A 72,089-nucleotide genomic window follows, 5' to 3' on the forward strand; every position below is an offset into this window, starting at 1 on the left:
ATTTGCAATGATCTTTATAAGTAATAGCTTACTGACTGTACTTTACATGTTGAGTTCAAATAAATAAAGCTTGTCCCTTCAGAAAAGAGCGATTTGAATGGCAAAGTCAACGAAGAAAGTGTAATGAATCTTTTATCACCCGAGATTCACACAGGTTAACCGCTGTTTGCAGGCAAGAGTCTTCCTGGCAGATTTAAGGAAGATAACTACCATAAGGAAGTTCCTTTTGAGGGTTCAGATGGCGAGAAGCAGCTTATTTTTTTTTTGTATATCTTGCAGATGTGTTGATCTAGCCAGTTTTTCCTCGATTCTAGTCATAAAATGGGTTGTTATTCGTGGAGTGAATGTTACGAATCTAGACTTTGTTTCTTTTGTTCTCTAGCTACTTATCTTCGGATATTAGGTGGATTGATAACTACGATATTGTAGAGCTTATGTATGGATGAGAGTCTTAATATCCGCTTAATTTGGCTGACTAATTTATAGCTAAATCTACGTGTCAAGTATGTATTGATGTCAGCCATACAAGCTAGGTATATTTGGCAGCAGAAGCATAGAGTTTAAGCGTCTACGTTTTAAGAGTGAAAGGATGTGCTTCCCGTTTTTAGCTGACAAGTTCGCGGAGAATACTATTTTTCTGGTTCTAGTTTGCCATTTAGTTTTAAACAAAGTTCTGTAAATTACAAAGTGTGTTTAATGATTTCATGACACTATTGGTTCAGGTATATGTTCAAATTTGTGAAAGCGTCTCTGTTAGGGACATTGAAGGAGCACACCTGACTTTTTCCAGGGTTTGGCTTAAAATTAATTTATAATCTATTTTTATTGTGTTTAAGATATTATTTAGATTTTTCTCCACTTCAGTAACAAAAGTTTGTGGTTCTGCAACAATAGATGTATCGTCTACATAATAAAAGTCCTAGTATTTACTGGAATGGGTTGTGTAAATGTTATACAGTGTAGGTGCCATTACGGTACCCCAAAGGAGACCGTTCTTCTACGTTCTCAATCTTCATCTTTTCTTACCATTGAGTGATACGGAAAATCTTCTGTTGTTCTATTACCTAAGGGGATATCACATAGATTTTGGAGAAATGTCCTTTAATTTAAGGTGTCGTAAGCAGAATTTAGATTGACAAATACCACTCCTCATGTCTGATATTTTTTATATCCGTCTTCGTTGTGTTGGGCAAGATTTAGTATGTGTGACGAACATGATCTACCCTGTCATATATAGCCACTTTTATCTTTAAATTTAAGTTTTCCTTCTATTATCGGTTTATATTAAGGATCATATGCAGAAGAATTGTGTATAGCTGAAAAAATAAATAGATATATTGGCCGATAGCTTTTGTGGTCGTTGGGGTTTTTGTCAGGTTTAAGCAAGGCAACAACTTTGTCTTTACTTTGCTTGTCTACAGACTTTGGATATTAGCCACTGTTGTATTTTTTTGTCCAAATTTTATAATTAGTTTTGTGTTTAGATCCTCAGTCAGGAGCCGTAATATTGTTCATAATATACGTGGATAGTGGATCCAAACTCAACATCGTTAAAAGGTTTCCTCAGCTGACTGGTTTTGTCCTCTCTTATTTTAAGTTTTTCTTTGCTTCTTTGCCAACATTTATTATGTTTATTTCGTAATTTTCAACGATTAGCTTAATACCAAATACCCTAGGTTTGGCCCTCTATTTCTACTGCTTCCTGCAGTAGAAATACGTCACATTTGTGTTAAGCGTATATGTCTGATAAGCTTAAGTAAAGTAGAGTGTGTGTATCTGTAGATATGTCCTTACTATTTATAGACATAAGTAGAATAGTTGGTCCTAAAAAGGACCGATTTGACAAACATCATATTGAACGGGTGATTAAAGAATTAACCGATTAAATAATTATTCATTATCCAGAGTAAGAGTACGCTCGATTGCGGTGGTCTTATTGTAACTTCAAATTTCGTGAAGGCTTTTACTTTGAACTCCATAAAAATTTAAATTTTGCATACTGTTACTTATAGACGATATTTCGAGTCAGATTTGTTTAGTAATAACTGTACTTATATAGTATCTTTGTGAAAAGTAAATGAGCTTGTAATATCGGTTTACAACTCATATATGGATAATAAGGAAATAAACAGGTTAAAATGTGACAACAAATTGCTATATAAGAGTACGAGACAATCTTCATATGCTGTGGCAAAATCATCATATTTGGGTTTCATATTTCAATTATCATATTTACATTGATATTTATGTGGCAATCAGCTATAAAAGTCATTGCCTTTTTTTCTGTCATATCATATTTTAGCATATCATATTTTGAGTGAAATTGATCCTAAATTCGTCTAATAATATTAAGTTTTTAAAACAGCTGTGTTTTTATGCTCATTCGGTTACCTTTTGTAAACCAGTCTGTGTAAATATAAGGGATTTATATAATCTTTTCATTTCGTAATCTTGTCGTTTCATAATTATAGTTCTCTTGCTTTTATTTTCTATATTTTCTATATAAAGATCATCGTCATCGTATAGTCAGAACGCAACAAGATTCTATTGCCTTTTTGAAAATACAGCCACGTAAATGGCGTTTTTAAAATTTATGTCAATATTTCTGAAGTGCCTTTTCTAGGATAATTTTTTAAAGCCTAGTTCGTTTGATTATATGTAATTGATTTGATAGTCCACAACAGATAAGTATTGATTGTAGGTAGGATAGCAGGTGTTGATAAATATGATGGGTCGGTAGATAGTCTCATTATTCCTAAATCTGACCATATGTTACCTCCCTCTTCATTTGTGGAAGTCCTAAGGACATTTTTTCTCTTGGGGCATCCTCCCAATTTAACTTGGAAATGCAGTTATTATAGTCTTTGGATAAAGCCAGCGCAACTTTAGCATTGAGATTTAGTTTCTTGTACGACGTTGCTATCTTTATATATGTGTTTGATCTTGGAATTAGTTCTGTTCGGTATTGGTTAGTACTCGGACCTCTGTAAGTCGGAAAATACCTCTGATGGCTTTTCTAGCAATCCTGGTCTAATTAATACGTTCTCGTCACGTCTTCACATATTAGCACTGGTTTGCTCACTATTTTATATACCCTAATTTTATGGATTCGAATTAGACTTCTGGATTTAAAAGAGGGTTATATATACATATACATCAGTTAGCTACCTGAATATTTTCTTTTATTTCTTATGTAACAACGTTACCTACGATATCTAAGACGCTGCAATCTTTCAAAATTATATGGCTTTATTGTTCCGTTATGCCCTAATGTAGATCCTCTCTTTTGTATGTTAAAGAACATTTATTTGATTTTCTCATTAGTGACTATTAGACCGCTTTTTTTGCTGCTACTAGCATTATTTTATAGCATTTTATTATTTAATTTATAGATTAAATCCGGATAGCAAATAGATATTCTTTACTTTCTCAGATATTCTAACATACAAAATCCTATTAAATTGTTCAAACCTTCCTTGCATATTCTATTCACTTATGAGGAGCAGCAGCAATATCAGTACCATAATAATGCGTATAGTTCTGGACTGGCTAATTGTTGGATAATGAGAAGCATGAGTGTAGCAGTTTTAATGTTTTCGGGACTGCTACCTGGTATCGGGGAGCAGAATTATCATTACCGAGTTATATACCGAGAATATAGGAATTATTGCCTGAACTTTATTATTATTGAACAACAATATATTCCCTAGTAAAATAATCATGAATTTACAGTAAGAAAAATTTTTGAACGTTGGTTATGAAAACATCATGTACATACCACCGGGTTCACTATGTCGATATCCAGCAAAATCCCTGTAATAATGATACGGGAAACCAAAGATGAAAATATGCTCCAAGAAACTCTGTGTTATAAAACAGTCGAATAAAATACAGATTCTCAATTCAAATAGTCAAAAAATTAATAAACAGCTTACTAAAATAGAAATAACGCCTATTTAAGAAGTACTCCATACTCCATTAACGGCCCAAGGGACAAAGCACTCCTAGCATATGCTAATGATATATATCTCATAACTCTAATAAGAAACTCTCCCGTCCAAAAACTTCAATAAAGTGAAGACAGCACGAAAAATGTTTCACTTAAAATCAACGAAATGAAAACCAAATACAAGCGAATCAACAAAAGAGACCAATTCAATAAATCTCGATAAAATATTAAAGTTATTAACTACAATTTTGAAAATATAGAACACTTTAAATATCTTAGATAAATAATCGTGGTTAATAAAAAAAACGGGTGTGGCAGTCCAGTGGGACTGCCGGTAGAAGTTATACTTCTATACACGCGTTCGCCGTTACAAATTTATATGGGAGTCAATCTGCACAATCATTACATATTTAATGCTATAGGTAAGAGAGAGCAGAAAGAGAAAAATAATTAGGTATATAGGTATATGGTGCATCGTTTGCTGTATATAAACATTTGACCTGTAATAGGAGTATAGTAAATGAAGGATTGTATCAATATTTTAATGAAAATATATATTTTTATTTTCATATATGTATAAAAGGAGTTGAATGCAAAAAAAATTTTTTACGCATACTCTGCAGTAAAATGCATTGTTTATTTTGTTATTAATATAAAAATTACAATACAATACACTGCAACATAATTCAATATAATAATACAATACAAATTAAAATGCAATATTCATAAGTATTTAAAACTGCCAATATACATAACTTACTTTACGAAGATAAAAATAAAAAACCAACAACTCGGATTATGTTGTAAATTTTCATTTAATTTTAAAATTTAGCATTTTTGCGTATATTACATGTATTTAATAACATTAACGTGAGGTTTTTAAATATTTCAAAAATAAAAAAGGAAATTCATATTGGGATTCGAACTCACGTACACCAGCGTATGAACCAAACACGTAAAAGATTTGCCAATTAGACATGATACTAACGGATTTCAAAATTGACAGTTGTCTGTCATACAGTGATTATTTTGAAATGCAAAAGCCTAAAATAATTATGAACATTTAATAAATAATACAAAACATATCACATAAATAATAATATTAATATATATTATATTATATAAGTATATAACATTATATAATATAATATATTTATAATATTAAATATAAATACAAAAGGAACATTTTTATTCCCGAGGTAGGAAGAGAGAGAAAATATATCTTATGTCTCTCTCTTACTCATTATCTTACATATGTAATGGTTTCACAGATTCACTCCCGTGCAAATTTCCAACGCCGACCGTGCGTATAGAAGTATAACTTCAATAATGTCACTAAAGAATCACAGAGCATAATTCAAACTTTAGACCTATTTTAATACATGGATGCGAATCATGGACAAAATAGGAAAGAACTACGAATATATGAAAGAAAAATAATAAAAAAAAATGTTTTAACCTCATTATCATATCGCCTACCAATCCGTATAGAATAAGAACATATACTGAATAAAGAAAGCTCTTATACCGATATTGTTCAGGAAAATAAATCGCTTAAGGTAGATCGGACACATGCATAGACGTCAAGATGTCAAACTTGTAAAACTGGTATGGAAGAAAGTTAGCACAGAAGAATGCCACTTGGGCGTCTCAGTATGCAATGGAGAGAAAACTTCCAATCATATCTCAAAAAATTAACATTTCGTTTGATTACAGATTCGTGGAAAATCGACCAACTTGGAGAAAAGTTAGCGAAGACTCAATGTTATAGCGCTACGTAACGATGATGATAAAGAGAAAGGAGAAACAGTGACAAAAAGCAACAAAAATGGACTAATGGAGCAAAGCTGCTTCAAAATCTTGATTGGAAGGGATTGAAATGAAAGTATAAGAAATACAATGGATGAGGGGAATTCACTTATAAGGGGCAGAAGCAATATCAGTACTATAATAAGGCGTATAGTCCTGGACTGGCTAATCGTTGGATAATAGGAAACATGAGTGTAGCAGTTTTAATGTTTTCTTGACTGCTACCTGGGATCGGGGAGCAGAGATATCAGTACCAAGTTAAGGCATATAGGAATTGTTGCTTGAACTTTAATATTATTAAATAGCACTATATTTCCTAGTAAAATCGTCATGACTTTACAGTAAGACAAATATTCGAACGTTGGTTATGGAAACGTTAAGGACATACCATCGATTTCCCTATGTCGATATCCCGAAAAATCTTTGTAATAATGATAACCGAACCAAAAAAACAGAGATTAAAATAGGCGCCAAGAAACTGTGTTATAAAACAGTCGAATAAATACAGATTCTCGATTTAAATATTCAAAAAATTTATGAACAGCTTACTAAAATAGAAATAACGCATATTTAAGATGCAATCCATTAATGGACCAAGGTACAAAGCACTCCTAGCATATGCTAATGATATTGATTTCATAAGAAACTCTCTCCCGTCCGCAAACGACATTAACAAAGTGAAGAGAGTACGAAAAATGTTTCACTTAAAATCAACAAAATGAAAACCAAATACAAGCGAATCAAAAGAAGAGAGCAATTCAATACATCTAGATAAAATAATAAAGTCAACAACTTCAATTTCGAAAGTATGGAATACTTTAAATATCTTAGATCAATAATCACGGTTAATAATAATGTCACTAAAGAAATACAGAGCATAATTCTTCTAAAATTTTTTAACCTCATTATTATATCACTACAAATCCGTATAGAATACGAACATATACTGAATAAAGAAAGCTCTTATAACGATATTGTTCAGGAAAATAAATCGCTTAAGGTAGATCGGACACATGCATAGACGCCAAGATGTCAAACTTGTAAAACTGGTATGGAAGAAACTTAGCACAGAAGAATGCCACTTGGGTGTCTCAGTATACAATGGAGAGAAAACATCCAATCATATCTTAGAAAATTAACATTTCATTGAAGATTCGTGGAAAATCGATCAACTTGGAAAAAAGTTGTAGTTAGCGAAGACCCACTCAGTGTTGTAGCGCTACGTAATGATGACAATAAAAAAAAAAGAAACAGTGACAAAAAGCAACAAAAATGGACTAATGGAGTACAGCTGCTTCAAAATCTTGATAAGAAATATAATAGATGATTGATGGATTCGAGAAACTTGAGACTTGAGAAAGGCACTCTGCCGAAACAGCTGTAGTGATAAGATACAATTAATTTGGTGAAAGTTTAGAAAACAAAGTTTTTAGTATTTTGTTGTTAAATAAAATGGAATTAACATACGACATTATATACGCTATAATAACTAGACAACTTGTATGATACGGACATATAAGGAGAAAGTTTCATGAAACAATAAACTACCCAATATTCGTTATGAGTGAAATCGATATGAATAAAGAAAATGAGGAAAACTATGGCAAAAAGGTAAAAAAAAGTAGTAATTAAAAAATGAGAGAGGTACCTTGTGGACAACATGTGCTTAATTAGGAACGAATTGAGATAAATAATCAAGACGACAAAGAACATTTTAAATTGATAAATCTACACGATTTTTAACAATGCATATTTATAGGTCATTTTTAGAGCCAACGTGCTAATTGTATGTAAAATGAAACTTTTTAAGATTTTTAATGTTTGTATGAAAGATAAAACCGTATGAAACATGACCGTGAAATTTATATACCAATCTATAAATCTCTTTTAAAAGAATACTGACACCTATACATTATCACAATACTACATATCATAATACTAAGAAGTCTGTTATTTTAATCTAAGAATAGGCTTTATAATTTACGAGAGATTTAATTTAATGTATTTAAAATTTTCCAGGATCCGGTATTGTAATAAGAAACAAAATTTCACTACAAGGCTTGAAATCGTGTTAAATTTGACTTTAGATATTCTTTTTGAGATTTAAAGATTTTGTCTTTCTTCCCAAGACTTTTCTTCCCTCTACTCTTCCTTGCATGATGACGCGTAGAAGAGAGTATTTATCGTTTGGAACTATGTAGCCCAGATACGATGTCCAGATAGACAATTCGTTTGAGACTTTTACAGTCCAAGGAATTTTAAGAATACGCCTATATAGCCAGATTTCGAATGCCTTTAATTTGTTTACAGATTTGGCTTTCAGGGTCCAAGCTTCTACCCCATAGAGCAGTTGCAACCATACATAACATTCGACGATTTCAATCTAATAACCATACTCAATTTCTTATTTGTAAACATTGACTTTTATCTGTTTAGTTTAGTCCTATCTTTTTGCTTTATCTGTTAATGATTTATATAAGAATTTGTAAATCATCTATATTTTCTGTCATAATTGGGGTTTAGTATGCAAATTTTTTGTTATTAATGATGCTCACTCCATTCCTTACTTCTTTCCCATAGTGTCTCCTAAAATAGTAGTTGGGAGTACACATTAAATAATTGTGGTGACATTTCACATCACAACAAACATCTCTGGCTGACTCCTCTTTGAATTTCTGCTTGATTTGTCTCATCTTTCACCTGCATGACCGCTGTTTGATTTTAGTAGATTTTTTATTAAATTAATATCTTGGTATCTAGGTTTATGTGTTTTAATGCATGTATGGGCTTACCAGGTTGAACTGTGTCAAATACTTTTGAAAATCTATATTACATAAGAATACGCTTTCATTATAATCTCTTCATGTTTGTAATAGTACCACCATTGCGCACAATTCCTCTTTTGTTCCCAATCCACCTCTAAATCCAAACTATGTCTTGTCCCATTGTTCTTCACATTTTTTATTGACAGACGATTTAATGTTGTTATTAACCGGATGGCATTTATGACTTTTATTAAATTTTGATAATCGTTACAAATCAAGTCTTTTAGTGACATATTATTCTTTTAATTTTTACTTCTCATTTAATGTCTATATTTTGTTAGTTATTTTTAGAGTAAATATATGATGACTAAAAACGAATTGATCAAGAGTAGTGAATCGATGCCAAGAGCCGCTATTCTATGAAGCTACCCTTCACGACGCCATCTTGTGGCGCTAGTTCCGTGACGCTCACCTCAGCATTTTACTGTAGAGAGAAAAAGTAATACAATGCCAGTATAGAAGCTTTGTTCTAAAAATATGCCATAAGGAAAGATATAAAAGTATTCTTGTCATTATATTATATTGCATACTGTATTATTAACAAAATTTTTCATAATACATTCTGATATACGCTTTCTCTTGCCGCTAACGAACAGAAGTTTTTATTAACTTTACGGTAATATAATTATGTAGGTATTTATATTTTTAACTTCTTACCATAATGCTAGAGTACAAAAGTAGTTATACTCTACTGTATTTTTTTCGTGGGGGTTCTATTTTTTAACTGTGTGATGAATTCTTGTATTTCAGTTTGTACGATTTGCGTTAATTAATTTAATGATATTTCTGGAGTTACAAGTGTATACTCAGTTTCTGTTGTTCCGTTTATTTATCTGAGATATGTTATTCATTCTTCTCTAGGGATGTACTTAATCTCAATCAATTCTTTGATTTGGTTTTTGCCCTCTTTCACATCTGTTTCAAACCCTCCGGCCTACTTTTAGGTCTTCATTTTATATAAGCGTTTTTTTTCTTAGCATTTTACTTTTACCTCTTTTAATAAAGTGTGTCTATTTTTCTTTCTCAAAGAGCCTCTTTTATTTTTGTTTTTATGTTGGTATTATAATTTTTCAAATTAATTCGACATTATTTCCACATTATTAAGGTAAATAATTGTACACTAATATTTCATTATCGTAAACTATGATTGATTGATTAATTGTTAGATTGACACAAAAGTTGAGAAACTGAGTTTATAGGTTATGTCATACTATTGACAAATGTTGATAGTGTTAAGTAAATTATTATTATATATTATATATTATATATTTAACAAAATATATTTCTATAGTTAAAATTTGTGCAATTCTTATTTTCATTCAATTCCTTGTTCCTATTGTGCAATTTAATAATATTCATATCAATAAATATTCTACCGAGAAAAAGACGTTGTCACGTAAAATCTTCGCCCATAAAACCGACTTTACAGGCAACCGATTTTTTTCCTTCAAATCATCAAATTTTCATAAATTGTTTATATTTCGTTGTAGTAAAATTCATATTTTCCGATAAGCCTAACATATGCAGCAGCGGTGTCATGAAACCGAAATAATCCAGTTCTGCATAACGTTTTTGCTAATCGATTTACAAATAAATTTTCAAACACATCAAATTGATCATCCTTTTTACTTTCGTATACGCTCATACTTATCCAAATTAAATTTTCAATTTCCAAAAACTTATGATACCTCCTCAATCCGCAACCCTGCGCCACGGACAATATCTATTCCGGCTATCGACATCAGTCTAACAAACCTATCTCAGTTAGTTTCAAATTGTCGTCAATTACAACCATCTTTTCGGCTGAATTATTCGCAATTCTAAAAAGACAACCCCCTTCTACTTCTTATTAAAAAAGAACTTAAAAACATTTCAAATAAGAACATCCAAGTTCATTTTTTATGGGTGCCTTCTCATGTCAGAATTGAAGGTAACGAAGTTGTAGATAAACTAGCTAAAAACGCACCAACTAACCTGATGTCCGAAGAAAGTAACATAATGGTACAAAACGATTTAAAACCATACTTAAAAACAAAAAATAATTCAAAAATGGCAACAAACTTGGAACAACACTCCATTAAGGCTATACGAAGTTAACAAACATCCATATCTTTGGAAACCAAAAGTAAAAGACAGAAGAGAGCATGTGATGCTTACCCGTGTCGTCTCCGGTGTAATTAATAAACGTATGAAAAGTCGATAGCATCTTGGTGCAAGTTTCCATGTTTATTAATGTCTCAAACTATTGCGCAATATGTTGCAATATTGCGTAGTTAGCCGGTACGCCCTTATTGTGGCATTGTCTTGAAAAAGACAATGCCTTTATGGTTTATTTACTTTTGTAGAAATAAAACACAGGTTTTCTAAGAAGAAAAAAACTCAGCTTCAGAGTCTTAGAAAATTCGCAGAGCCCTTCGAGCAAAGTGCTCTAGGGAGCTACCCTAGACGGGTAAAACCATACTGACTTGAGATCCGAAAATGTCCCATATTTAAAGATAAATTAACTTTTATATGAAACTTTTTCATTTCTCAACCAATTAAATTTAATTATAAGTTCCAGAAGGAAGGGCGATGCACATCGAGGTGCGTGATTGGTGGCACCTGATGACACCCGTCTCCGTATCGGCCAGACACGACTTACTCATGGCTATTTACTACAGCGCAAAAATAAACCAGTTTGTAAAGTGTGCAACCATGTTCTAACGGTAAAACATTTTTTAATACAGTGTCCTAAATATAACAGTGAACGACTCAAACATAGCATACCCAACTGCCCTAGAAGAAAATACAGATACCCAAAGAATAATTTCTTATCTTAAAGACTGTCAACTTCTTCATAAGATTTAAAACATACATTGTAATACACATACATATTATTATTATTAATTGTAAACTAATATATATACACTATTTGTATCAAGTGTAACATTAATCTAAATACGCTAATGCCTCTGCGTGGTAGATGCGTTTAAAAAAAAGGTATTTTTATTTGATTATAGATTATATTAGATTTATATTAGATTAGATATTCAGTTTTGTGAAAGCGCCTGTCTTAGACAAATTAAAGGAGCGCTCCTAAGATTTTTCGGGGTTTGGCTTAAAATTAATTCGTAGTTTATTTTTATTATATTTAAGGCATCATTTAGATTTTTTTTCACTTCAGCAACAAAAGTTTTGGTTGTGCAATGTATCGTCTACATGAAAGTCCTAGTATCTACTGGTATCGGTTAATCATTTGTGTAAATGTAATACAGTGTAGGTGCCATTACGCTACCCCAAGAGAGACCATTCATCTGCGTTCTTCATCTTACCATTGAATGATACGAAAAATTTTCTGTTCTGTAGATATACGCGGATAAAACACGTGATGTTTTTATCTAAGGCGATGTCATACAGTTTTGGAGAAATGTCCTCTAATTTAATATGTCGTAAGTGGCATTTAGATTGACAAATACCACCCCTGATACCCGATATCTTTTGTATCCGTTGTTGCTTTTTGCAAAAACGGGTACGTTATTAAGTACGTTAATAAGTATTACGAATAAAAATAAATAAGCAAGAAGAATATAAGTGATCTATATTTAAACCAAATGACAAAAAAAAGAATATTATATATACATTTACTTCTAAATTAAATATTAAATTTTGATATGCCTGACAGTGAAAGATACAAAAACACAATTATTTAAAGTTGAAATAATGATAGCTTGTACAATCACAAAGCATTTAAAACAATAAGACCGAACATATTATATGTAATTGTAATAGATATGTTGCCGAGAATCAAGTTACACTAAGGTACCGAAATATTTCTTCTTTTAGTATCTGCCATAAGTGTATCTATGTGTTTATGTGTATCTAAAATATAGTATATAGGATATTGAATTCCCTACATTTAAAAATCGAAATAATGAAATTAGACAGTAAAAAATTGGAATTTTAAGAATGATTTATAAATTGTTATAATTCAAATTTTACTACTTCATGAAACAAATATTTTATTCGTCATAAACTGTCGCAATCAAAACATCGGAACGTACATTTATAATATAATAAATGTTTCAGTGCCAATGCATTAAAAAACATACTAGTACATAAAAATGGACCCTTTTCAAAGTTTATAATAGACACTAATTTAAGTTTATCTATAATTAAAGCAAGTAATATAAATAACCACCATAAAATATTTAACTACAATAACCAAGTACGTATTTGTGAAATTTCTCGATGACTAAATTAATTGATATTTAAATAAATTTGAAGATCCAAAACGTACCTGCTGTAAAATTTAAAAATCTACGACTAATCAAATTATTGGCAACATCGGAGGAGTTTAGTTGTGTACGCAAAGAAATGTACACGGATCCTAAAAGTGTTTTAACCTATTACGGAGTCCACTTAATCCGACGTGTTGGTCGGAGTCCACATAAAGCGCTACCCAGATAATAATATACACGGTGTATATTCGCCTGGAGTTAGTATAATACCGTTTTAGAACAGAGCTTACATTAACCGCTAGATGTATATATATATATATATATATATATATATATATATATATATATATATATATATATATGCTTTCATTCGGATTTTGCACAATACCAATTTATGATCGCTTGCTATTTCTGCTGATGTTAGTGCTCTTACATCTAAGATTTGAGAGGGGTATAACTCTCTATTCGACAGAATATAGTCTATCATAGATCTTTGTCCTTTACTGTTTTCAAAAGTAAAAGTGTACTTGTATTGTTCTTTGTAAGGGGAAAATGTATTTTTAATATGTATTTCGTTTATGCTGCAGAGGTCCGTTATTATTATCGCTGTTTTATTCCTGGAACTATATTATTGCCTTTGGATTATAAACAATATAATGGAAAAAAGAAGCCATACGATTTTCTACAGCTGCGATCCTAAAGATCACGTCTTGGGCACAGGATTCATAGTAAACAAGAGAGTAAAGCATACTATAAGAGATTTCAGAGCCATTAGTCCAAGACTGTGCATTTTAAGAGTTAAAGGTCGTTTCTTTAACTACAGTCTAATTAATGCGCATGCCCCGACAGAAGAAAAAGAAGAGGAAATTAAAGAAGAATTTTATGACGAATTAGAGTCCGCATATCAGTTATGCCCAAAAAATAATCTATGGAGACCTAAACGCCAAAGTTGGAAAAGAACAGCAATTCCAACCCACAATAGGTAGGCACAGTCTCCATGAGCAATCAAATGACAATGGCAATAGGTTAATAAACCTAGCAAGATCACTTAACATGGTGATTGCCAGCACATACTTCGCTCGCAAAGATATACACAAAGGTACCTGGAAATCCCCGGATGGACTTACAGTAAATATGATAGATCATGTTATTGTAGACTCGAGACACCAATCAAATATAATAAACGTCCGCACTAGAAGAGGGGCAAATGCGGATTCTGATCACTACCTGGTCGAAAGTAGGGTAAGGGCTAGAATTTCAAACATCAAAAAGGAAAGAGGCTCTAAACATGAACGATACAAGGTAGAAAGACTCAAAGAAACAAACAAAAATAAAGAGTATAAAGAAAAGATAAACAACAAACTAGAAAACAGAATAACACATGAAAACCTAAATAAAGAGTGGGAAGAATGCAGAGACATCATAAAAGAGACAGCTAAAGAAGTACTAGGCATAAAAGGTAGAGAAAGAAAAACAAGAACGAATGACTGGTTTGACGAAGAATGTCAGATCATCACAGACAAAAAAACAGAGCATATTTACTGATGCAACAGGGGCACAGAACCCGACAAGCAGAGGAAGAATATAAACGACTACGCAAAGAAGAAAAGAAAACTCACCGAAGAAAAAAGAGAGAATATATGAACAAAGAACTTCAAGAACTACAAGAACTAAGTAAATCAACAGAGACAAGAAAATTTTATCAGAGACTAAACAAAAGCAGAAAAGACTTCAAACCGAGAACAACGATGTGTAGAGATAAGGAAGGTAATATATTGACAGAACAGCAAGAGATACTAAGTAGATGGACAGAACATTTTACGGAAAAGTTTGAAGGAGAACGGAGAGAGACGACCCCTGACATACCATTAGACCAAGCAGACAACAGAGAAAAGACTCCACCAACAATAGCCGAGATTAGAGCAGCAGTAGAAAAATTAAAGAACAATAAAGCACCGGGATCGGATCAAATAGCATCGGAGTTACTAAAGGAAGGAGGAGACGCACTACAAAAAACAATACATGAATTGATAACAAAGATATGGTCGAATAAACAGCTACCAACGGAGTGGAATAGCTGTATTATTGTACCACTACATAAAAAAGGAAATCAGTTAGAATGTGGAAACTACCGTGGAATCACGCTGCTGAATGCAGCATACAAAATAATGTCCAATGCCATTTATGAAAGACTTAGACCACACGCTGAAAAAATAGTTGGCAAATACCAAAGTGGCTTCTGTAGACAGAAGTCAACAATAGACCAGATATTTGTTCTGCGACAGATCCTCGAAAAAACAAGTGAATATAACATCGACACCCATCATCTCTTCATAGACTTTGAAAGCGCATATGACAATATAAACCGAGAATTCTTAATAAAAGCAATGAAAGAATTTAATATACCAACACAACTAATAGAACTGATAAAAGAATCTCTAAAAGTAGAAAGTAGAATCCGGATACAAAATGAATTAACGGAAACAATAGATGTGAAAAAGGGACTACGCCAGGGAGACGCTCTATCATGCATCTTGTTCAACATCGTGCTCGAGAAAATACGGAGGGACACAACAGTCAATACACGAGGAACAATCATTAATAAAAGCGTGCAAATACTAGCATTTGCAGATGATGTTGACATAATCGCAAGATCAAGAAGAGAAATGATAGATGCATACAACCAAATAGAACGAGCTGCACAAAATAGTGGTCTTAAAATCAATCAGACCAAAACAAAATATATGCAGGTAAGAAAAAACGCAGAAATAAGGCAGCCACAAAATATAACAATAGGAGAATACAACATAGAGGAAGTAAAACACTTTATATACTTGGGATCCCTAGTCACGTCTGATAATAACGTTACGGAGGAAGTGAAGAGGCGAATATTTATTGCAAATAAATGTTACCATGGCTTAATTAGACACCTAAGATCAGATAACGTCGCAAGAAAGACAAAATGCCAAATATATAAAACCCTAATAAGACCGGTACTCACATATGGCTCAGAAACCTGGACACTTACTAAAAGAGAGGAAACGTTGTTAGCCACCTTCGAAAGAAAAATCTTGCGACACATATATAAGGGCACAAAAGAAAACGGAATATGGCGAAGACGATACAACTCTGAACTATACAAAATATACCAGGATCCGGATATTATAACATTCATCAAAATAGGACGGCTGCGTTGGATAGGACATGTAGAAAGAATGGAAGAAGGCGAAATACCAAACAAAATATTCAAACAGATGCCAGTAGGAAAAAGAACAAGAGGAAGACCGAAACTGAGACTCTTAGAACAAATAGAAAATGATATAACAACCTTAAAAATAAAAAACTGGAGAAAAAAAGCACGAAACAGATTGGAATGGAGAAGAATCCTAGAACAGGCCAAGACCCAAAAAGGGTTGTCGAGCCAGTGATGATGATGATGATGATATTATTGCCTAGAGCTATATCATTATTGAAGTTGGCAGCTGAAATTACCAATGGCCTGCTATATAGCATTCATGGTTTCTCTATATCAATTTTTGATCGTCTGCCTGCAATAAAATAATAACTTAAGTAAACGGTAAGGATTTTTTTATCATTCATAAAGTGACTGCATTAAATGAGAATAGAACTTTTATTTTAAGGTTGTCTATGCTCATAAATGGTGAGATACTTTAGCCAATTGCAGTAAATTACTGACACCTAACTTTTCTCTTTGGCTACACAAATTCTATATTGTTGAACTTTCTAAATAAAAATCAAAACTAACATAAGATGTAAGTTTAATAGATATTGAACATAAACGTAAATATTTAACTACTTACTCTTTTTAAATTCAAATGGGTTGGGCAAAATAAACTCATCTGCTGTATCGGAATATAAATATTTGATTTTGATTAAGTTTTGTCCTTTTTGTGAAACTGTAATTCTAAGTCGATTTATTTGAAACTTATATCCATCAGTGGTTTTCTGTACTTAAAATCTTAAAGTGTATCTTAAAAATAAAGTGTTTGCAAAAATTTTCCAAGATTTAAAATTAGAATACTTCATAGTTCGAATTTCGAAAGCTTTAGGATTAAACTATAGCATTTCGTAATATTGTAGGCCATTCAGAAGATGCCCAAATAGTGCAATTACGAACAAACCTTTTGATTGTAGCGTGGACTCCATCTACTGGCATGCATGTGTGTATTTAAGAAACGTGTAAAGAATTTCAAGCATAGACCTGTTCGGCATAACTATCACAGAAAAGAGGTACAGTTTTTGTATTGTCTCTGTCATCTACTTCTTCTAAGTAGTTATAAATTATAGTGGATATCTCATTGGTACCACGGTTACCGTCTACTTCACCCCATAGATAGCAGAATGCATTTCTGGTTCCGCTTTTATAAATAGCTTCGTTGAAAAATGATTATTTAATACTTTCTGCAGGTCGAAACTGGAACAAACAAAACTGTCATCTTCCTTGGCAAGTTTCTATTCTGCAATGAATGGCATTTTGGACTCTTCTTTGTCTTGTAGATGATTTTGGTAGGGTAGTTCTTCGTTCTCAGTAAATTTAACATTTTTTTCTGTTCTATACTCACAAAGTACACATTTTTTTTTGAAAGGTGAACACCGATATTGAAGTTTTTCTTAAAAACAGTTCTGATGATGTTCTCAAGAACCTATCTGTTAAAATAGCTTTAAAAAACACCAGAATCTTAGGAAAGTTATTTTCGATGACAAAAACTCCATTGGCCCCTCTAGAACAAACTAATGTCGTCTATCATATACCCTGTGCAAACTGCAACTCTTGCTACATTGGCCAGATCATCTGCTCTTTTCAAGGTCGACTAACGTCCAACAAAAGCGACATTAGGATATTTAAACCATCTTGTGCACAACATTCCATTTCAACTAAACAGTATCGATTTCACAAATACCAAAATACTGTGCAAACAACAAAATTATCATAAGCGATCCATCCTTGAAATGTTCAAAATTCTAAAACATCCAACGTCCCTAAATAAAAGAACCGATATTGATAACATGAGCCAGATATATCACTCCTTCAACATACAGAACAAATAAAAAACCCCATGCAAGACAAATAAGAACTTAATATCCCTATTCTTCTTCCCCTTTTTTTTTACTAATATTCTAAATTGGTCCATTTTCCATTGAAAGCAATATATAAATAAAAAAAGGAAAAAAAATTATTTTAAAAAAATGGTCGGTCACTTCTCTTTACCAATTCCCTCTATAATCGCACCTCACAGCATTCCAAATAAACACATGTACAAAAGCAAGCCACATGTGAAATTATGACACTCTACAATGGATAGAAAACAACCGAAAATATACTAGTGTGGTTTGACCCTTGAAAAAGTTTTAACAAACATCCAAATGAAGCCATCGGTTAAAATAAAAAAATCACCAAAGATTCAATAAACGGACAATAGTGCTCTCTTACAGTTTTTCGTGTTTTTTGTTGTTTTTTCTCATTTAGTTAGTTAAGTTTTAATGTTATCTTAGAGTTTTCATAACATCATAAAAACCTACAAATTTGTTTTTGTAAGTATGAACCCTGTTCGTTTTTTACTTCTATTCTAAGATCATTTTTATTTGTAGAGAATTTATGTATACTTATATATATATATTTATATATATATATATATATATATATATATATATATATATATATATATATATATATATATATATAATATATATATATATATATATATATATATATATATATATATATATATATATATATATATATAAATATATATATATATATATATATATATATATATATATATATTTTACAAAACTATTTAACGCGGAGTCAAACCGGAGTCAAACTCGGAGGTTTAGATCTTCTTAGTAACTTTTTTTTTATTTTATTTTTTTTTATTTTGTTCTCCATTTTTTTTTATTATTTATTATTTTTTTATTGTTTTTTTTTGTCAGAGCTTTAATTTTAAGCAATTAATATGACCATATAAAATTTTATTTACATCTGGATTCTTTGACTCTAAAAGAGGTGTTAGATTAGAAGGTAATTGAACATTAACTTGAACTAGCTTGGTAAAAAAATTTGATATTTCAATAAAATGTAAAGGATTCTTGGGTTGGACTCTTTTATAAAATTTGCCTTTGTCTAAATTGTTGTAGTGTCCCTGCCATTTTGTGCGTTTAAGAGATCTGATTACAGATATTAAATCACCCAGAGGAAGTTGATAGGTTTGCAGAGTGGATTCTTTCATTGTTGCTTTTTTAGCCAGATCATCTACCATTTCGTTGTTTTTTATACCAATATGTGCTTTTATCCAGCACAATATGATATTTTTGCCCGATTTCAAAGCTTCACTATTCAGTGCTATGATGTCACTGATGATATAATTTTCTTCAAAATTATGTAAATTATATTTCAGTTTATGTACAATGCTTTGGCAGTCTGTAAATATAACATAGTTTAGTTCTTTTTGATTCATACATATTTTGTAGGCTTCTTTGACTGCTACGAGTTCAGCTGTGAAAGTTGTCATTTTGTCAGGTAATCTGTTGTTTATCTTTATACTTTTTTGGGGGTAGAATATAGCATATCCAACTCTGCCGTCCATTTTTGAACCATCTGTATATAGATTTTGATAACTCCCCCAATGATGTTGTACATACTGAAGGTGATCTATTCTAGTAAGAAAATATGTGGCAAGAATATTACTTAAATGGCAGTTAAATGGAGATAAATAATCTTCATAGTTTAATTTTCGAGATGAGGCTTGTTCCATTTGGTGTATGTCGTCAATGTAACTAGAAACGTTGAGAAAACTTTCCACAACTAAAAGCTGCTTCTTTTTTTCCCAGTAATGATGAGTTAGGTATATAGTGGTTAGTTGTACAATTTTACTCAACAACAGTTTATTGTTAACTGCCACTTTAACTATAAATTTCTCACTTAAGAATTCTCTGCGTAATGAAAGTGGATTAAGCTCACATTCCATGACCAATGTGGGAGTACTACGAAGATAACCAGTGCTTAACCTAAGTGCTTTATTTTTTATACTTTCGATTTTTTGGAGTACAGCGTTTGATGCTGAGCCATAAAATATAGATCCGTAATCTAGGATCGATCTCATTAAATTTCTGTACAGTAATATTGAGATGTTTGGGTCAGCTCCCCAGTTACTGACACTTACAGTCTTGATGATATTCATTGCGTTTTCCGTTCTTCGCAATATATAATTTGTGAGTTCTTTTCAATTTAATTTTGAGTCTAAGAATACGCAAAAAAATTTTATTGAAGTTTTATAATGAATTTTATAATTATCAAATTGTAGGTGGTTTGGAGGAGAATATCGTTTTCTGGTAAAAGTAACAATGGTTGATTTACTCTCCGAGATTGTTAAATTCTTATCCGTCGCCCATTTTTCTATAATATTCAATCCTGATTTAAGGTGCTCATTACATTTATCTATTGACTTATTTTCTACATAAATTGCAACATCATCAGCATACTGTAAGATTTTTATATGCCGAGGAAGTTTATTTTCTAAATCAGCAGTATACAGAATATATAATAGAGGACTCAAGATGCTACCTTGTGGTAGTCCCAAAGATGTGTACCGTGTGTTAGACTTATCTCCATTTAATCTAACGTGTACTGATCGATTAACATACAAATTAATGATATTCCATGTTACAGTTTCAGGTATTCCTATTTCCAACATTTTCGCATATAGAATGTGGAGATTAACATTGTCATAAGCCCCTTTTATATCTAAAAACAAAGCACTAACTGCTTTCTTATAAGTAAAAGCACCATAAATGTCTATCAATAAGTGACTCAGGCTTTCTTGTGTGGATTTACCTTTTCTAAAACCAAACTGAGTTTTTGGTAATAGGTCGTTCTTTTCTAACCAAAATTCCAAACGGTTTTTAAAATCAGTCTCTTATATGTTTTAAGTATACATGAAGCCAGTCCTATTGGACGGTAAGAATCACAATTATTTAACGATTTTCCGGGTTTTAAGATCGGGAGAATAGTATAAACGCGCCAATCGTCAGGAATCTTTATGCGGCGTGACCAAATTTCATTGTATATATTCAGAAGCACAGTCTTACCAATTTTTGAAAGATTTGATAGCATCGAGTAATGGATTTCATCAGTACCTGGTGCTGAATTTGAATTTTTTTTTAACGAAAAGTAAAGTTCAGTGCCAGAAAATGGTTTGATTAAAAAGCGGATTTGTTCTGGCTAGTCGTATTGCGCATTCACTTGTAGGTCAGGAATCATTAATTCTGCAGACAGTGGAGTAATATTTTTAAGAAACTCTTCTATCCATGAAGCTTCCGATAGTATTATAGGGACTTTGTTCTTAGTTTTTCTATTTTTTAGTCTATTAACTTTTGACCATATATCTTTAATAGGGACCGACCTATTTAAGGACCTGACATAATCTCTCCAGCTATTTCTTTTAGCTTGTTTAGTGATCTTCTTCACGTGGGCATCATCTTTTTTATACTTAAGTAAGTTTTCTTGGTTTGGATGATCTTTGAATATACAAAAACTTTCCCGTCTTCTTCTGACTGCTTCCTCACATTCTAAATTCCACCAGTATTTTCCTCTGGAAGTTGGTTTTTTTATTTTAAATTTGGGAATGCAGTAGGATGCAGTTGTATTTATATTGTGCAAAAATTTTTCATATGAATTTATATCTTCAGATTTAGAGAAGATATCTTCCGAAAATTGTTCATATAATTTCCAGTCGGCTTTCTTTAAATTTCACTTTTGTGAATACGGGTTATATATATATGAGTTGGTTGATCCTCTAATTCGACCCTTATAGGTGCATGGTCTAAACCAAATAGGTCTTGAAGTGTTTTCCAAGTGATCAGATGACTTAAGTCAGGAGTACAAATGGTCAGATCTATTGCCGATTTCGAAAAGTTCCTAAAGAAAGTAGGAGAGCCATCATTTTTGTATATCAAATTATTATCATCTATACAGTCCATTAAGATTTTGCCTTTTATATATGTATGATTGTCCAAGCCCCAGGCAATGTGATGAGCATTGAAGTCGCCTCCTATTATGAACGGTCTTTCTATAGATGTTATAAAATTGTTGCACTGTTGTAACGATATCTTTTCTCCTGGGGGAACATACATCGATATAAATGTGACAGTGAATGATTTAAACTTAATTTTAATGGCTACTTTATTGATGTTTAATAATTCGACGTTCATGGTGACTTCCTCATAATACAGATTTGAGTTTATTAAAATTGCCGAGCCACCACCGACAGTTGCTGAAAAGCGGTCATCTCTGACAATATTATATCCGTGAAAGTTAATATACTTTTCTGGTTTTAATCTAGTTTCTGATAATAATGCGATATCAACTTTCTGGTCTTCTAGTAGGTGGAGAAGATTTTCTCTATTAGAGTTAGCCGATCTACAATTCCATTGACAAATTACCAAACTATTCATTATTATATGAGAGAAAACTTAAAACTGTTTGAATTAAATTAATTAAAACTGATTTTTCTGGGATTTCAAAATTTTTGTGATTCATATTAGAAATAATACTTATAACTATATTTGATATTAGTTCTGTTAATTCTTTAGGAGATTCATGTATTTTGGATCCTTGTTCTGCATTAAATGTAGATTGATAAGAAGATGAATTAAAAATGCCGCCAGGTCTGGTGGACATGGGGTTTAACTTTATTATTTTTTTATGTTCTATTGCTATTGGGTCTTGCGAGGAAGGGAGGGGTCGTTTGGATTTTGGAGGTTTTATTATTGTATATCTATTTGAAACTGTAGGTGGGGCGAGCTGATTGGGAGGTGAGGAGGATGTGGACAATTGAGTAAAGGAATATGAAAAAGATGAAGCGTTCATACTTGGAATTTGATGTGAATTTATTGAGGAATTATTAGCTGTTATCGATGCATAGATTACTTTAGGAAATAATTTAAGCGTTTCTTTTGAAGACAAGCCTGTTTTCAGACATGTAATGTTTTATTTTTTTTGACGGTCGAATTCTGGACATATCTCCTATTCATTAGTGAAGTGTTCACCTCACAAGAGAGATATTTTTATTAAAGGATGATAAAGAACAAGAATCGGAAGGATGAGACTCATGACATTTAAGACATCTAGGGTTACTTTTACATTGCTTACTCATGTGTCCATACTTATAACAGTTGTAACAAATAATTACTTTTTGTTGGTATTTTTCTACATTATGTAAAACATGGTTAATTACAATATATTTTGGTATACTTTGACATTTGAATGATACAATTACCGATTTTGTAGGTTAAAAACTACTTTATCATCTGTTACTATTTTTCTCTTTATTCTTTTCATATAATCCACCGAGAATTTACAATGGTGATCAAATTCTTTTATTTTATCTTTAAGATATTCTTCCGATATATCTGATTCTATATCCCTAACTACACCTAATTTAAATAATTGAAATTTCGGAATATATGCAATTAGATTTTTTTGAATAAGCAATTTAGAAGTAATTAAGGTATTTGCCACTAGTATAGTTTTTAAATGTTATCCTAATCCGGTTGCGTCCAATTGAATCAATTTTTTTAATATAATTATCAATTTCTGTGTGTACGGTAAATAATATTTCACCTATTTTAACTGCATTTAATTTGCCTGTAAAATTTTTATCATTGTTTTCAATAAAAATGTGAAATGGCCCATATCATATAAATACACAGGTCTGGTTTTTTCTGGCTGAATTAGAAGTTAATGAGTTAATTTGTTTATCGGTTTTTAAATGTGTATTATTAAGACTACTTATCGAGTTTTCTAGCTGATGGGATGAAAATCCATGGGGAACCATAACTGCAATCATCCATCGCATCCTGATCCCTTGGTATTTTATCGGGGGGCTCGCCCTCATTAGAAGACTCCATAAATGGAGCCTTCGACGATCGCTTTGACGACTAAACTAGTACTAACGTATATGTATTAAACTATAGAAATAGAATGTAACTGTGTTTAGGACTTTCTAAATCGCAGAGAACTTTAAAATGTGTAATTTAACTTGAGTTTATATGTAAAACTATCTGAAATTAAACTTTAAAATGCAGAGAACTTTTAAGTTCTTATTTACACTTTGACGTTTATTTGACAGATAAAAGGTTAGGTTAAAACGACATAAATAATACACAGGAATTTCTAAGTTGACATAACAAAATTCGTTTATTTTATCAATTTGTATCAAATGTTCAATCATATAAGTTTTATCAGTGACTCCTTTATCTTTTATTGTATGTAACCAATATTAAAACTATGAATCTTGTTTTCTTTTGTGACCCAAATTAGTTTGATATGAAATATTTTGATTTATCAATATTACGGATACAAGAAATTATAATGATGTCTAAATTATAACTTTTTCTTGAAATAAAAAAAAATTTATAATATTGAAATGTTTATGTAAATATGCACTGTGGTATTTAATACGCAAAAATCATTCATTTCTGTCATAACAAATTAAGACTGACCTTTTCACTGTAGCTTCAAAAATGTCCTCAAACCAAAAACAATTCTCCGTAGTTGCTGCTGTGGCAATCCAAGGAAATTTGTTCACGTTTTCCAAATATGTCCCTGCTTGCTGTCACCTCGTTTTCCTTTCCCTACTATGCCTCGTACCGGCATAGCAGGAAAACAAACTTTGAACAAACAAAATCGGCAATTTCCTTTTTTAGTACACTAACCACCAAACAGGACCATCCCTTTCAATCGAACAAAACAGACTGCCTTTTCTTCTCATTCATTCTCACACCTTTTCCAGTCCTTCCCTTTCCTCTTTACCAATTTTAGTCAATCAAACAACTTTCAGTCATGACGTATTTTTCTACGAAACTATTTTCCATTTTTCTACCAAACTATTTTCTCTTTTCAAAAATGCCATTAGGAATTTCAAAAGAAAACAAAATTTCCAACTATCTTAATCCTAATCTAAACATCAAACGTATTTTTTCTATCTTTACAAATAATAATATTTAGGTATAATTTAACGATAATGTCTACTAACTGTATTTCTTGAAAACTCAATAATCGATTCCTTTGTTATATAGATTTACCCTCGACCTCGGCTTTGGGTACTTAGTTCAAACAAAAACTTTCTTATCTAAATTACCTATTCTCTAATGTTGACTTTACTGTTTCTGGGGCTAATACACAATTCCCGAATAAACTTTCTTAAAACTAAATATAATCATTTGTACACAATTTTGTCTTATACAGGGTGTTCCAAAAACTTATATGCACGTGGTTGAGAAATATAAAAGTTATTATTTAAAAAATATTAATATAGGCTTTTAACTTCTCATGTCAATTTTAAAACTACAGCAAATTCCCGCCTTTGTAATCGATAAAAATTATCCGCATCTGTAACTAATTTTTCTCGAGGCAAACCAATCTTATTTTAAATTTTACATAGCTTAACAACTTTCCAGGATATCTTGAAAATTTAATGAAATAGTCTATTTAGTAATTTTGAATTTTATCTTTGGCTGATAAAATGAATCATAAATATATATATATATATATATATATATATATATATATATATATATATATATATATATATATATATATATATATATATATATCTAAATTGAAATGATATTGAACATGGGAGAAGTAAAAATAGTGTTTAAATGTAAAAGGGAGAAAAAATAATTTATAAGTTATATAGTAGATAATATTGGATATAGGGGGTGTTTGGTTGTTTTAATAAGTTATATACTAGAGAATTTTATAAAAATTATTTATATGAGGGCATTCTTAAAAAATTAGCATATAATAAGTGTAAAAAGTTTTATTTTAATAATTATAATATTGTAAATATATTTAAGTGAGCCATGTGCATAGGCAACCAACTATACATTTAAGTGACAGACAGAAAAATAATAATTGAGAATGTGAAATAGGGTTATATGTTAGTTTAAAATGTTTAGTTTACATATAGTTACTGATTTAAGTTTATATTCTGATCTGAAAAGCCTAAATGTCGATAAAATTCTCGATAGAAAAGTAAAGAATTCTCTAGATCACAGAATATGGCCTGTTTGCGAAATAGACTATTCCAGAAGATTCAGATATGTAGGAAATGGAACAAATCGAATAAGATTTCTTGTCAGATGGTTCTGGAACATTGAAAAGGGTATAAATACTCGGTGACACAGAAGCCATGTCAACGATCAGTATGAACATTCTTCTTCTTCTTTTCCGTACAGTGCCTAAGAGAACGTCACATCCGACGTAGAACGTGACATTCGATGCAGAACGTGAAATGTCGCGTGAAATGACGTGACATTCGACGCAGAACGTGACATTCGCCGCAGGACGTGAAATGTCACGTGACATCCGACGTAGAACGTGGCATTCGAAGCAAGACGTCGCTTGACATACATAAAGTAATGAGATTTATTAAAAGAACTACCAATAAAAAGGAACACATTAACCTTTATTCGTTACAATTTTGTTTAACAAAGTTTTTAATTGTTTTAATAGGCCGCCTTCAGAGCAGGGTATTCCAAGTGAAATGTCACGTGACATTCGACGCAGGACGTGACATTCGACGTAGAACGTGAAATGACGTGACATTCGATGCAAGATTCGACAATTAATGCTAATAATAAATGATAGGGTGTCAAAGAGATCTTATACATAGAATTTTATTAAATCAGACATCACGATGTAATTCATCATTCAAAATCCTTTAATTTGATGGGGCATACGTCGATTTCCGCTTATCCGTTCAAAAGATATATGGTAAGGTGTCATAACGGCCGTTGTGATAACTTGGTCGAACTTTAAATGCTTATTTATTGTTATTAACATTAAAACAAAACCATTGGCATAGAAAAATCTCTTATCGCAGTTTGATCTCTAGCAAACCCTAACTAGCTCAATTTTGCACCAAGTGCTCCGTGCAGTATACCATTGGAAAGGTCTTTGCATGTATATTACGAAAATTACCGACCAAAAGCGATACAATCATTATTTATGGCTAAAAACATCATAAAACGAACCAACGTCAAATTCCCAATTCTCTTGTACTAATACAAATTATATCTTTATAAAATTTATCTAGAAATGTGGAGGCCTAGACGCTGACAGACGCTCACTAAAAATTCGAGATGCGGGTGTACCGATGCATTTTCCGTATATCCTAGACTGAACATGGTACTAACATAGAGGTAATCTATAGAATCGGAAAAGATAAAGAAATCGTGAACACAATTAAACAAAGAACACTTGAATACCTAAGTCTATTGAGACACGATAAATAACGTATACTGCAATTAATTATTTAGGATAAAAATAGACACTAAGGGAGGGTTAGGCAAGAGAAGACACTTATGGGTCCAAAATCCTTGAAAATGGATAGGGTTCACATCGGTCGAAGTATTCAGAAGTTCCGAAAGCAAGATCAGAATTGCCATGTTAATAGCTAACCTGGCAACGGAGAGGGGTACATAAAGAAGAAGAAATGTGAAACCAATATTAGTGTATACTGTCCATATATATATATATATATATATATATATATATATATATATATATATATATATATATATATAATTACTAAATTCAAAGACATAACAATTCTTGTCCTAAAAAAATATAATATTTGTATAAATTAATAATCACAGACTTGGAATTTGTACAGAAATATATTAAACAAATATGTTAAAAATTTAGTGCATTTGTTAGCAAACCGGATGAACCCTCATGATAACGTGACCCCGCATAATTCAAAACACGTAATTATCTGATAACAAAATTTATTTTTCATTTCGAAACGCCGGAAAAAAAACCACAGTTGCTACATTTTGTAAAATGTATGATGATAGTGGTAAGCACATTTAGAAGTTTGAAAATTGATAAAAACCGCATTCTTAATTTTGCATGAAATATTTTATCATTGGGTTTTTACTAATAAAACCAGAAAAATATAACATTTTTCAGAACATTGTACATCGCTTATCTTTGTAACGGATCTATCGATGTAACCGTACGCGCATTAGGTTGACGCAACTTGGGCTCGCTTGGCGCGATTTGCAGTTCGAGTCTTTAAAAGACCGAGGAGCGCATACGTTATCACAGTGTGCATCTCAAACTTACTACAACAATTTCGCAGTGTTCAGTACATTGTGCAGTGACTTACATATTTGATACAGGTAAGCGTTTTTTCTTTTTATATTTTTATTATTTATTATGCCCTTTTATCAATGTATTTTATGAGAATTGTACATATTTGTTCGTATTTCATGCAGTATTTTATGAAAAATGTATACTTTTTGTATATATTATGCCCATTATATCGTGGTTGCTCTAAAACATTTCACGATCGCTAGTTTGTTCTTATAAGAAGTGTTCTTTTTTTTTTCGTATTTCGATTTCTTGTAATATATGGTTCTTCTCTATTCCCAATTATGTGATGCTTTTCTCCATTCACGTTAAGCAGAAAAACTATAGTTTTTTTTTCTATTATTGTAGATGATCTATCAAAAATAAACGCAGTTTCTTTGGTTGCAGAACAAAAACCTGCAATAAAATTAAAACAACTGCCCATAGACGAACCGAAGAAAATTCTAGCCGCCAAGCTGGTAAATGCTAAATTTGGTCAAGCAGTTTTGCTATAATTGGAGGAAAACGTTGTGTTTCTGCCACATAGAGTCACAGACGTATATATTCCATTCATCTCAGACTTCGCAACTAAGAAGTATTCCATCATATTCCGAGGACTAGTCAACACTGGAGGTGTTCATCCAGCAGCAAAATTTAAAATAATAGAAAAAAGAAAAAACGGTAAGTGATTTTTTCTTCTTATTTTGTGTGTGAGTAGCCATGCATAAACAAATAATTAAACAGTCTGATGATTTGATGCACATTATTAAAAAGCTTAGTAAAATAATTTTTGACAAATTCACTGAAAGGATCATAAAGTTTGGACAAGACGGTTAAATAGTCAAATTTGGAGATGTAGTAATGTAATTAAAAACAGTAAACTATCCGTAGGAACAGTTAGAAAATTGCAAACTTACATAGGACATTTTAAGCATTTTAGGCAAATTATTTTAAATTTCAATAATAAGTACGTTGAGTTGGGGCTTAAGTCAAAATTACGCAATAGAGTTAAATGGGAAAATATCATTTCGTGTTTCGCTAGTCGAATTAAAACCGGGGTAATAGTAAATTTATGTCATAAGGATGTAGGAATGTTTTTGGATGATGCGTTTACAGTTTTTAGTAGAAAAATTAAAATTATATTGAAAACAAATAGAATACTCAAAGTCAATACTGCATTTTGTGGTGAATTTATTAAAAAATTGAGTGATAGTGAAAGTTTAGATTTAAAATATTTCAATACGAAAAATGCTTTTATAGATACATTGACCGATTTACATCTTTGGTTTGTTGAATATGTTAAAGATAAAATTTTTACAAAGTTGTCTGAATTTGCTGAAAAAGATTCGGGGGCTGCGCTATCTAAAGTAATTTCATTGGAGGTTAATATTAATAAAGTGGAAATAGGAAACGGCTCATCGTTTTTTGACTTGCCAATAGAGATTCAGAGAAAACGAGCGTGCATTAATGTGCATAATTTCGATCAGGCATGCTTTTATTGGTCAATAGTTAGCGCTTTGTGTCCTGTTAAAGAACATGCACATGCACAGAGAGTATCCAAATATCCACATTATTCTACTGTTTTGCAAACGGATAAATTAGAAAGCCCAATGCCATTAAACCAAATTTCAAATTCGAAAAATTAAACGCCATATCAGTTAATGTTTTTGTATTAGAATTAAACATAGTTAACGACAAAAATTTTTACGAAGTAGTACCTGCCAGACTGACACCGCAAAAGATGGAAAAGCATGTGAATTTGCTTCTTGTACAAGATAAATATTTTCCGAAATTAAACGATTACGATGTTCTTCCAGAAGATGACGATCAGACTGAAATACGCCTTCATTATTGTTGGATTAAAGATTTGGGAAAATTAGTGAGGTCATAAGTAAACAAGCACCACAATAAAAAATATATTTGCGATCGTTGTTTAAACTATTTTAGCAGTGACAGCAAACTAGCAGAGCACGAAGAAATGTGTTCAGATATGAATAAATGCAAAATGACTGTTCCTAAATATGACCATGTGGCTTTTCGCAATTTTACACCCAAACAAACAACTCCGTTTATAGTTTATGCCGATTTTGAATGTCAATTACATAATTTTACGGATTCCAATGTCACAGTGAGTAAAACAGCAAAATATCAGAAACATGTACCTTTTAGTGCAGGTTATTATTTGAAATGTGCTTACGATGACAGCTTATCTTATTTTAAGAGCTATAGAGGTGAAAATTGCATGGAGTGGTTCGCAAAAGAAATGGCCGAAATTTTCACATTTGTAAATTCCAAAATAAAGACAATTGTACCTATCGTCGAAAAGCCTAGCTCAAATGGAGCAACTGTGTGTCATATTTGTGAGAAACGCTTTTTGGCTACAGATACAATTGTTGTAGATCACGACTATTTTACGGGACAATTGCGAGGACTTGCACACCAAGCATGTAATTTGAACTTTAAAAAATTGTTTGTCGTTCCCATTGTATTTCACAATTTTAGTGGTTACGACTCGCATTTCATGATAATAGATCTTTGCAAACATGGGCACTTGAGCTTACTTCCCATAAACAAAAAAAAATACATTTCATTTACATTACAAACTAATCAAGATCAAATTAAATTACGATTTATTGATTCACTAAGATTTATGGGAGCTTCACTCGACGAATTGGCATCAATTTTAGATACATCGGAAAGGAAGATTTTAAGACGAGAATTTAGTCAATTAGATGATGCTACATTCAATTTGCTAACGTTTAAAGGAGTATTTTGCTATGATTATATTGACAGTACAGATAAATTAGAGGAAACTTCTTTGCCTTCAAGTGATCATTTCTATAACAAATTGAATGATGAATATATTAGTGATGAGAAGTATGCTCATGCGCAAAATGTTTGGAAGAAATTTAACTGTAAAAATTTGGGAGAATATAGCGATCTGTATTTAAAAACAGATATTCTGCTGCTGGCTGATGTGTATGAGCAGTTTCGACCAAAATGTCGAGCCACATATCAACTAGATCCAGCATGGTATTATACTATGCCTGGGTATACGTGGGATTGTATGCTCAAATATACACAATGCAAATTAGATTTATTAAAGGATATTGATATGATTTTATTCATGGAAAAAGGCATAAGAGGTGGAATATCTGTTTGTAGTAATAGATATTTGGAAGCTAATAATAAATACACATCGCGTTATGATATCACAAAGCCCACTAAGTACATCCTGTACTTAGACGTAAACAATCTGTATGGCTGGGCCATGAGTGAAGCTTTACCAATAGGAGGATTCTAGTGGATTGAAGACGTAACCAAATTTGAAGTAAACTCCATTAATCTTCCCGAAGGTCATATCGATATTATGTCAATACCGGATAATGCGAAAGGAGGCTATTTTGTCCAAGATGACTTAGAGTATCCACGTGAATTACACGACAAACATAAAGATTTTCCATTTGCTGCTGAACACCGCATTCCGCCCGGTTCAAAATTACCAAAGTTAATACCAACCTTATATCACAAAACAAAATATATTATTCATTATAGAAATCTTAAACAGGCACTGGCCAACGGATTAATTTTAACAAAGATACATAGAGTTTTAAAATTTAATTAATCTGCGTGGCTGCGACCGTACATTAAGTTGAATACTCAACTTAGAGCTAAAGCAACAAGTAGCTTCGAGAAAAATTTGTTTAAATTGATGAATAATGCTGTGTTCGGGAAGACCATGGAAAACATAAGACGTCATCGTATTGTAAAATTATGTAAAAAATGGCATGGAAGGTACGGAGCCAAAAATCTGATTGCAAGTAGTCGGTTTCATAATCGTACAATCTTTAGCGAAAATTTGGTGGCCATTGAACTAAAGAAAGCAAAGTTATGTTTTCATAAACCCCTGTATATAGGCGCAGCAATCCTCGATATATTCAAATTATGTATGTATGATTTTCACTACAACTTTATGCTTCCAACGATGGGAGAAAAAAACTGTTCATTGCTCTATATGGATACAGACAGCTTTATTTATGAATTGCAATGTTCAAATGCATATAGAGAGGTTTTAAAGGCGCATCCAAGTAAATTTGATACCTCCGACTATGCCGAAAACAACCCATACGAGATAGAACGGTTAAATAAAAAAACCCCCGGATTAATCAAGGACGAGGCAAATGGGAAAATAATTACACATTTTATTGGATTAAGATCAAAAATGTACACATTTAAACTGCAAATAACTGACGAGGAGAGGGAAAAAGAGGGACAGCGCCTAGAAAGAAAACAACTAAACAAAGAGAAAATTGAATGTGACATAGGAAATTTGGGAATAACGAAAAAGGGAAAAGGAGTGAAATATAACGTCGTTTGAAATAAAATTACGTACGAAGACTATGAAAAATTCAAACCGCGAGCCAAAGATATACTCGGTCGTACCAACACTCAGTATTCAGCATCGAGCAATCCAAAACGGCTCTAAGTCCTTATGACGATAAGAGGTACTTAATACCAAAATCATTTAATACGCTTCCGTGAGGACATTATCTTGTTGAATAACATGTATTTGTTGGTGCAGAAAAACAGATAATTGGTGTCAAAATTCGTTTGATCATGTCTTGTTTGATACTACTTGGTCCTTTCAATGTAGATGCACTATGCATAAATAATTTTCTTCTTTTAGTATATGGCTACTCATAAGAACAAAAAGAGAAAAGATCACTTATCGCAAAGTTTTTGTAAATTGTAGTTTTGTAAATATAAAAAGTAGTATTAATTTTATAATGCAAGTTTTAATAATAAATTTGTGTAATCTTACATTTTTTGGTTTTATTTATATTAGATTACAAATAAAAGACAACATATTTATTAATATTATTTATTCGGTTAAATCATTTACAACTTTAATTTTATAATAATATACATATTCCTTTAAAGCTAAACTTAACAATGTGTTTGGACAAATATTGCAATATGCTGCGAAGGCTTCAACTGGTCCATGTAAAGAGTCTATAGCACCAAAATTGTTCTTGATGAAAGTAGAAATGTTTATATAGTATTCGTGAAATTGTAAACTCTTTAACAGCACCACTCTATGCGACATCATGCTCTGGTCTGCTTCTATAATTTGGTTGACTTCATCTTCCCACAAATAATATGCGACCCCAAATTTCTCGATTGTCGGCAAATTTACATTTTCCATCACCAAAGGTCTTAGTTTGCAAAAATCACCACACATAAATTCGATGGGATCATACTCATCCGCATAAGTCGGTAGATCTGCTTGGAAAAAATCACTCATTTTTTCTTTAAACCACTCAATTATGGCTTCCCACTCGAATGTGCTTAAACTGATTCTTTTAAAATTACCATGTTGACACAGAATGATGGATGGTGAAAAATCTCGAGCTGGAGATAGACCAATTTTTATATGGAGAGAGCTCATTGGATATGTAGTTTCCAATAAACAATATGGCTCATTTTTGGCTGCTTCTTCAAATTTTGCCAATACTCGATCTAATTCGGCGCCAGGACTAGGCGGTTGACTATCTTCATCGTAGTCAAATTCTATACTAAATTCACTGCTATCATCATCATCGAAATTAACAGGCTGACTGTCATAACCACTATCTTAAGAGCTCATCTTCTTGTTTCGAACACCGTTGACGAAATGGGTGTAAACTGAACATCGTAGTTCGTCTTAAATTTATACTTTTGTCATTCCCCACTCCTTGTGGTTAATTGTAAGCCTTTTTTTAGAAAAGTGTATGTCTACGCGGCAAATCGAAATATAGATCCTCAAACTATATTCGATTTATTTATCCAGCTGTTGTGTTTGCTATCCATTCCTAACCATTTCACATACATCTTATTGCCTTTTCGTCTGAGTACTTTTTCGACCAGGTATATGTCAGGGCTTGATGTTTTCTGCAATTCTTCTTCGTAAAAAGCGCCACTAATCGGCGCACCTTGCATGTCTTCGAGCAAATACGTTATAGGATTTGTTATCTTAACTTGTGCAATTTTAAATAATTCAGTAGTCCAATTGGGCGTGTATGCCTTTTCGAAGAAATGTTTTGCCTTTGATACACGTACAATGTCGCCAACTTTAAACTTTCGTGTACCGGCAATCTTTAAATGAGTATAACTTTTGTTTAAAATGGATTTTTCGTTGGATTTGTTAACCTGAGACGGTTTGTATCCTGTTTTACTGTGTGTGTTTTGTGTTGTTGTATTCCTCGGTAATTATGGGTAGAGCATCTAATCATTTGTACGATCCATGTAAACTGAAATACTTGTACAACTTTGCTTTCAACGTTCTAATAACTCTTTCGCAAATAGCAGCTTTTTTGATCGTGTAGGTGCTGTAATGATTAATTTCATGTTTTTTCATTAAATTTTAAAATTTTCTGTTGTAAAATTCAGTTCCCTGATCAGATTGTAAGTTTTTTGGGACTCGTCGAGTATGAGCGAGAATATCCGAAAATGCCCGAGTAATTTCCTCACCAGTCTTCGTTTTTAGAGGACGTGTCCACACAAATTTTGAAAAACAATCAATTACAACTAGTATTAGTTTGTAATTTTTATTTTGGTGGGCATAAGGACGCATTTCAGCCAAATCCATTTGCCACAAGTCATCGATTCCTTTGATTATTGTTCGTCGACGAGGATAGTTTTTTCGTGCTGGTTTATGCAATTCGTTCACCAGCTGTTCCTTTTCTTTAGACATTATTTTTTAACGCACCTTCCACTACCTTAAGACGTTTGTCTATATCCCATGAATGAATGCTATCTACTATGCTTTTAAATTATTGTTCCACTTGTTTTATTCTCTGTTCCATCTTTATATCGTACATCGTATGCTTTGCAACTGTTTCTGCAGCAGATTTTAGATTGTTCTCCGTATCTTTTTTCAGTGTATTCAAATCATCCTTGATTATTTTGTTCAACTTATTTATACTGTTCTCCGTATCGTTTGTTATTGTATTCTGAGTATCTTTGATTATGTTTTGTAACTTTTGCTCGAGAAGTGGAACTGTAGTTTTATGAAGCTCTTCTCGTACTGTATTCATATCCCTTTTTAGAGTATTTAAATCATTTGCCAGTATGTTTTTTGACTTATTTATACTGTTCTCCGTATCCCTTTTCAGTGTATTCAGATCATCTTTGAGTATTTTTTGTAACTTTTGCTCGAGAAGTGGTACCGTAGTTTCATGAAGCTCCTTTCTTGCATCGTTTAGACCGATGGTTAAATTTTGTACACATCTTTCACACATTTCACATTTTCGGCATTAATAATTCCGTCAGACGTATGTGGAAATGTAACTCGTGCCACCTTTTGAGCATTACTACTACTACTACGAGAGTGATGACCGAACTTGTCGACACTCATAGTGGAAATGATACTGACATTCCCAGTTACTCTATTATATTAGCTTCTCTTAGTTCATTGATGATTGCTACGATTTCGTTGTCGAGAGATGTGTTGCCGGCGTCTTTCGAAGCCACCAAGAGTTTAAGACGTTCAACTAACTCATTTGGATCATCCCAATAAATATACTCCATGGGTGCAGTGTTGTATGTTAAACGAGAGTCATCTAATCCCGTTCCTTTTTCCGTAGATGAAGATGATCGTGTTGTTGTTGTTGTTGTTTTCGTTCTGTGTTCGAGTTCTTTTTTGGATCGAGTTGCATGCTTTTTCATTGCTGCATCAGATGGTTTGAATACAAGTTTAATAATAGAATGGTATTTTTCTCCGCTGGAACCTTTAAGACGTCCTAAGGTATCCAGATGAATCTCTGTGTTTTTCAACAGTGTTTTATACTTTTGTAAATCCTCATCATTATACTGTTCAGGGTTTGCATAAAATAAAAGTTGATATAGACCTGGCGTACCACCTAACCTACGTTCTTCTAAATCACATTCTCTAATTATTATTATGTCTCCATTGCGTTTGTCAAAGTTTATTCGACGTTTTTCCATTTTCCAACCACTAATAGAATCGTAAAATGGACCATAGTTTTTATCAATTTTATCGTCTTTTATTAAATATTCTTTTATATACTTGTGACTTATTGGAGGATATTGATCGATATATTCGTCTGTGGCATCCATCGGAATCTCGATTGGTTCTTGAATAATGTTTTCATCAGGTATCGCTAGATCAGGTGCGTCAAGAAATACATCGTCGTTATCGTTCCCCTCCTCCTCCTCCTCCTCCTCTTTTTTAACTTGTTCAAACTTATTAGTGATAGCATGATGTAACGTTTTTGATGATTGTGCAATGTCTTTAAGAGGTTTCGAGAGTGGTTTAAAAAGTTTATTTAGGGACTCGTCTTGTTCTGTTCGGCCTAATTTTAATGCCAAATATTTTTTGCGAATTTTCTTCTTGCGAAGGGCAATGACAACCTCATCATCTGACATGTTGTTAACGACTAACCGATCACCTTATAATTTTATATATTTATCAAATCTTTTGCGATATCGACCATTATTGAGAGCAAAATCTTTTATAATTACCAAAGTACCATAACTATCACACCAACATTCAGAACAAATTTTTTTAAATTCATCAAATGACATGTCTGGTGATACGTGCTCATCAAATACATGCTTCAAATTTATCTCGTCTTGCTTGAATAGTACAATCATGTTACAGTTGTCTCTAATTAGCTGCTTCGGTATTTTTGAATATGTTTGACATAAATAAGCGGCATCGATATCTTTATGTCTGCACATGGAATAATACTCGCGAATCTTCTGTTGACCATCGCATGCAACATCATCAAATAAGAACACAGAGTGAGGTTTAGCTCATAATAATAATTTCTTCTGGGACTAATAATTTCTTCGTTGTCTTTAAATGGGTAATATCGTACACCTTTAACTTGCGCTATTACATCTTGAAGTAGTTGGTATTTCGGTTGAAAGAGGGATTTCGAATAAACATAGACATTTTTAAACTTGGCGCCATTTGGATTGAATAGAAGAGAGCGCTTCTTCTTCTTATGGTGCCGTGCACCTATAGTGCGTTGGCGAATTATCTTAAGGTCAGACGTCTGTCTTTTGCGGCATGCAAAAGTTCGCCAGCGTTAGTTACGCCTGTCCAGTTCTTTATATTTCGCAGCCACGACATTTGTTTGCGATTTACTCCTCTCTTGCCCTCAATCTTTCCTTGGATAATTAGTTGAGGGATTGCGTATTTTTCCCCTCTCAGGATGTGGCCCAGGTATCCAATCTTTCGTGCCTTGATCAAGCTGAGCAATTCTCTTTCAGTATTTGCTCTTCTTAGGACTTCCTCGTTTCTCACCCTATCTGTCCATGGTATGCGGAACATTCTTCGCAAGGTCCACATTTCGAAGGCTTCCAACTTGTTAATGGAAGATATTTTCAACGTCCATGTCTCCATGCCGTGTAACAATATGGACCATACATAGCACTTACTACTTTTTCTGTAACGGAGATTGAAGGAAAGATTGCGGTTACAAAGTAGCGGTTTAAATTTAAGAAAAGCTTGTTTTGCTTGTTCGGTACGGCATTTTATTTCTTGTTGAGGATCCCATTGTGTAGCAGTCACAACTGCTAACATATAATTAATTAATATAATTTATTATTAAAATCCTAAAACCCCTCAGAATCCCGTTTATGAAACGTTTATGGGCAATAGACGAGAACGATGCGCAAGTGTAACAACTACAGGTCAAGAGGCGCTCAGCTAAGGTCAGTTTTGGCCAACAACTCACACTGAGAGGTTTATTTCTCCAAGCCTTTACCGGCACTTTTCGTCTTAAAATCGGGTAGAAAATCTGGGATTGGATTTAATATTTTCCCCGAACATCAAGGGAGAAATTGGAACAAATGATAAAGAATCTTGATTGAAAAACCGACTTCCAAATCTGTAGAAATGAATATTTAAGACCCGGCTTCCAAATCTACCGAAATAATTATTTAAAACCCAGGTGAGCAATTAAATCAGTTAGTTTTATAGGCCTATCATTTTATTGATATTTTCATTGTCTTTTGAAATATTAAAAGTGTAAAATCAGAGTTTTCTCATATGTATCATGTGGCCTTGAGCCTAGATCGTTAATTTATCGGACACCTAATTAGTTTTTCTGTTTTTTTTGTATACCTACTCGGTATAAAAACTTTCATGCCTAATTTACTAGATATTCTTTAAATGTGCAGACGCAATAAATAGACAGGATGACAGTCAGCTGATGAAATAAAATGTTTGTTTATTGTGGTAATTCGATGTAAGATTATGTGTTGACAGTCATCTTTGGGTGCCTTGATGTTTCTCTAAATGTTATTTTTTGTAGATTTCACCCGATTAGGATAACGTTTAATATTAGAATTAGTTTAACCAAACACCTAATTCAACCCATTGGTAACCAGGAACCGATTGTCTCCAGAACCACAGCGTTCTTCTTCATTCGTTTTTTTTCGGAGCCTCAAGGATCGTCAGAGTCTTAAGGGGACTTATCCAGGACAGCTGTAGTGTTGTGACAGACATTAACAACTAGTTTCTCAGGGTTAAGGTTTTTTCTTGTAATTTACAACTTTGTATATGCATATACCAAGGTTAGTACTTTTTACAGTTTTTGTAACATCTATAAAAAGTTAGGTAAATAGTTATTAATTAATTAAATTAGATTCATTGTTAGGGAAGGGATTCATGATTTTTGTATAGCGGTTTTTAAAAGGGAAGGGAAGAAATTCATGTATCAGGGTTTTTAAAAATTATATATATATATATATATATCTTTCCGAGTCTGTTGGCCATACTCATCACACTTGATCACTTTAGATATCTCCCAGCATCTATTTGTAAGCATAACACTTACACATAGATCTGGTGTTTAGCTGCTTCGACACATATTAGTCGTATATTTCTTAGGTAAGGTAGTTTCTTTTGTATAACCGTCACGGTTTTTTTTTTAGTATTTATATTCCCTACCTTACCTATCTAGGATTTAACTTTCGTAACTAACCTTAGTGTTAAGATTTCGCTTCTCCCATGGACTTAGATTATAGATTTACTAATACACTTTTTCGTTTGGTCCAGTAGTGGGGATATTTAATTTTTGTCGAGGCTTTTTGGTCCTCGCATACCGTAGCCCCACTACTGTAATTATATTTTCTATATATATATATAGGTGAGTTTTGTTAGTTGTTAATATTATAAATATATTTGTTACAAGTAGTTTTGCTTTTATTTCAGTTCCTGCTTACAGTTATAATATAGCAGAACAAGGTCAATAGTGTCTTTTCGATTTTTAAACATTATTACAGGGTATTAAATCAATAGTACTTTATTCCTTGTTGTTCATAACTTCATTTATTTTTTTTGTTAATTTCCTTCAGAAATTAGCTGGCGCCCATTTTAGTATTTTCCTAGGCATCTCCGTATATTCTCTTATCTTACCCCTTTTATAGTTCCAGATTTTCCGGTGCATTATTATATTGTATTCTTTTGGTTAAAAGATCTCTTTTCCCCTTATCTCAAAGCCAAATTCTAGTGTAGTGAGGCTAGCCCGAATTCGTGCTTGAGGTTTTGTGTCTCTGTGTTCTTTTGAGCTAAGCCATTCTTTTTATTATAACTTCTTTGCTAGTTCTTCTCTAATTGATCATCTCCTTCTCCATATACCACCCCTAAATTTTATTTAGGTGTCAATTGGCGCTTTTGCGTTTGCAATTTGGTTAGGTTTCAATTGGCGCTTTTGCGTTTGCAATTTGATTAGGTTTTAATTGGCGCCCAACGTGGGGCCTCTTTTTTTTTGCACGTACTTTTGGCTTTATATCTTTGGGTTTTATTTTCCCACTTTAGTTTCTGGTTGTGTACCTTTGGTGTTGTATTTTAATTTTCAGCTGTTTTCTTTAACTCTTGGTTTCTTAACTGCAACATTGGTTTTGTATTTCAATATTTAGTTTATCTACATTATCTATTAAATATACCCGTAGTACCCTTGTTTTGCTATATTGTGGGTAGACTGAATAAATTGCTTTTTTTGATTAACTAAATATCCATATTGGATTAATAATAAATAACATAAGTATATATTAAAAAGGAAAATTATTTAAATATTTTAAATTTAACTATCTTAACACTATAAAAGTCCGGAGTAGCACCAAAGTAATTGACCACTGTCTGGAAGTAACATTTTTTGAAATTTCTAGGTTTCTCAGGGATTGTAGCCGTACCTTGCATCTGAGTTCACGACTGGATAAACAAGCAAACATTACTGGTAAAATAATTCAATTATAATAATAACCTGGAAACATAGAGTAAATTAGACTTTACCTATTTTATCATAGTTTCCCTCATATATTTTCTGGTATATTTCCCAGTTGTATGAAATGTCTGCTTTCAAGGTAGAGCATCTGTTAGGTCCAGAATTAGAGTACGAGTTGAGAGTCCGTCACTTAAATGATCCATCTTTGACAACGGTGGAAAGGAAAAGGGTAGTGTTGCGTGGTGCATTGAAGCAAGCTGCAGCAAATCGGAGTTATGCTGTTCTGTCAGCTTCCCATCTTAATTTTAAGGACGAGATTGCGGAGATAGAGGTTACTCTTGCAGATCTGGTGGTCAAAATTGGTTCTTTTGTTGGTTCTCCTAGTGATACTGCCTATGCTCGCTATACTTCTCGCTTAGGTCATGTTGCAGCTAGAGTCCATCTGTGAGAAGCTACAACAGAGGAAGAGGAGGAAGTGAAGAGGTCTCTTAATTTCAGGGTTCTGATTCTGGAAGGTGAACTTGATTGTAAAGTGATTCCACAGGCACAGTCAACTCCTCATAATGCTAGTGTTTCAGTAAATCCATTTCCCTTCGTTAAGTCCGCTCCTATTCATAAATAGGGTGTCCATTTTTCAGGTCAAGATAATGAAAATGTTGTAAGTTTCTTAGAGAAGGTAGAATGTCTGCGTACAGCGCGTGGTAACAGCGAGGAAGAGTGTTACTCTTCTGCTGCCGATTTATTCAAGGATTCAGCCTTCACTTGGTATCTCAATAACCGAGGTAGTTTTGCTTCATGGCAAGAGTTAGTTGCCAAACTTAGGTCAGATTTTCTTCCATAAAACTATGAGGACAATCTTCTTGATGAAATTAAGTCTCGAAAACAAGCTCCGCAGGAGAAGGTAACTATATTTGTAAATGAGATTGTGAGGAGAGTAAAAAGCTTACTGCCTTTGCAGTAAATGGCAAAGGATTGTGTCAGTTCACTACAATGCCTTTTGGTCTTGTGTCTGCTCCTCAGACTATGTGTCGATTAATGGATTTGGTAATAGGTCCTGCTTTAGACCCATTTTGTCAATACTATCTTGATGACATTCTTGTCATTACACCTGATTTCGAAACTCATATCTCTGTATTGCAGCAGTTGTTTCAGCGTTTAAAAGACGCAAATTTGACTATTAATTTGGATAAAAGCAGCTTTTGTCGTGACTCTATTAAGTTTTTAGGATATGTTGTAGATTCTCAGGGTCTTCGTACTGATCTTGATAAGATGTCAGCGATTCGGGATTTTCCTGTGCCTAAAAATACCACTCAGGTCCGTCGATTGTTAGGAATGGTTGGTTATTATAAGAAGTTTGTTAAGTCTTATTCGACCTTGTTGTCTCCTATCACAGATTTACTTCAAAATCGGAAAAAGGGACAAAATATTGTGTGGACTCCTGAGGCTAATGAAGCTTTCATTAAAATCAAGGAGGATCTCACAAATTCTCCTGTTATGGTAGCCCCAGATTTTACTAAGCCTTTTTATCTGATGACAGATTGTTCTAACACTGCATCTGGAGGTGTACTCTATCAAATGGTAGATGGAGAAGAACACCCTATAGCTTATACAAGCAAGAAATTAAATAAAGCACAGAAAAATTATACTACAACTGAAAAAGAGTTGCTAGCTATAATTACTGGTATTGAACATTTCAGATATTTTCTTGAGGGTCGTTCTTTCACGGTCATAACTGACCATAGTAGTTTGGTGTGGTTACAGAATATAAAGAACCCATCTCCTCGTTTGGCTAGGTGGATTTTAAAATTGGCACAATATGATTATAAGATTATTCATCGTAAAGCTGCAGGTGTAGTAGTCGCTGATGCACTCTCTAGAACGTTCGATATTAATTTGTTAGATTTATCTTCCTTGCAACCAGATGACTGGTATCGAAAAATGTTGTATGATGTACAGAATGTACCAGGTAAATTTCCTGATTTTAAAGTTAAACATGGTGTTTTGTATAAACATGTCTTAAGTTCCATGGATGCCCTTACTGGAATGTCGGATTGGAAGATAGTCGTTCCAACTCCTAATAGAGCAGAGGTTTTGGCCACTTTTCATGACCATCCTACTGCAGCTCATTTTGGTTTTTACAAAACTTTCCGTCGTATATCGGAACTCTATTACTGGCCGAAGATGCGTCAAACTGTACGTAGCTATATCGCTAAATGCAAAATCTGTGCTACATGCAAACCGACAAATCTTCCCCAACCAGGTTTAATGGGTAGTTATCGACGGATTGATTTTCCATTTCAACTTATATCTTTAGATCTCATTGGTCCTTATCCTAGGTCTTATAAAGGTTCTTAGTATGCCTTAGTAGTTGTTGATTATTTTACAAAATTTCCTTTGGTTCATACTATGTCTAAGGCAACTACTTCATCCATTATCAAGTATCTTGAGAATGAGGTTTTCTTAATTTATGGTGTTCCACAGATCGTGTCTTGCGATAATGGACCACAGTTCACAGCTAAGGCTTTTCGCGACCTCATGTCTAAATATAATGTCCAAAAGATCTGGTACAATGCGAACTATCATCCACAAGTCAATCATACCGAAAGAGTTAATAAATCAATCGTGACTGCTTTAAGGTCATATTCCTTTCCTGATCAAAGAGCTTGGGATACTCATATCCACTCTATAGTACAGGCTATCAGGACTTCTTCTCACGAAATAACCAAATGTCCTCCATCTTATTTGATGTTTGGTCGTCATGTTCCTCTTTCTGGTGATTATTTTGGTACAATTTCAGAAAATGCCAATAACTTTCCCACTATATCAGATAAATTACACCGTTTAGAAGATATTCAGCATCTTCCTGATATTTATGTGGATGTTCACAAACGTTTGAAAGTATCTTATGCTAGAAATAAATGCCATTATGACTTGAGAAAGCGAGAGTTATCCTTCAGAATTGGAGATTCTGTGTTGAAAAGAAACTTTGTCAAATCTGATAAAGTGAACTTTCAATCGGCCAAGTTATGTCAGAAGTACATACCTTGCACAGTTATTAAGGTCATTTCTCCTTTAATTTATGAGTTGCAGGAAACTTCCACTGGCAGGAAACTAGGAAGGTTTCATGTCAAAGACTTACTGGAGGACAAGACAGTAGGTCCACATAACTTGTCAGATAATTTGGATTCTTCATCTTCAAATGAAGATTAACTGGTCCCTTATCAATGCTGTACCAGTTTGGTTGTTTAAGATCGGTTTATCTATTTTGTTTACCTGGCAAAACAATAAGATGTGCTATTTTGCCTTCTTTTTTTTTTATCTTATCTTAATGTTGGTTATTATCTTAGTTTATGGACTTTTTAATTTTGTTGTTTGTTTTCTCTTAAAAGTCCAACTGCATATCATAGGAGTACAGGATGGATATATGGGAATTTCCCCATCTTGAGTTCTGAGTTGAATAGATATTTACAGGGATAATGCGGAAAACATTCCAAATATTTTCTTTAATAGTGTTGTATGGTTTTGTGGACCATGGCCATAAAGCTTATGCATTCATATTCACTTACTGTGTCGGTGTTTTAGCGTGGGTTCAGGATTGATCACCCTGGATGTGTGCCCTCACTTGGCTCAGAAATATATCAATACATATTAGTTGTTTCTTGAATGTCTCTTAGGTTGAAATTATAATGTGTCATTTAGAATTGGATCGTTCTGATATTCAGCAGTAAGTAAGTCTGTTTAACTTGGTTTGTTATCTCCTATGTTGTTATCTTCTCAAGAATTTGAGTTTAACATGTCTTAGTATCTTGAGTTTGTACCTGTCTACCTACCATTCGTACGGATTGGTAGATGTGAGTTTATCTTTACCTTGAGTGTATCTTTATCTTTACCTTAATTGAGTTTATCTCGTACCTTTACCTTAATTGGTTTATCTCATACCTTTACCTTAAGTTAGTTATCGTTACCTTTACCTTGATAAGTTTATTTCTTATCTATATCTTATGAATATATATCTTATCTTTATCTTGATTATGGAGTCCTAAAAATCTGTCCTTTACTGTTCTTGTCGTGAGTAAAGAATTGGACCACGTCAATAGTACAGTTTGGGTATTACAGTTAGGATCTCTTTTATCTTTCCTTCTACCAAGTGTATAGCTGGTAGAAGTGAGTTTTGTGCATATCCTCTACCATGAGTAGATCTGGACTTGCAATTATCTTTTACCTTTTGTGCATATTCTTTACTACAAGTTGGGATTGCAGTTAACTTACTTATTTTTTTTTTAGCATACCCTATACCATGAGTATAGTGGGCTTGCTAGTATCTAGGCTTGCTAGTGCCTTTACCGATTGTGTGTTTTTCCTACCGCTGCTAAAGCAAGTAGATGTATTGAATTATCTTTTACCTTGAATTTTCGAATATGTTGCTGATATCCGGAACCATATCATATAGATGTTTAGGTTTGTACTAATATAGTTTCAACTAGTCCTAATAAATTAAGCCCTCATTGAACTCTTGGGTGATTAATAGAATCTGTTCGCTCTAGTGTCAACGTTGGGTAAACTTGATAGGACTTTGTTTGAGTTTGTGTTGTGAATGGTTCTTGGTCGTATCTTTTAGAGGTTGTTAACACACCTCAGTAGCGTAGTTTATTTATAGTTTTACTAATACTTGGAAATATAGAATTTAAGTATTGTAGAAGGTTAATTTACTCTATATAAGGTTGAATTGAATTATATTGAATATATTGGTATTGAGATTGATATTGCTATAAGGTTATTGAATTATATTTAGAAAGTACCTAAGTGATTGGGTTATATGTTTTTTTTTTACTTTTCTTAATACTTTGTCTAAATAAATTAAACTATTTTAATTTTTTTTGGTAAATTACGCATTATTAAATAGATCACATGCTGTCTGTCTACTGTACGTCTGTCAGTGTCATTACTTTTATCCCATCTCCTGAGTAAACAGTGTGGCTGATAAGCTCAAAATCCTTGTGGTTGACACCACAACGTTTCGGCTTCATCATATTCATCGTCTGGTTTGTCTTTAAGGCTAGATTGTCCTAGACAATAAAAAAAAAGGAAACTTCTGGTAAGTGGAAAGTTTTCCTTTTTTTTCTGGAGTTGAGGGAGGATGTAGCAGTCACAACTGCTAACATATAATTAATTAATATAATTTATTATTAAAATCCTAAAACCCCTCAGAATCCCGTTTATGAAACGTTTATGGGCAATAGACGAGAACGATGCGCAAGTGTAACAACTACAGGTCAAGAGGCGCTCAGCTAAGGTCAGTTTTGGCCAACAACTCACACTGAGAGGTTTATTTCTCCAAGCACTTTTCGTCTTAAAATCGGGTAGAAAATCTGGGATTGGATTTAATATTTTCCCCGAACATCAAGGGAGAAATTGGAACAAATGATAAAAAATCTTGATTGAAAAACCGACTTCCAAATCTGTAGAAATGAATATTTAAGACCCGGCTTCCAAATCTACCGAAATAATTATTTAAAACCCAGGTGAGCAATTAAATCAGTTAGTTTTATAGGCCTATCATTTTATTGATATTTTCATTGTCTTTTGAAATATTAAAAGTGTAAAATCAGAGTTTTCTCATATGTATCATGTGGCCTTGAGCCTAGATCGTTAATTTATCGGACACCTAATTAGTTTTTCTATTTTTTTTGTATACCTACTCGGTATAAAAACTTTCATGCCTAATTTACTAGATATTCTTTAAATGCGCAGACGCAATAAATACACAGGATGACAGTCAGCTGATGAAATAAAATGTTTGTTTATTGTGGTAATTCGATGTAAGAGTATGTGTTGACAGTCATCTTTGGGTGCCTTGATGTTTCTCTAAATGTTATTTTTTGTAGATTTCACCCGATTAGGATAACGTTTAATATTAGAATTAGTTTAACCAAACACCTAATTCAACCCATTGGTAACCAGGAACCGATTGTCTCCAGAACCACAGCGTTCTTCTTCATTCGTTTTTTTTTCGGAGCCTCAAGGATCGTCAGAGTCTTAAGGGGACTTATCCAGGACAGCTGTAGTGTTGTGACAGACATTAACAACTAGTTTCTCAGGGTTAAGGTTTTTTTTGTAATTTACAACTTTGTATATGCATATACCAAGGTTAGTACTTTTTACAGTTTTTGTAACATCTATAAAAAGTTAGGTAAATAGTTATTAATTAATTAAATTAGATTCATTGTTAGGGAAGGGGTTCATGATTTTTGTATAGCGGTTTTTAAAAGGGAAGGGAAGAAATTTATGTATCAGGGTTTTTAAAAATTATATATATATCTTTCCGAGTCTGTTGGCCATACTCATCACACTTGATCACTTCAGATATCTCCCAGCATCTATTTGTAAGCATAACACTTACACATAGATCTATTGTTTAGCTGCTTCGACACATATTAGTCGTATATTTGTTAGGTAAGGTAGTTTCTTTTGTATAACCGTCACGGTTTTTTTTTTAGTATTTATATTCCCTACCTTACCTATCTAGGATTTAACTTTCGTAACTAACCTTAGTGTTAAGATTTCGCTTCTTCCATGGACTTAGATTATAGATTTACTAATACACTTTTTCGTTTGGCCCAGTAGTGGGGATATTTAATTTTGTCGTGGCTTTTTGGTCCTCGCATACCGTAGCCCCACTACTGTAATTATATTTTCTATATATATATATATATATATATATATATATATATATATATATATATATATATATATATATATATATATATATATATACATAGGTGAGTTTTGTTAGTTGTTAATATTATAAATATATTTGTTACAAGTAGTTTTGCTTTTATTTCAGTTCCTGCTTACAGTTATAATATAGCAGAACAAGGTCAATAGTGTCTTTTCGGTTTTTAAACATTATTACAGGGTATTAAATCAATAGTACTTTATTCCTTGTTGTTCATAACTTCATTTATTTTTTTTGTTAATTTCCTTCAGAAATTAGCTGGCGCCCATTTTAGTATTTTCCTAGGCATATCCGTATATTCTCTTATCTTACCCCTTTTATAGTTCCAGATTTTCCGGTGCATTATTATATTGTATTCTTTTGGTTAAAAGATCTCTTTTCCCCTTATCTCAAAGCCAAATTCTAGTGTAGTGAGGCTAGCCCGAATTCGTGCTTGAGGTTTTGTGTCTCTGTGTTCTTCTGAGCTAAGCCATTTTTTTTATTATAACTTCTTTGCTAGTTCTTCTCTAATTGATCATCTCCTTCTCCATATACCACCCCTAAATTTTATTTAGGTTTTAATTGGCGCTTTTGCGTTTGCAATTTGGTTAGGTTTCAATTGGCGCTTTTGAGTTTGCAATTTGATTAGGTTTCAATTGGTCATTCACCATCATTCCCAAGTATTTAAATGTTTTCACTTGCTCGATTGGAGCAATATCTACGTGCAGTTGTACTCTGAAAAATTCTTATTGTCATGCATTTTGTTTTTCCAGCATTTATCTTCAGGCATATGTTTTTCCTGTGGTGTTTATTTTATTTAGTATCAACTGCATATCATGTTCGTTATCTGTGATTATTGCGGTGTCGTCAGCGTAACGAATGTTATTTATCGGGTACCCGTTGACCTTTATACCACAATCAGTGCCTTCAAGTGCCTCTGCAAAAACATTCTCCACATAGAGGTTGAACAGCATAGGAGACAAAATACACCCCTGTCGCACCCCTCGTAAAATTTCGAATTCCTCTGTGTTTGTTGATTTGTTCAGACTCACACGTGCCTTTTGATTCCAATAGAGATTCTGGATAACTCTTATATCTTTCTCATCAATATCAGCATTGTGTAGCATTTTTATTATTTCATCGTGTTTTACGGTGTCAAAAGCTTTTTCGTAGTCGAGGAATGTGATGACTATATCTTTTCGTTGGTCCATACAGTTTTGTACCAGGGTATTCAAGCAGAATGATGCTTCGCGCGTCCCGAGTCCCTTCTTGAAACCAAATTGTGTCTCGCCGCTCAGCTCTTCTAGTTTTCTGAACATTCTTGTGTGGAGTATGCGAAGAAATATTTTAAGTAAATGACTCATCAAGCTAATCAGTCTGTGGTCCTTGCACCTTGTCGCTCTTTGTGATCTAGGGATCATTATGAAGGTTGAACAAAGCCAATCCGTTGGAATGTGGCCGGTGTCATATATGGCATTGAAGATTGTTACCAGAGTGTCGATGTTGTCATTATCCAACAGTTTTAGGGCTTCCGTAGTAATGCCATCCGGTCCAGGGGCCTTGCCCAGTTTTGCTATTTTTATAGAGTACTCCACCTCGGCGCGAATAATCGGAGGACCGGACAAAGTTTCTGTAGATAGGTTAGTATGCAAAGAGGGACGAAGCATAATCTGTCCAGATTTTGGCTAGTTCTTCCTGGGTATGTACGTAGTCGCCTTGATCATTTTTCAGGTTTGTCTCGTGGTGTTTCTTGTATATATTTGAAATTTCTTTAACCTTTTTGTGTAGTCCAAAGCTGTCCCCATTTTCTTGTAGTGATTCTAATTCTTTACAACGCTCTTTCATCCAGATTTCCTTTGCGGTTTTAATTTTTGCTCTTATCGTACGTTGAGTTTCATTGTATTTACGTTGGTTCTGATGTATTTTGTACTGTCGGCGCTGCTTCATTAGCTCAAGTATCTCTTCCGTCATCCACTCGTTTTTGTGATTTCTTTTTATTTTACTTGCGATTGATTCATCCGCATTGGCTACAGCCATTTTTATTTTCTCGCAGGTTTCCTCTATGCAATTTACTTGTATATTTCTCAAGTTCTCGTTGATGTGGTTGCCGTATGTAGTTCTAAGCTCTTCATCTCTCATTAGTTCTTTCATGTTTATATATTTTTTATTTGATGGTTTTTTAACCTTCGCCAGTCGAAGCCTTACATTTGCGATTAGGGGGTTGTAGTCGGATGAAATGTCTGCACCAGGGTAAGCAGCCACTCTATTTATATAGTTGCGGAATCTTTTGTTTATCAAGATGTAATCAATTTGATTTTGTGTAATATGACCTGGCCTGTCTCCAGGTGCTCGCCATGTATACAATCTTCTTGGTGGGAGCTGATACCATGTATTGGATATGACAAAATCATGTTCTTCGCAAAATTCAATTAATAAGTCTCCCCGCTCATTTTTATTACCCAGACCGAAATTACCTACCGCATCGCCACATCTACCCTTACCAACTTTGGCGTTGAAATCGCCCATTATGATATTAATGTCGTTTTTCTTTGTGACCTTTAATGCTTAATGTATGTCTTTATAGAAAGCTAAAATTTTAGTTTCAGGTTTATCAGCTGTGGGCGCGTAAACCTGGATTAAGTTGATATTAATAGGTTGGCCTGCTAACTTCACTATTATTACTCTGTTTGAAATGGGTATGTAATCTATAACAGACATCGCAATTCCACTATCAAGTACTATTGCAACTCCGTGTCTGTGGTAGTTATCTCTGGTGTCGCTACCGGAATAGTACATTGTAAAGTTGTCTTTATGGGAAATACCTGAGCCAGATCACCTCGATTCACTTACACCCATTGTCTTCACTTCTAGGCGCCGCATTTCTTTGAGCAAGATATCTATCTTTCCTGGGATGCACAAACTATTGATGTTCCATGTCTCTACTTTACGAATAACATCTTTAAGTCGAACCCGGGGGATTCTTAGCACCCTCAGACCATCTAAGGTCTGCCCGGAACTGAGGGCCTTTGGTGCACTTTTGTCCGACATATAAGATAATTATTCCAGGGATATCCATGTGGATCTTTAATTTAGTGGCTTCCCCTTACCTTCTAAATCCTTATGCCGTTGGCCAAATTTTGGTTCATTCGCCTTCGGGGCCGATTTATCAACCCCAGGACAAAAGAGTGCCCTGCCACTTACCAACTCATCCACCCGAAGCCGTTAATCAGTAAGTGGGGGGATTGCTTATACCGGCAATCACTCGGACGTCAGAGCCTCGTTAGTTATCTAGCAGGATGTACCAGATGACCATGATCTAGATCATCACACGAGCAGGTGAGGTTGACTTTTGGATAGAAGTGGCTATACGTTGCGCGTCACTATCCCTTACATCCCATGTAAGGGATAGTGACGCGCATAGAAGAGATAGCATGACATTCGTTTTCCCGCATCCACTTGGACCGCAAATAATAGCTCTAAACGAGTTTGGTAGTAATTAACCATGTTTACTGTTGGTTGTTTTCTGGACAATGTCCAAATTATCAATTGGTAGCGTCTGCTCTTGCTGAACGAGCTTCATCGTGTGACAAGTGTAGTACATATGTACGGCAATATATTATAGATGTCACCACTTGCATGGTATCAGTCCAATGTTGGTCGTTGAAGGAGGAGGTCTCGTGAACTCTCTAATTAATAAACTTCCAGTTGAACTACATATTCCTGGTTATCAGTATTGTGGGCCTGGAACAAAACTAAAAAAACGTCTTGCACGTGGAGATCCAGGAATTAATCCATTAGACGCAGCCTGCAAACGACACGATATCGCTTATTCGCAGCATTCATCTCTCGAAGAACGCCACAAGGCCGATAAAGAATTGGAAGATAGAGCTTGGGAGCGCTTCAAGTCGAAAGACGCTAGCTTTGGTGAAAAAAGTGCTGCTTTAATTGTAACTGGCGGAATGAAAAGGAAAAGAAAGTTAGGGATGGGATGCTCTCGTCTTCGTGGACGTTACTCTTTCAATCGAGATGTTGTCTCAAAAATTGCAAAGTTCATGAAAAGAGGAGCATCGTTAACAGATACTGCTTTGACGGCTGTACGAATAGCAAAATCCATAATCAAAAGACTTGGTGGTCGTAAAGAAGTTGATGTTCCTCGAGTACTACCACTAAAATCTGGAAGTTTCCTACCCCTCATACCTCTATTTGTGGGCCTTTCCGCTTTGGGGGCTTTAGCGGGGGGTGCAGCTGGGGTGGCGAAGACAGTAGTCGACGCTAAGAATGCTCAAAAGAAATTGGAGGAGGATATTCGCCATAACAGGGCAATGGAACACATCGGTTCGGGTCTGTACCTACGTAAGAAACTGAAAGGTGGATTCGGCTTGTATTTGAAAAAAAACTTCCAATAAAGCTACCCAATCGTCCGCTATATGATGTGGAGATTGCACATTATGCGAAGATCCTTAAAATACCACATTTTCGAGGTGTTTTCATGAATGACGCTCTGCCTAGAGACGGTCCTCGACAACGAGAATGTGCAATAGTAAACTTGGATGTGTCCACACATAACGGAACACATTGGGTAGTATACAGAAAGATAAACAACAACGTAGAGTATTTCGATTCATTTGGTAATTTGAAGCCGACCAAAGAACTTGTTAAGTATCTGGGTGGTGCACGTGCCAACATTTCCTATAATGAACTTTGATCAGATAAAAGGCATATATCGAGCACAGTTTAATTAAATCTTGCTTAAGTACTTTCGATCCCTAGATCATCTTCAGGGGCATCTGAAATAAGCCAAGAAACGTTTTTTTATAACCAAAGAAATTGATTAACTTCGATAAAAACTCGAAGTTTTATGGTTGAAAAAAGGTTTTTTATATGATTAACGTTTATAGACTTACTTCGTCAATTGTGGCCTATCCGGCAAGAACAAGATGTCATAAACATATAATTGTACATTACACTACACTACAAATGGACAAACAAACACTTTAAAATAATTTAAGGAAGGCTACATTACTTGAAGAAGCTGGAGACAGAATGGCTCCTGATCTAACGGAAATGTTGGGGTGACATGTGACAAATGACAACTTGGATGAGCAGTCACAATCATAGATATGTGATCTGCACCTTTTACAATTCTATGAAACTAAGTATTGACCAAAAGTCCAACTGACACTACTATAGGAGGTCACTGATGAAATATAAAATTATATAGAATATTTTTAAGTAGATTGAATAATCCAGATCTCACACTCAAACATGTCTGTAATAATTAAGGTGTTAGTTTGAGAGCAACTGAAATAGACGAAAAGTAAGAATGCAAGAAGCGGACTAAACAATATGTTAAACAGTGGGTGGTTGACTACAATAAAATGGTCTACCAAGCACTATCTGTAATATAGAAAGGAAGAGATCTGACTATGTAATTAAAATACTAATAATTGAAAATCAAAATGGAAAGCAAATATATAAATGGGGTGTAATCCAAGTAGTTCAGTTGAACCCACAGTCAATGGTATAACTATAAAATTACTATGGATGTGCTCAGTGCAGGAAGTCTAAACAGTCGAGCTGGGTCCCCCACGAGGTGAAGCTGTAATAAAGTTTTTAAAAATAGGTTTAAATTTAGTACAATTTAAATTAATTTGAGTATTAAGACAGTGAGAGTTTTCATTTGTTTCCCTTGTAATTTCCAAATCTTCCAATAAATCCAACTCCATATAGTTTTTCTTTCTACTAATGTCATGTAAGATAGATGAACCAGTGTTGATGTTAAAATTGTGTTTACTGGATAATAAGTGTTGACCAAAACTTGAAGAGTTTGGTCGTTTCAAATGTTCTGAAACTCTAGTGGATAACTTTCTAATGGTTCTACCTACATAAGAGGCATCACAATCATCACATTTTAATTTGTAAATACCACTTTTGTCAAGTGTGTTCATCCTATCTTTGGTGTTGATTAAGAAGGAACCTAAGGTGTTGTGTGACTTGAAGGAAATTTTGATGTTATCGATTGTAGAAGTAAAAAGTTTAGATATTTTATTGGAAATGCTGCTAATGTAGGTGAAGGAGAAATATCTGGTGTTATTTGAAGCAGTAGGTTGAAGAAAACATTGTGATGAATATGCAAGCTTTTCTGCAATTTTTAGTTTAGCTCTATTTAGAAGCTTATAGATAATGTTAGGATCATAACCATTATTGAAAGCAATTTGTTTAAGAGTGTTAAGTTCTGAATTAAAATTATCATTAGAAAGTGGAAATTTGAGTAACCTATGAATGTAACTGTTGAAAGCAGCCATTTTATGTTGGGTTGGATGATTAGATGTATCATGTATAACATGATCTGTTTGGGTAGGTTTTCTGTAAATATTGTACTCTAAAGAATCTTTATTACGGGAAATAGTCATATCCAAGAAGTTCAACTTTTTATCAGATTCTGGTTCCAGAGTAAAAGAGATGTTGGGATGGAGGTTATTAAGATCATCCAGAATCTGTAAAGCATCATCTTGGGTTCCCTGTATGATAGCTATACAATCATCAACATACCTTGACCAAAAAACTATTTTGTTGTTGTTGTTAACAAACTTCTGTTCTAAGCTGTCTAAGAAAATGTCAGCCAGAAAAGGTGATAGTGGAGATCCCATTGCTAAACCTGTTGGTTGTTTGTATATTTTTTGATTAAATTGAAAGAAGTCCTGATCCAGACAGAATTTAAGTATAGTTAAGATAGCATCTTTGTCTTTTGCTGATATGTTGCAATTGTCTAGAAGATTGTGTACTAAAGGTAATGTTTCATCTCTTGGTACAGAAGTAAACAGATTGGAAACATCAAAAGAAACTAAATAAAAACCCTCTTCTATCCTAATGTTATTTAACCGTTCTATTAGATCTAAAGAATTTTTGATGGAGAACTTAGGTTTAAAATTAGTGATAGACTGAATTGTGTTGTAAATAAACTCTGATAAAATAGAAACTGGAGTATTACAAAAACTTACTACCGGCCTTATGGGACAATTGTCCCATAAGTTTTTGTAATACTCCAGTTTCTATTTTATCAGAGTTTATTTACAACACAATTCAGTCTATCACTAATTTTAAACCTAAGTTCTCCATCAAAAATTCTTTAGATCTAATAGAACGGTTAAATAACATTAGGATAGAAGAGGGTTTTTATTTAGTTTCTTTTGATGTTTCCAATCTGTTTACTTCTGTACCAAGAGATGAAACATTACCTTTAGTACACAATCTTCTAGACAATTGCAACATATCAGCCAAAAAACTCAAGGCCAAGTTACAACTGTTAAGATTAACATCACTAACATTGAGCTTAGAGTCAAGCATATATTTCCCAATGATGATATTAAATTGGAACTTATGAAATCCATTCAATAAGATCAACCTATAGTTATTCCATTTAGAAAGTGGGAATTACATGAATTACCTGCCATTACCAAAGGAGCTAGACGTGAAGTTTGGGCTGTTAAAACTAGCACATCAGGTGAAAGACCACGTTATGTCATTGTTTTCTTTCAAACCAACAAACGTGACAAGAATTCAGCTGATCCCACCTTCTTTGACAATGTCGATATTCAAAGTATCAGATTATCTTTAAATGGAAAATATTGGCCGAACGAGAGAATGCAGTTGGATTTTAGCAAAACTGACTACAACGAGGCCTATTTCAATTATACTGAATTCTATCTTAGCTACATACATTCCCAACAAAAGCGTCCTCTGCTCGATTTCTCAGCTTTCAAGAATCACGCATTGTTTGTCATCGATTGTTCGAAACAAGAAGAAAGCATGAAAGCATCCACTGTTGACGTAAAACTTGATATTGAAGCGAATAATGGTTTTCCCGAAAATACCACAGTCTACTGCATTATAATTCACGATTGCGTAATGGAGTACTTCCCTCTCACCGAAATTGTAAAAAGTCTAAATTAGATGCATAAAGTGTCAGTAGTACACGAGCAGTCATCATGAGAGTAGCATTCGTAGATATTCAGGGATTCGTTGTGGACGGGTGGTTTGTTCCCATTGAACCCTTGTTTCCCAAGAACTTACCATTGAAATTGGCATGAAATGAAGCCATTACGTATTTCTGCCACAGAAACCATTCAATGCGCTAAGTAACGAGGATAAGAAGACTGTATCATACGTAGAAAAAAACCTGCTTGGAATTCGGTACTCTGATGGGGAAGTTAAACTATCCAAAATAAATGAAATACTAGAAACCAAGTTGTTGTATGCAGCTGACTGTATCTACGTTCGAGGGAAACAAAAATCAGAATATTTGGATAGGAAACGCCACGTTTTTGGAGTTTTTCCGCTTAATATTGATGTTTGCAAATTTGATGGTACGCCTTGTGCTACTGGAAACGTTGGTCCTACTCCAAACCCATGCCATGCCACTGGAATATTTTCATGCACCGAAAGAACTGTGGATCGTCTACGTCACTGGTTTGCCAATAACATAATACCATTGTAATTTTTTTATATGTATAAATAAATATATTAGAAATTAAACGCTTTTTTATTTAAAACATCTTTATTGATCGAGTCTTATATTACATGAAGATCCAAATTTTCTCTTTACAATTTCAAAAATAATTTTTAAAATTAAGATAAATACAGATGCTAATATTACACAGGATATTGCAAAGACATTGTCTATTTCACTTTTCATATACTCGCTGGTGTTGTTGCTGCTAACACCCGTGGTGTTGTTGCTGACAAACATGGTGTTGGTTGAATACGTCTTAATGGATATGTAGCTGGTGGCAGTTTTCTACAGGACCAGGTGTCTTGCTGCTGCTGCTGTCGATTCAACTCTTCGGGTTTCCACGTGTTGTTGTCAAAATGCAGGTTATCTAATTGTCTTTTAATTTGTTTTATATCCTTATATGATTTAATGTCTTTCTTTAACTGGTCAAGTTTTCTTTGAAATTCTATTACTCTATGTATGTACTCGATGGGATTCATATTACTACTGAATATGTCCTATGTAGAATGTCACATTTTATGTCAAGCGACGCGTTGTCACATAAATGTCACGTCCTGCGTCGAATGTCACGTCCTGCGTCGAATGTCACGTCATTTCGCGTGACATTTCACCTTCTACGTCGAATGTCACGTTCTACGTCGGATGTCACGTGACATTTCACGTCCTGCGTCGAATGTCACGTTCTGCGTTGAATGTCACGTCATTTCACGCGACATTTCACATTCTGCGTCGAATGTCACGTTCTACGTCGGATGTCACGTTCTCTTAGGCACTGTACGAAAAAGAAGAAGAAGAATGTTCATACTGATCATTGACATGGCTTCTGTGTCACCAACGCTTTCATTTGACACCTCATACGTCAAAATCAGGCCAATAGTAACGAAGATACGTTTTAGCGCCTATTTGGCAATGCTGCCATTTTTGTTTTTTTTTGTGTCAAAGTATTCCCCGTCTCCTCCCCGTTCCAACGAGCCCTCGTACGTTACGATCGGACCAATAGAAACAAAGATATGACGTAATGACCTTTTGGCATTCTCCGATGCGCACGGCACATATTTCAGTACATTACCCAAGTATTTGTGAAATTTCGGGATGACTAAATTGATTGATATTTAAATAAATTTCAAGTGTCAAAACATACCTGCTGTAAAATTAAAAAATCTACGACTAATCAAATTATTGACAACATCGGAGGAGTTTAGTTGTGTACGCGATAAAATATATACGGATCCCAAAAGTGTTTTAACCTATTACGGAGTCCATTTAATCCTACGTGTTGGTCGGAGTCTACATAAAGCGCTACCCAGATAATAATATACACGGTGTATATTCTCCTGGAGTTAGTATAATACCGTTTTAGTACGGGGCTCACATTAACCGCTGGATCTATATATATATATATATATATATATATATATATATATATATATATATATATATATATATATATATATATATATATATATATATATATATATATATATATATATATATATATATATATATATATATACTTTACTTTACTTAATCAGTAGACCCATTTGTACCTTTCGGTGTTGGGCCGTTTAAAATACAATTCATTACATTACACTATTTGACGGTCTTCTGAGGTGTCCTAGCTCTTAACGAACTTTCTCCATTCCTTCCTATTGGATGCCATCTGTGTTGCTTCCTGCCAAGTCTTATTCTTACTCTGTAGTATCTGCGAGATGTCACTGTTCCATTCTTTAATGGGTCTTCCTCTTCTGTTCTTCTCTATTGGTTTGGCGTCCCACACTCTTTTAACTTGTCTATTATTGTCCATCCGGGTTAGATGTCCGAACCATGCCAATTTTTTCTCTTTGATTGACTCGAGTATCGGTTTGATTTTGAGTCTTTCTCTTATTTCTTCATTTCTGATTCTATCAGTTCTTTTTACTCCTATCGTTCTTCTGAGGTATTACTCCTTTTGTTTAATATCCAATTTTCTGCTCCATATGTCACTGTAGGTCTATATATTGTTTTATATATTGTCATCTTGGTCTTTGTTGATATTTCTTTGTTATTAAGGAATCCTCTATTTAGTGCTTGGAATAGTTTTCCTGTGTTTTCCATTCTGTTGTTAAGATCATCCTCGATGTCTCCTTTGTTGTTGATTATATATATAGTTCAGCTCAACAGGCCTCAAAGGCCCAAGGCTTCAACGGTTTTCTTCCATTTCTTTCTATCTTGTGCGAAGTTTTTCCAATCTTGTACCCGCAGCGACTTCAGATCTTCTTTTGCCGACTCCAGCCATTTTCTTCGGGGGCGGCCTCTTTTTCTTTTTGTACCAGCCTCAGTGTTTATTAATTCATTGGGAACTCTTCCTTCCTTCATTCTTGCTATATGTCCGAGCCATCTTAATCTTTGAATTTTAGCAAGTCTTGTTATTTTTGGTTGCCCATATATTTGCATTATTTCTTCATTCGTTCTTCTTCGCCAGATGTTCCCCTCTTTTACACCTCCGTATATCCTTCTAAGAATTTTTCGTTCCCATCTATCTAATTTTACTTCCATATCTTTATTTAGTGTCCAGGTCTCGCTAGCATAGAGTACTGTAGGTCGGATAACTGTTGTATATATTCGTTTTTTTGCTGTTCTGGATATTATATTCGACCTCAGTATCTTAGTCAGGCTCCCAGCACTCTTACTACCTTTGGCCATTCTTTTTATGATTTCTTGGTTCTCTTCGTTCCTATTTGTTAGTGTCACTCCCAAGTAATCGAATTGGCTAACAACTTCAAAGTTATATTCTTTACTTGGGCTTTGTATCTTAAAGAACTGTCCTTGATGATTTTCGTTTCCCCTCATCACCATATATTTTGTTTTTTCTTCGTTTATTTTTAAACCATATTCTCTGGCCATTCTCTCTATTCTAGTAAAGATTTCTCTTAATTCTGCAGGTCTCCTTGTTATTAAGGTAACATCATCTGCATATGCTACGCATTGATGCCTGTGATGATATATTGTGCCTCTAGTGTAGATGTTACACTCTCGTAAAATCTTCTCTAAGATCAAATTGAAAAAATCTGTTGATAACGGGTCACCTTGTCGCAGACCTCTATTAGTGATAAAGCTATCCAAAACCCGTCCTTCTAACATGACTTTACTTTTAGTATCATTGAGTATGCATTTAGTCAGTCTTACTATTTTTGGTGGAAATTTAAAATATTCCAGTGCTTCGAATACTCTATTTCTTTTTATAGTATCATATGCCTGTCTAAAATCAATAAACAGCATGTGTAATGTTAGGTTGAATTCATATGAGCTAGCTAAAATTTGTTTCATTGTAAAAATTTGGTCTATTACCGATCTGTTTGCTCTGAAACTTGCTTGATATTCACCTAGACAATTTTCAACTTTTGTTTTAATTTTATTTCTAATTGATATGGCCAGAATCTTATACACTGTATCTTGTAGCGCTATTCCCCTGTAATTTTTACATTCTGTAACGTCTCCTTTTTTATGCACTGGACATAAGATTGCTTCTTTCCACTGATTGGGTATTTTTTCTCTGATCCACACTTCGCGTATTAACTCAGCGATTTCTTTTTGCACCATTTCGCCACCTTCTTTTAGAAACTCAGCAATGATACCATTTTCACCAGGTGCTTTGTTGTTTTTTAAGTTTTTTATGATCTCTATAATTTCTTCCTTGGTAGGTACTTCTTCATTTACATCTGGGTCCCTTACTTCTTCATGTTGTAGTTGCGTTTGTTCTCTTTCATCTTGGTCGTCCGTACATAATATGTTCTCGAAATAATTGGCCCACCTTCTTAATTTTTCATCTGTTCCACCTAACAGATTCCCCTCTTCATCTTTATAATATCTTGATGTGGTTTTGTATTGGGTTCGGTCTCGTTTTATTTCTTGGTAGAAATTCCTGACTTGTTTATGTAAAAAATCTTCTTCAATACGAACTAGTTTCTGCTCTAAACTTGACCGCTTCTTCCTTCTACAAATCTTCTTTGCTTCCCGTCTTTTTGCGGCATAAGCTTTTTTACTCTCTTCATTATTTCTTATTATACTATTTATTCTAGCTTTATTTCGGTCATTAATGGCTTTCTTATAGTCCTCATTATACCAATCCGTTTGTTTACATTGTCTGTTTCCTGTTAATACTGAGTCGGCTGCTTCTTGAATTTTTTCTTCTAGTTGTACCCATCTGCTTTCTATATCATTTACTGTTGTCTGGCTTTTCAGTTTCTCTTCAATTTGCTGCCTGAATTTTTTCTTAACTTCTCCCTCCTGAAGTAGTGCACCGTTATATCTTTTTATTTTTTTACAGCTAGTGTTATTAATTGTGGGTATTATTTGCTCCATTTTAACTTTGACCAAAAAGTGGTCCGAATTTGCATCAGCACCTCTGTAACTTCGGCTATCTTTTATGGCTCTCATATGTTTGGCTTCTATTAGTAAATGATCTATTTGGTTTACTGTTTGTCCATCTGGTGATACCCAGGTACCTTTATGAATTTCTTTGTGATCAAAATAAGTGCTCATAATTCGCATATTATGTTCGAAAGCAAATTCTATTACTCTTTTTCCATTCAGATTACTGTCTCTATGATTACTTTTTCCCCCTGTTATTTGTTTGTATATATCCTCCCTGCCAATCTTGGCATTCAAATCTCCTACAATTATTTTTATGTCATATGATGGTATTTTGTAAAACATATGTTCTAATTGTTCATAAAAGCTATCTTTAACGTCTTCATCTGTATTTTCTGTTGGTGCATGCACATTTATAAGGGTTACTTTTCTATATTTTCCTCTTATTCTTATTTTACATAATCTGCTTGTGACTGCCTCAAAATCTATTACCAGATTGGCAAATGTTTTCTTTATAAAAAATCCCACCCCAAATACACGTTCATTGTCTCCACTGTTGAAAAACACGTAGTTTCCCACATCCATGGTAAAATTCCTTTTTGTTTAGTTTCTTGTATAGCTGCAATATCTATCTCATATTTCTCTAACGTATCTGATAAGTTCTTTAGTGCTCCTACTTCAAAAGTCCCTCTAACATTCCATTGTCCTATCATCATATTCCGCGCTTTATTCGTTTCCATATTTTCCTGACCACTGTGCCTGTGTAGACTCAGTTTTTTTTTCATTTTCTCTAGTTTTTCGGTACTATGGTTAAATTTCCACCATTCATCGTTTATACATATTTTCTGATAGCCGACTTTTGTTTCATTACCTTTTCCTTTTTCTTCTTTCGCCATATCTCTTAGCTCTTTCTGTAGTTTGGCTTCGGCTTGGGTAAGATCGTTTTCAATGAAATACCGCGTTCCTCTTAATTTACTCTTATTCTTCATAATAAGTTCTTTATCCTTCATTGTATCTACTTTTACTATCGCCACTGGTGGTTTCCCTTGAGAGGTTCTTATTTTCTGCACATCTTTTATTTTCACATTCAAATTCAATTGATTTGCTATAAAGTTGGTGGCATCTTCCAGTTCCTCATTTTCTTTGAAATCGTGTCCTTTGATCACAATGTTTTGTTTCCGAATTTGTTTATCCATCTTTTCGATCCTGCTTTCCAGGAAATTTACCTTTCCCTTCAACTCACGATTTTCTTTTTTTAAATTGCAAATTTCTTCTTGAAAGATCTGCTGGTCTTTTCGTACTCCTTTAACTTCGTTCATAAGAGCGATCATCATTTCTTTCAATTCGGTGTTATCACAATCTTTCTTAGGTGGAGACCTAGTTAACTTTCTGCTTTTCATGAAAGGGTTTTCATCTTGGTCGTCTTCTTTTTTTTCCTCCCTCTTTCTCTTACCATCGTCAGATTCTTCACTATCCCATTGATTTAATCCTCTTCTGGCGGCCATATTGTTAAAAATATTATAAATCTCTTACCTTATTCCGAACAGTGTTTTGACGTTATAATTCTCACTTACACGCCAATGTATTGTTTTGTAAATAATCACTAATTATTGTCCTTATCGTGAAGGTTCCCCGCACCGCGCTACTCGCCTCTTCAACCGATCGGAGCTTGTAGCACTGATTGTTTATTTAGTTTATTCGTTACGATTTTTTAAAAAACTCGATTTATTTCACAATTTTCTAATGACACTCGATTCACACAGACACTATTTCGCAGGAAAAACACTTTGTGGATAAATAAACTCGATATTACCCGAATTTTCGAATTAAATATCGGAGCCGTTTTAACCACGTCTTTCTCGTTCGTGTACCAGTGACGGAGTTCCTTGTTGTTGATTACTGTTCCTAAGTATTTGTATGAATTTGTCTGTATTATTTTTTGTTGGTCTATCATTACTTCTATTTGATCTTCCGTCCCTTGTTTCCTTGATATTTTCATTATTTGAGTCTTCTCTTTGTTTACGTTTAAGTTGTATTTGCTTGCTTCTAGGTTCCATTTCTCTAAGTTGTATTTCAGTTTTTCTGCAGTTTCCGCAATTAATACTATGTCGTCTGCAAATATACACATCTCAGCATTTATCATTTGCATTCTGTTCCAACCGATGCCGTATTTCTTGAATGTTTTCTTACATTCTTTCACTATCTCATCTATTACATTTATGAATAGTACTGGGCTGAGACTTCCCCCTTGTCTAACTCCTTGGGTTGTTTCAAATGGTTCTGACTGTATATTTAACATTCTTACTGTATTTGTTATTTTCATGTATATACTCTTTGTTGCTTCTATCAGTTCTTCACTTACTTGTTTCTTCTTTAGGCTTTCCCATATATCTTTTCTTTTGACTGAGTCGAATGCTTTTTCCATGTCTATAAAGCTCAGATGTATTTCTTTATTTTTCTTTAAGGCTTTTTCTATTACTTGTTGCATGGTGAATATATGGTCTTGTGTGTTGTGTCCTTTCCTGAATCCACTTTGTACATCCTCTAATTTATGTTCTATTTCTTTTCTAATTTTCCCTTCTATTATGGTTTCGTATACTTTTGCTGCTACACATAGTAGTGATATACCTCTATAGTTCCTACAGTCTCTTGTGTTTCCTTTCTTGTATATAGGTATAATTACTGCATTTGTCCATTCTCTGGGTATTACTTTTCTCTTCCATATTAGGTTATATATGTATAACAATTTTTCTTTTGCTTTTACTCCTATATATTTCATCATTTCTGGTGCTACTTCATCGCTTCCTGGTGCTTTTCCAATCTTTATCTTTCTTATTGCTTCTTCCAGTTCTTCTTTTTCTATAGTTTCTGTATTTTCCGTGTTTCTCATGGATACTCTCCTGTTGTGGCTTTCCTTCTCCATTGTATTCGCTTGATTTCCATTCAGTATCAGCTGAAAATGTTCCCTCCATCTTTCCATTATTGTCTTATCGTCGTTTATTATTGTTCCTTCCTTGTTCATTATTTGTTCCAGTTTCGTTTCTTTGTTGCTTCTTAGGTTTTTCAGTGTTCTGTAAAATAATTTTACGTTTTCTGTGCTGTTTTCTTCCATTTTTTCCCCGAATTTTTCCCAACTTTTCTTTTTCTCTTTCTTAACTATCTCTTTAACTTTTGTTCTTTGTCTCTTATAATTTTCATATTTTTGTTGCGTTTTGTCTTGGATGTATTCTTTCCATAATTTCTTCTTTTCTTTTATTTCTCTTTTCACTTCATCGTTCCACCAAGATGTTCGCTTTCCTCGGTTGTTATTTCTTGTGGTTCCACATATTGATTTAGCTGTTTTTATCATCGCATTTTTAAATTTTCCCCATTCTTCTTCTATTGTTTCTGTTATTTCATGTTCATTATCCATCTCTTTCTCTAGTCCTTCTGAGTATCTAATTCTCGTTGTTTCTTCCCTTAGTTTATAAATTTTTATTATTTCTTTGTGTTTTCTGTTTATGTTCTCATTTCTTTTTATTTCTTTTCTTTTGCTTTTGAATGTGGTTTCTAGTAGATAGTGGTCACTACCAATTTCATAACTTCTTTTTACCCTTACGTCTCTTATCCAGTTCTTCTCTGTTTTTTGCACTATAGTATAGTCTATAATTGATTGTTCGTCTCTTGATTTGACTTCTCTTGTGATATTGTGTATCCTTTTATGTTGGAAGTGTGTGTTCATAATCACCAGGTTATTGTCTAGACAGAATTCGAGTAGTAATTTTCCATTTTTGTTTAGTTTGTCCTCCCCATAAGGTCCGATGACATTGTTCCATTTTTCTGTTTCTTTCCCCACTCTACTGTTCATGTCTCCTGTAATCACAATTTTCTCTGTACAATCATTTATCACTTCTTGTAATTTGTCCCAGAATTCATTCTTTTCGTTTTTTGTTGCGTCTTCATCTGGTCCATAACATATGATTAGGTTTGTATTGGATTCCTCTGTATCCATATCTATGTCTACTCTTAGTATACGTTCGTTGTAATATATCCAATTTTTTATTTTGTTGATACTCTCCTTCTTTATCATGCACGCTACTCCTGCCTGAGCTCTCTTCGTTTCTTCCACTCCACTGTATATTAGTAACATTCCGTTTTCTAATATTATTGATCCTTTTCCTTTTTTCTTTGTCTCTGTTATAGCTACTATTTCAATGTTCTTATCTCTAATTTCTTCCCCCAGTTCTATTTCCTTCCCATTTATACCTCCCACATTCCATGATGCCATTTTCCAAATTGTTTTGTTATTTTCTGTGTTGTACTTCAATTTGTTTTTACTCCCGTTTGTGTTTTTATCTTTAGATCTGCTCATGTCCCTGTTCTGTGCCTGTTTTGTTTCTCGGTCCGTTATTGTGTTTTCTTCAGCTAGTTTTTTTAACTAGTTGGTTCTGTATTGTATGTTATTTTTTCTATCTGGCTTGTTTTTTGATTCCATTTCCACTTAATGCCTTCAATAATTATGAAACCATATCCAATTTTTGTCCTTTTTCCATTAGTCTTTTCATCTGCTGCTATCTTCCTAAGATTTCTTTGTATCTCTATCTCTTTTAATGTTAGGTCACATTCTATATATACTCTATGTTGCTTATAGTTTATTAGTTTACCCTTGGCTTTCAGTATTTTCATTTTATCTTCGAATTTTTTACATTCGATAACACACATTGTTTCATTTATCTTTTGTACCCTATTTATTTCTGATTTTACTCCCATTTTTGTTTCTATGAAGTTCTCCAGTTGCTCTGCTTCTATTGTGTCTATTGGTAAGCCTCTCATAATTAGGTTATTTTTCTTCTTTTCTTTCTGACATGCTTCCAATGCTATTTCTATTTTATCTATTTTTTGTTTCATCGCTGTCATTTCTTTCTTTAGATTTTCATTTTCTCTTATTATTTCTTTCATTTGCAATTTGTATTCACTATTTTCCTTCCTAATTTCTTTTAGTTCCTCAATCATATTACCCATTGTATTTTTTATCTCTTCCAGGTCATTGTTTTTTTTTCTTATTATCGCTTGCTATTTGTCTCATTAGTTCCATCATTTCGTTCTGGCTGCTGGTTTCATTCGTTGTTGGTTTCGACCTGTCTGGCGTTCGGCCCACTTTTCTGCTCCTGCTAAATATATCTATCTCCTCTTTGCTTTTTCTTTTACCATCTTCATCAACCTTACCATCCGCCATTTTTCTTCTTATTCAAGTAATTAAAGTATTTATAAATATAAATATATATATATATTTATATATATATATATATATATATATATATATATATATATATATATATATATATATATATATATATATATAGGGTTTTTTATCGCGGTTCTCAAAGAATTAGTTTGTAAGCACTTTTTGAAATTATCTTTATTATATATATTATGAAACACACATATATATCTAATATAGACAATGTAAATTTTAAACAAACTATCTTTAAATTGAAATTCTTATGACACTAATTAAATTGTATTAACAAAATTTGGTACCTTTCTGTCACTGAATGCCTAAATGAAACTGTTTTCCAAAATAAAGATTTTATCAAGACTCAATGTCTTCGTTGTCAACCTCGGTTATCCTTCTTTTTGTAAACTTGCCTTGCCAAATACACCACAATATTTTAATTATCAGCTTCAACCATTTTAGAATATTTTTCTTCTTAATAGTATTTATAAATCGGGAAAATATTCTTCCTTCTTTTCTATTTATTCTTCTTTCTAATAATCTTTTTTTCTCTTCCAATCTCCAATCACCATATACATTATATAATTTTAATTTTCAATTAATACTCTCTTCCATTCTCCAATCACCATATACATAACATAATTTTTATTCTTCATTTAATACTCTCTTAATTTTGTTTCTTAATCTTCATCTAATATACTGAATCACCGATAACTGAGTATCTTGACTGAACTATACTAATTGACTGTATTCTGACTTACTGACCTCTATACTGAACTAACTGACCATCTCTCTGACCATTTTGAATCCAAATCACATCATATTTATATCATTTTTAATGTTCACGAATATTCTTGAAATAAAATATATTCTAATCCTTCTATTTCATAGACATTACCATGTTCGCTAAGATTCTACTGCGAACACAGGTTAAATTCTTTCTATTGACATCTTGTTTTTATATTTCTAGATAATTCTTTCCTATTCTATCTAGAAGATTACCATTCTAACTAAAATTCTATCGAGAATTTTATGGAAATTTAGGCTTTTCAGATCAGAATACAAATTTATATATAAATTACATCTTAAATTAATAAATAACCCTATTTTTTAATCCATAATAATTATTTATCAAAGTTCCTACAACTGAATTTACTTGAGTGTATACTTATTTACAATATCATAATTATTAAAATAACCAAATACATTGCAAAATAAAAACATTTTAAACTTATTATTATGTGAATTTCTTAAGAATGTCCTCATAAATCCTTTTTTTAATATTCTCTAGTATATAACTTATATATTTCTCCTATATTTAATATCATCTCAATACCCCAAAATTAATTTTAAAAGAAATAATTCACTTATTTTTTTTAAATATTAATTTTCTTATCCAGGCACATTTGTAAATATAATAAATTAAATAATTCCATTTTTTATTTAAAATTGTTCTATTAAATACATCCCTGGTGCCTATCTATGTCAACTGTCATGTCAAATGTAGGCTTTATTTAGTTATAACAATGAATAAATATAACCTAATCTAAGCGTCTATATCATTGTGTTCTGTTTATTTATAGACAAGATCTAGGTAAACATTCATTACCATTTTCCTTTTTTCCGTTCAAAAGGCTTTCATCAATATGAATGGTAAGTTTTACACTTTTCATATTATTTTTAGAAAGACATTTATACAATCAATTTAGTATCTAACCCCAAATTATGATTTTTAGGGCCCAAACAATTTCCATAAGTACAAGATCAACACCTGATCAGAAATACCAAAAGCATGATGTCAAATTAATTCACAACAATGAAATCTACCATCTATATGTCTCAATAAATCAAGTCTATCTAATGAAATGGATCTATCAGTGAACTGGTATTATTGTTATTATTTACTGCTATCAGTGTTAAAAGTATAGAAGACATTATTCAATCTCTTCATGATATTTGAAAATGTCATTAATATGAAATATCCCTCTAAGTTTATTATCTGCATCTATCAACACATAACTATTTAGTCCGTTCTGATTTTCGATTTTGTATGGACCTTCAAACATTGGTTGTAATTTCTTACGACGATTGTCTCTAAAATTCCCCTTTCTAAGTGAACGAATTAACACTTTGTCTCCTTTTTGAAATATGATTGGTTTTTTTTATTTTTCGATTTTGTCTTCTGATATATTTTTCAGCTTTCCTCATAATTCGGTTATTCATTTTCTGCATTACTTGTTCTAACATATCCTGATTATATTCCCTAATCCATTTTTTGTTTCATAGACTCCACCGGTGTACTCTACTGTTTCCATATTTGTTATTTAATATAGATCTTAAAGCTGGGTGATCTGTTTTTATAGTAAAATCAATACCCAACAAATAAAATCTTAATTTTGTGACACAGTATATGATACTTGCTAGTTCTAATTCTAAAACTGAGTAATCCTTTTCATGTGGCTTTGTAATTCTTGAAATGAATTGTATCGGGTATTCGACCCCATCATGTATTTGTAATAATACCCCTGATAGTCTCTCTAGTGATGCATCTGTTCTTAATATGAATGGCTTTGTGTAGACAGGATGGTATATTTTTAAATTTGACAAAAAAATGTTTTTGATTTCTTGGAATGCTAGTTCTCTTCTCTGATCCCATCTCCATTTTACACCTTTCCTCAGCAGTTCAAGTAATGGAATTTCTTTTATACTTAGATCTGGTATCATCCTTTTATAATAATTAATTATTCCAATAAATCCTCTTAAAGTTCTTAGATTGTGTGGTGTTTTATATTCCTGAATGACCTGTGTCCGTTCTGGATCCATTTCGATTCCCTTAGTGTTAAGTTTATAACCTAGATATATTATTTCTTTTTGAAAATTTGTACATTTTTCTTGATTTATTTTTAGTCCAACTTTGTCTAATCTGTTGATTATAATTTTTAGGTGTTTCTCATGATCTTCAACCGTTTTAGAAAAAATTAATATATCATCAATGTAGTGAATTACAAAATGTTCATATTGATCCAAAATATCATGGAGACATCTACATAGAGCACTGCAAGATGTATGAAGTCCAAATGGTACTACTTTGAATTGATATACTACTCCATCTATCTGAAATCCCGTATACTGTCTACTTTTTCTTTCCAGAGGTCTTAACCAGAAACTATGCTGTAAATCGATTTTAGTGAAAAATGACATTCCTGTAATTCTTCCTAGTATTCCATCTATACTCACTGGTGTTTCAAATTGCTTTTCAGTGATCTTGTTAATATTCCTTGCATCCAAACATAACCTGATTTCACCTGATCTTTTACGTACTACTACTATAGGGTTTATGAAGCGTGTATCTGCCTTCTCAATGATTCCATTTTCTAACATATTATTAATCGTTCTCTTTACTTATTCTCTGTATTTATATGGTACTGGGTATGATTTTGTTTTAAAATCTTTTTCTTTTTTAACTTTTATACTATGGATATAATTTTGTGCAATTCTATTTTCTTTATTGACAAGTCCCTTGTGTTGCTGCAATATGGAAACGACTATTGATTTATATTCTTCAGGGAAATTAACTTTTATCACATCTTCATTCAAAATACATTTCTTCTTCATAAACATCATTATTTTCTTTTAATAATATCCTATCAACTCTTATTCCTTGTTCCACCTCATCTTTCTGCATAAACTTAATTATTTGCCCTTCCTAAGTTACCATTTTTTTTTTCAAAATCTATCTTTACTTTCTTCTTTTCCAATTCGTCATTTCCCATTAATATATCAACACATAAATCTTTGACAACAAATCCTTGCATATTAATTTGTTTATTAAGAATATTAATTTTAAAATTGGCTAGTTTATTAATTTCACCCAACTTCTTATTATTTGCACCAACAATTTTAATTTTTGGAATCTTTATTATATCTGATAGTTTTAATGTATTAAAAATAAAATTTTCCAAATCTAAAGTACTTTCTGAACCAGTATCTATCATAATCTTAATCATTTTATTTTTGGCCATAGCATTTATATAAATTAAATTAATAGATTCAATAATTATATCTTCATCTAAAGAAATAAATTCAGAAGGTTTTTCATAATAGCAATAGCCCAACTTGTAATTCAGAAAGTTTACTGAACAAAATTTTAATTGTTAGAATTGTCAGATTGTGTCTGACCACTTAGATCTAATGTCCTATGTCTTTCCCTACTATGACTTCTACTCATATTTTCTTGCCTTGTACTATTTCGTTCCCTATCTTCGCAGCTTCTATTCCTTCGTACATAATTTACCTGTCTGTTTTAATTAGGTCGTTCTGTATTTCTTCTATTGTTAAAATCTTGTCTATTATAATTAGTATTGTTATTAAAATTCTGTCTATTTTGATTATCTTTATTATTATTAAAATTTTGTAAATTATCACCATATCTAGTATTATTGTATGATTGTCTATATTGTTGATAATTATTCCTATTATATTGAAAGGTATTATTGTTTTTTCTGTTATTCTTATTATTATTCATCCTAATATCATTGTTATCATTATTACTTGCCATATTACCTCTTTTGTATTCTTTGAATAAAATTAATAAAACTCTCTATTGTTTGAATATTTTGTACTGTTGCTGTTTGCACAACATCAGCATCAAAATGTCTAGATACATTCAAGACTGTTTTATCCTCTCTAAGTGGCGGTTCTAAATATTTTGCAACCGTTATCAGTTTTAATGCATAATCTACCATATTTGATCTTAAATTGTGATTATACTTTCCAAAATATAGAATTTCTCTAAATTTGGCTTGCTCTAATTCACCCCAATAATAATTTAAAAATTTATTTGCAAATGTTTGAAAATTATCTAAATCATTTTCAATACTGGCAAACCAAGTTGCCGCATTGTCACTTAGTGTCATTCTAATATAATCTTTAATATCATTAATATTATTCACCAATCTTAATTTATGTTTTAAACTATTTATGTATACTCTAGGATGCAGATTTTTTATATTACCAGAGAATTTAATCCCAGTCTCATTTATTAAATATAAGTAAGGTCTCCCTATGTTTCTCATTTGTGAAATATCATCTATTCTCTGTTCCACATTTCTTATTTGATTATTATTTATTTGGATATTTTGTTGCATATCGTCTAATTTTTCTTCTGTCTATCTCCTGCCTTCGTTAATTTTTACTTCTAAGTTACATTTCTGCAACTCTATTTTCTGTTCTATATCTATCTTATTATCTTGAATAATCCTATTTACTTATACTAAAAACTTACAAGTTTTTCATCTATTTGTTTTTCTATTTGTTTTACAGTTTTATTATTATTATCTTCTGTTTTCTATTCTAATTTTTTATAATTCTGTTCCAATTTCTGTTCTATTTTTTTCTGTCTTCTTTGACTTCTTTTGAATTCTCTTCCAATTTCTATTCCATTTTTTTCGTATTCTCTTCCATTGTCTTGTTCATTTGCATCATTAATGACATCAAAGCTGCCATATTGACATTTTCCTCTCTTTCTGGATTCATTTCTGCAGTATCTTGTGGAACTTGAACTAAAATCTCATCTTGTACAGGTTGTGTTTCTACTTCCACTTTCCACATTCTTTTTGCTTCTTGTTCCTTTCTTTCCTTGAGACATTTTGAGACTTTACTTGTTCAAATATAATTAAAAATAAAATCTATAATTTTTTTTTCTAATGAAAATTAATTTAATTATATGAGAGCACTTATCTTCCCAAACTAATTCTTTTAAATAGAGAGCCCCGCGGTGGGCGTCAAATTGTTATGATAATTTGTTTGTGTATAGTTTTATGAGCAATGAGTGTTTTTTAATAATATATATATATATATATATATATATATATATATATATATATATGTATATATATATATATATATATATATATATATATATATACAGGGTTTTTATCGTGGTTCTCAAATAATTAGTTTGTAAGAACTTTTTGAAATTATCTTTATTATAATTACATATTATGAAACACACATATATATCTAATATAGACAATGTAAATTTTAAACAAACTATCTTTAAATTGAAATTCTTATGACACTAATTAAGTTATATATACAATGTAAATTTAGAACAAACTATCTTTGAATTGAAATTCTTGTGACACTAATTAAATTATATTAACAAAATTTGGTACCTTTCTGTCACTGAATGCCTAAATGAAACTGTTTTCCAAAATAAAGATTTTATCACCATTCAATTTGTGTCACAAATTGAGTGGTTAATAAAAATGGAATCATGACAATTCGTTGTCAACCTCGGTTATCCTTCTTTTTGTAAACTTGCCTTGCCAAATACACCACAATGTTTTAATTATCAGCTTCAACCATTTTAGAATATTTTTCTTCTTAATAGTATTTATAAATCGGTAAAATATTGTTCTTTCTTTTTTTATATTTATTCTTTTTTCTAATAATCTTTTTTTCTCTTCCAATCTCCAATCACCATATACATTATATAATTTTAATCTTCAATTAATGCTCTCTTCCATTCTCCAATCATCATATACATTATATAATTTTAATTTTCAATTAATACTCTCTTCCATTCTCCAATCACCATATTATACATAACATAATTTTTAATCTTCAATTAATACTCTCTTAATTCTGTTTCTTAATCTTCATCTAATATACTGAATCACTGATAACTGAGTATCTTGACTGAACTATACTAATTGACTATATTCTGACTTACTGACCTCTATACTGAATTAACTGACCATCTCTCTAACCATTTTGAATCCAAATCACATCATATTTATATCATTTTTAATGTTCACGAATATTCTTGAAATAAAATATATTCTATATATAGTTCAGCTCAACAGGCCTCAAAGGCCCAAGGCTTCAACGGTTTTGTTCCATTTCTTTCTATCTTGTGCTAAGTTTTTCCAATCTTGTACCCGCAGCGACTTCAGATCTTCTTTTGCCGACTCCAGCCATTTTCTTCGGGGGCGGCCTCTTTTTCTTTTTGTACCAGCCTCCGTGTTTATTAATTTATTGGGAACTCTTCCTTCCTTCATTCTTGCTATATGTCCGAGCCATCTTAATCTT

The sequence above is a fragment of the Diabrotica undecimpunctata genome, chromosome 2 (assembly GCF_040954645.1).
Source record: "Diabrotica undecimpunctata isolate CICGRU chromosome 2, icDiaUnde3, whole genome shotgun sequence".
Lineage (NCBI taxonomy): Eukaryota > Metazoa > Arthropoda > Insecta > Coleoptera > Chrysomelidae > Diabrotica > Diabrotica undecimpunctata.